Source organism: Pipistrellus kuhlii, unplaced genomic scaffold (genome assembly GCF_014108245.1).
Source record: "Pipistrellus kuhlii isolate mPipKuh1 unplaced genomic scaffold, mPipKuh1.p scaffold_m20_p_5, whole genome shotgun sequence".
Classification (NCBI taxonomy): Eukaryota; Metazoa; Chordata; class Mammalia; order Chiroptera; family Vespertilionidae; genus Pipistrellus; species Pipistrellus kuhlii.
Genome location: NW_023425551.1, coordinates 67,987,294 through 68,048,241, shown reverse-complemented (window position 1 = coordinate 68,048,241; position 60,948 = coordinate 67,987,294). Strand labels below are relative to the sequence as shown.

General features: G+C 44.3%; 1 protein-coding gene and 1 long non-coding RNA gene across 13 annotated transcripts; one reads left to right on the top strand and one right to left on the bottom strand.

Annotated features, from left to right (window-relative positions):
* Nucleotides 1–20,966: 20,966 nt before the first annotated feature.
* Nucleotides 20,967–50,298, top strand: TFAP2B (transcription factor AP-2 beta). Of its 12 annotated transcripts, none has more exons than XM_036414238.2 (10): nucleotides 20,967–21,276; nucleotides 24,336–24,362; nucleotides 25,682–26,140; nucleotides 30,891–30,951; nucleotides 38,394–38,613; nucleotides 40,390–40,508; nucleotides 42,823–42,964; nucleotides 45,902–46,161; nucleotides 47,242–47,304; nucleotides 48,443–50,298. In XM_036414238.2, the coding sequence occupies exons 1-9, from the start codon at nucleotides 21,196–21,198 to the stop codon at nucleotides 47,301–47,303; spliced, it is 1,431 nt and encodes a 476-aa protein (XP_036270131.1). In that variant the 5' UTR covers nucleotides 20,967–21,195; the 3' UTR covers nucleotide 47,304; nucleotides 48,443–50,298. The 12 variants fall into 12 exon arrangements, 11 of the variants coding, with proteins under 11 accessions (XP_036270131.1, XP_036270134.1, XP_036270137.1 ...); XM_036414245.2 differs by lacking the exon at nucleotides 20,967–21,276 and adding an exon at nucleotides 22,646–22,780; XM_036414246.2 differs by lacking the exon at nucleotides 20,967–21,276 and adding an exon at nucleotides 22,867–22,883.
* On the bottom strand, nucleotides 24,172–30,333 carry LOC118705464. The gene is made up of 2 exons (XR_004983689.2): nucleotides 29,838–30,333; nucleotides 24,172–24,581 (listed from the first exon to the last, which is right to left on the bottom strand). It is a non-coding gene; the product is annotated as an uncharacterized LOC118705464 (long non-coding RNA).
* Nucleotides 50,299–60,948: the final 10,650 nt, after the last annotated feature.

Here is a 60,948-nt window from a genome sequence, read left to right as displayed (position 1 = left end):
AGCAGACTATAAAGTCCACAAGAGAAGAGACCTCATCTATTTTATTCGTACAATGTCTGGAACAGCAGAAAAAGTTGTTGATAAAGATTGCTAAGCCCTAGCTGGTGTGGCTCAGTGGATAAAGCGTCGACCTGCAGACTGAAGGGTCGCAGGTTCCATCCTGGTCAAGGGCATATGCCTGGGTTTCAGGCGCAATCCCCAGTAGGGGGCATGCAGGAGGCAGCCAATAGATGCTCTGATCTCTCATTGATGTTACTCTCCCCCCCTTGCCCTTCTTAGCTCTCTTAAAAAAAACAATCTTAAAAACAATCTTTAAAACAAAAAAACAAAAAACCTTGTATGTGAATTTGCTCAGCAAACTCTTCCTATTGCTTCTATTGTGACCCATTTTTACTCCCCTACCTGTTATTTCCCCAAATTCCAGTTTCCACTTTATCATACCTACTAAGCAGCTGAGAATTTCCAACACCAGGACACCTGGAGGAGTTGTGATAAGGGGGAACATTCAGATTTTTGCACTCCCTTTACTTTCTATCTTCTTAATTGAAAATTGGCACAGACAGTGATAACCACAATGGAAGGAGGGACAGGGCAGTGTGGATGTTTGTGGCTAACAAAGATGAGTTCATGGGAGTGACAGGGAATGAAAAAAATGATCAAACAGCTAGTAAGATCAAAGGGTGAGGATTGGAAGAACTTTCTGCATATCCTAACATGTTGATGGATGTGCCAGGAACAAACAAGTTTTGGAAAACACACACACACACACACACACACACACACACACACACAAAACAAAAAAACAAAAAACAAAAAAAACTGTCTTTGGAGGTGGGGCTCTGGAAAAGGATCTCTGCCCTAAAAGTGTTTTAAAGTTACATTAAAATATTTCTTGAATGGCTAATAAATAAACTAATAGTTATAGAGCACAGATACCTTACTACTAAATATTTTTAGTAGCCATAGGCACAGACTTATCTTTCTAAATAAACAAGTAACCATAGGGGCAGATTTATTGGCCCTTTAAACAATTTCATGAGGAAATAGAATATGGATAGATTTAAAAAATAATTAAGAAAGATACTTAAAAAGTATAAGATTACATAGGGATGAATGCTTTTGAGTCACGCACCAATTGCCACTTTGCTGAAGAAGACAAAGTTACAATGAGAAATAATTTTTATTCTGATTCATAACAGGGATCAATATAACCCCTACTTTCCCCCCCCCCACCAAATACTCTCATATTAGGTTTTACTTCCTTTCAAAATATCAACAGTGACTCTGAAGGCCTTGGTAAACTAGAGAGTGTATTCTACTGCCCTCTGCTGGACGATGGAGAGAGTTATCACCCATCAACTATTGATAGATTGCTAGAGCAAGAGGAGGAAATGGCTGTTCTCTCCACAATTCATTCAAATAGTTACATATCACCTGACAATGTACCACCTATTATAAGTGATAGATGTGTGAAAAATGTTATGACAATGGTTGATATATATAAATGATATATAGAAATAGATGGTAGATAATAGAATATTATTCAGTGACAAGACTGCAATTTATATTAGATTATTCAGAGAACTAAGTTAAACTTCAACAAAAGTGAAAAATAAAACTAGTATACTCCTTTAAAATTCTTAAGCATTTGACAAATAGGGAATGTGGAAGGAGTTGATTTTAACCAATATGCAGATAATTGACAAACTGAAGCTGCTCAGTAGAGGGAAAAGATCTGAAATTGATGTCAAGTAAAGAATAAATGAATGGGTAAAGAAGACTTTATCACAACAGTATAAGTCTTTTTTAAAATATATTTTTATTTATTTAAAAGAAGGCGAGAGAGATAGAAATATCAATGATAGAGACTCATTGATCATCTGCCACACACCTCACACTGAGGATTCAGCCTGAAATCCGGGAATCGGGAAATAAACCATGACCTCCTGGTTCACAGGTCGAAGCTCAACCACTGAGGCACACTGGCGGGGCAGCAGTATATAATTCTTTATTATGTTTCTGTACTCACTATCAGCTCTATTGCAATATGAAGTTCATAAGAGCATTAAATAACAACATTCAGTAACTAATTACATAGCTTTGTACCTTAGTTCATCCACTTTTAAAGTAAAAGTTCATTCCAACATTACAAGCTTATTGAAGGTGACAAACAGGTGTCTGTGTGTGTGTGTGTGTGTGTGTGTGTGAATTTTCTTAAAATACATGCTATATTTAATTTCATAATTTTATTTGAACCTTAGGTTTAATTCAAAGTTTGCAGACAATGTATGTGAAATATAATGGCTTAGAATTTAATGGCTTCTAGTTTGAGAACATGTTGTAACCTCCCTTTCCAGGTTCTGTTGACATTCTCTTTCATGTCTGAATGAGGCATCTTGACTCACTGGGGTTGTGTTTGGGCTTGAACACTGGCTCAGCAATGTTATACCAATTGTTGAGCAAGGAACTAGCATGGGTTTCAGATTCAAACAAACTTGGGTTTGAATTTCTGTTCTAAAAAAAAAACACCAAAAACAAACAAGTAATGACTGTTGAAGCAAACACTTGCATAAAATATACCATGTAGAAGAGCCCACGAGGGAGGTATCACACATAATCCTCACTTTACCAATAAGGAAACTAAGGCACAAGGAGTGTTCAGTAACTTTCACACATGGAACTCAAGGGGCTAGAAAGTGGTGCAGTCAGGATTCAAGCCCGTGGCTCAAGGGTCTGGAATCCTTGCTCTTAAGCCCTAATATTATGCCACCTCTTTTCTCTGAATCTTATTTTCTTCATTTGTAAAATGATAGTAAAGAAGCCCAGCTTGTTTGATTTGGGGAAAGGCTGAGAAAAATACATATAAAGTATGTAGCACCAATCCTGGTTTCCAGGAGGAACTGAATAATATTGTTGCTAGTATTTTGTCCCTTGACCACTTGGTGCTTATAGACTACCTGACATTTATCCAGTTTTTAATGGCAATGATTCCCTCAATAAGGCTATTACCAGGTCTTCCTGCAGAATGCAGCACTGGAAAAAAACAGCAGACCATCTTTCCTGGAGCCTTCATTTTAAAGGAAAGAATAAGGAAGCCTAGAGAATAAAAAAGGTTTGTCCCAAGAAGCATAGAAACTGGACCCTCAAACTCCTCAATGTCAAGTTGGTATGTCATTTCTGTCACGCTGTGTTTTCTCCCAATATAGACTGCTGTCTGAATAGCCCCACCTCTGAAAGTTTTGTGAGGATGTCTAGACCGCCTTTTTTGGGTCAGGTCTTAAAGCTAATCAAATCACATGTGTCAGTTGAAAAAGCACAACAGAATAATGATGACAGTATATCTCCCCTATTAGGTTTTATACCTCATGAATCTCATAGATAAATGTTTCCTCTTTCCTTCCTTGATTCAAAAATTCTTTCTTTCTCCTTTATCAAAATAACTCAACCCTGAATTTCTAGAATGATCACATTTATTCAAAGGAAGTTTCATTTCACATACACATTCTCTCTCTCTCTCTCTCTCTCTCTCTCTCTCTCTCTCTCTCTCTCTCTCAAAAGTTTTTAAAAAATATATTTTATTGATTTTTTTACAGAGAAGAAGGAAAAGGGATAGAGAGTTACTGGTAGAAATATCAATGAGAGAGAAACATTGATCAGCTGCCACCTGCACACCCCCTACTGGGGATATGCCCACAACCAATGTACATGCCCTTGGCCAGAATCAAACCTAAGACCTTTCAGTCCCTAGGCGGACGCTCTATCCACTGAGCCAAACCAGTTAGGGCTCTCTAAGAAGTTTTATATGACCACCTGAACCTAAATTTTCTGAAGCCTTTTTTAAAGGAAAATTCTTAGGCCTTACTCCTAATTTGCTGAGTCAACATTTTAAGAGTGGAACCTGAGAATATGTGCTAACTGTGCACTCCCCTCTAAAGTACCTAAAATAAAAGTCTGATAATTACCACCTTAGAGCCAATAACTAAAGTCAAACATAGGGGGCAGTACAGTACACCTCTGAAGCATGCATTCCCAGGACTGAGAAATCTGGCTTCCCTGACTTTTTTCTCTGTTCCTACCTTTTCTCCACCTCTTCCCACCATAGTATCTCTCTCTCTCCTATTTGCCTTTCCCCTTCTTGGTAAAAATAGTATCTATGTAGGTTATATGTCTATGAATTTCAGAGCAGCATTTATGGATGTGTATAAGTGTGTGCTAGAATTGTTGCTTTTAATCACATTTCTTAATTTATGGCAACACATTTAGATTCAAAATCATAATTTCTTTCTAAAACTGGCCAAATCTCCATGGAAATCACTAGGCAGTTCCAGGTGAATTAAACACCTAGAATAAGGTCATCTCAGGACTTTGTAGAGTCAGTGAGCTTCAAGGACTCCTCTCTGGCCAGTGGATTGAGAAAATGAATCAGAGGAGAAGAAGCACAGAAAAGCACAGATGTCTTCCTCAAGCAGCTCAGGGCTGCCAGAGAGTCCACACTAAAAGAACAATGGGTGCCGGGACCTGGAAATGCTAACTGAGAAGGTGGTGGAGACCCATGAGGTGTGGCCAGCTGGGAAAAAAAGCAGCGCACATGGAACACTGGGAAGGGAAAGGAAAACACCCTTCTTTGACAATCACTATGGCTTCCCCCACTTTCCTTTCTCCTTACTATCCATGACCAGGTTGCTTAGACTTCCCCCACCTACCTGACATGTGTATACAATCAGGGTGGCTATAAAGGTGACATTCTTCTACCTCCAGTGCTCACAGCTTAAACATGATTTACTTAAATGATGGATACAATCCCATAATTTACCGAGATCTGGACCAGCCCATTCTATTGGAACTAATTAGTTACCATAAGCACCTACAAGTCCAAGATGCACAGAATAGATGAAAATCAATTTATTCTCATGAGTCATTATTTAGAAGTAATGTACAACCCAGAGACCACAGGAGAGATACTGTAGAGTTGCTGTTTCTGACTCCTGGAGCATCGTTAGGCAATACAGCTGTCCTCCAGGTTTCAGGAGATGTCTTGTTTTCTTGCCGCATGTCTTCAGCCCCGATTACTCCATTAACCGTTCCATAATGTCTCCTCTTGTATAGAGTGTTTACACTCCCTGGTTTGCCTGGACCATTGATGTGGTTTCTCCAAAAGATTGCAATGTTATTCTTCAGATCTTTCCTCATGTGCCTGCTGCTCTAACCTGTACAAGTAAATAACAAATGAAAAGGTGTCATTACTACACCTTACTTGCGAGCCGCAAAATTATATGGTTTGCTCATAAAAACCCTCTGGTAAAAGAGGCTTTTATGATTTTAAGTTGAAAATTTTGAGGGGATTTCCATGTAAAGTCAGGTAAGATTCCATGGTACTAATTAGAACATTTCAGTTGCATGTGATATCTTTATTTTTAAAAACACATACATTTTTACTCCTGTGAACATTTCCACCTAGCAATCCCACCATCTGTCAGTGATGAGGAATGATTAGTGCAGGTGTAATATTTGTAGAAGGTTGATAGGTAAAAAAAAAAAAATAAAAAAAAATCTGGTCCTCACTCTCCCATTATCAGTTTGCCATACTTCAAGCAAATCTGTCATGTGTATACACAAATTTATATAGTAATAAAGTCCCAATCTATAGAGAATTCTTCACTTCTCAAAATACATTATCAATTTTCTTTTTTATAAATGATCTCTTTAAGTATTTTTAAAATATTGGCTTTATTTCACAAACACAAAAAATAGCAATTTTAATAACCTATTTATTGAAGGCTCATTTTATTAGCTAAATAAGAACATGAAAGAAATAGGTGCCTTGCATTATCTATTTTATGCATATTTTTATTTGTCATAAATATGCCTTATATTTTTTTTTCTTCCTACAGTCAAATAGACTTAACTTCTCAGTTATATTTCTATGCTCCTTATTGAAAAAGAACCAAATTATTGTCTCGTTTCAAAATTCCCCATTCAGTTAATCAATAAATGTTCATTGAAGATTTACTATGTTCCAAACATTCTTCTAGACACTGGGGATATACCAGCAAAAAAAATTTTAAAGCCTGATGATTCTATCCTCATGGCTTACATTCTAACTTGTGTTATGCAGTGGAAGAAAAAGATCTAGGAAATAAAAGATTTGGGTTCTAATCCTTATTTTCCAATTTAAACATTTCACTTTTCCTAGCTTTACAGCTGTTCTTCCTATTATATTATTGTTTATAAGATATCTTTTTAAAGGTATGTTTTTTTATTGATTTCAGAAAGAGGAAGGGAGAGAGAGAAAAAAGAGAGAGAGAGAGAGAGAAAGAGAGAGAGAGAGAGAGAAAGAGAGAGAGAGAGAGAATGCATCATCAATGATGAAAGAGAATGAAAGCGAATCATCAATCAGCTGCTACTCTCTTATATCGATATAAAAGAAATCCAGAGGGAGGCAGCCTGGCATTGCTGTAGTGATTCCAGTTGTCAATGGCTCAGGCTCTTTCCATTCTTTAGCTGCTCTTTCCATTCTCTAGCTCCACCATCAAAACCCTGGCTTCCCTCTTTAAGATTCAAATCGTGGTTCATGGTGACTGCCATGATACCCACAATGCAGGCAAGAGGAAGAGGGAAGAGACTTGGAAAGTCTAAAGGTGCCTTTCCCAGTTGCATATGCTCTCTTTGAGCACCCTTCCTGAAGTCTCCCACTACACTGCCCTGAGGGCTCCCTGGCCATATGACTCTTCGACCATCAGAGGCTGGGAAAGACAGCCTTTTAGCAAGGCCTATAAAACTGAGCCCACTAAGGCTACAAAGTAACTGAGTTTCAAAGTCTGAATATAAAGTCTTTACAGCCAAAACTGGTTTGGCTCAGTGGATAGAGCGTTGGCCTGCAGACTGAAAGGTCCCGGGTTCAATTCCGGTCAAGGGTATGTACCTTGATTGCGGGCACATCCTCAGTAGGGGGTGTGCAAGAGGCAGCTGGTCGATGATTCTCTCTCATCAATGTTTCTAACTCTCTATCCCTCTCTCTTCAACTCTGTAAAAAAAATCAATAAAAGATATTTAAAAAATAAAATAAAGTCTTTACAAATGAAAACAGAACAAAGTGAAAAATATTGAGTGATAGTTGAGGTAGGTAAAGACCAAGATTGTCTAAGTATGTTGCTCAGGATTTGACAGGAAATCAAACGAAGGACCAGCTGCCAAAACTGAGCCTAGTATTCTGCCTTAGAGATTGCTGAAATGTGTTAATTCACACTCACTCAGATTCTCCAAATATTAACATTCTACCTCTTGCCTCATATACATCTGAAATGCTTGAATGTGTGTTTCCCAAATGCCAAGACATTCTTTTATATAGCCACACATGATTTTCAAAATCAAGAACTTAGTATTGAGAGAATACTACTTATAATCCATCATTTTATAAAGGTTTTGGAAATCATACCAATGACATCTTTTATAGCAAAAGAAAATACCAGGTCATGCATTGCATTCAGTTGGCATATCTCTTTAATCTCCTTTAACACAGAACAGTTTCTCAGTCTTTCTTTTATGATACGAGCAAATATTTTGCATCTATTACCCAAATTGCATTTCTCCAGTGTTTCACCTTGTGATAGGAAAAGAGTGGCTTTAGAGAGGAGATACCTGGCAGACATTATTTGAGCCAAGCCATTGATCAGTATCACCAACCATGACACCGATTGCCATCATTTGCCTTCCGACATGGTACAATGAGAACATATCATTTCTATACTATTTCTGCCAAGTCTAATTTAATTATTTTACTTCTTGTAATATGAAAAAACATTCAAAATCAGACTTACATCTATTTGTTTTAATTACATGATAAACCATGTGTGTTTATAATCACAAGTACTGAGGTCAACCACCTTATTTGTTCAAGATCTAAATATCTAGTTTGCAAAAGATGATGTGTGCTCTAGAATACCAAGTCCATTTTTTTTTTTACTCATGATTACATCTGGATTTCCATAACTTCTTTCATCCTTTGTATCAAACCACTTATGTTAGATACATAATATTTCATTATTCCTTTATATATAAATATGTAGACTTAGAATCTGGAAAGTTAAAAGGAAAATTTAGTTCCCATTCTATGTTGTAGAATGTGAAAGAGAAGAATATTGCTCACTGTATTATTTTTTGAGCCAATTCCTAAATTTGGTTTAGGTTTCTTCACTAAGATCAAAATATCATTAAAAATATTTTAAAGTACTTGTTAAGATAAATTTTCTGTCTCTTGTCCCATGAATGTCCAAAATATAATATTGCAATTATTTGCATGGAAAATGAAAGTTATATTTTTCCCCATTGTCTAATAGCAACCAATGCCAACATTAAACATTTCAGAGCCAGAAGATGATTCATTCCTTATGAAACCCAAGCTGCATGGTAATGAAAAAAAAAACCACATGTTTTCTTTATCAGCATTTGTTATTTATCTTCCATTACATATCTCATTCATTTTATTTGTTTCATTTTGTATCAGGGATTAATTCAGAATGTTTGATTTTAATTACAGATCCCCTTTATGCAAAACTTTTAAAATATGATTTTTTAATGTAATTTATTCCTAATGTCAACTCCTGTGGACAAGGAGTATCAACAGTTTCTAATAACCTCCTTTTATAGATTACATGAGTAATGATCCAAGGAACAGGGCAAACAAAAACCACTGGGGGGGAAAATCAAAGAGGTAAAAGCAAACAAATAATCAGTGAAAATAGAGTAGGACTTGCTTTCAAAACAGGATAATCTACTCCCTAATGACTCAAGAGATGTCTCTCACTCACTGCACAGACTCAGGATGGCCTCTTAACCTTATCTTTTGACCCTATTTCCCTATATACCAGGGTAATAACCAGGCCTCTCTGTATTGTTCAACTAGGGGTAGCCCCCACCAAAATTATTATGGTGAATTAGCATATGTTCTTAACATATTTTTAATGTACCCCATAATGAAATTTTGTACCTAGGCTTTAGTATTTTGTTACAATTTCTGTAAAATATTGTTTTATAGTAATCAAGTACTGTTAGTAAAACAAAGGTGGTGTTATTGCTGCTGTTTTTAGTTAATCCACTCTGTATGATATTTAAATGAATTACACATCTAAACAAAAATATTTGACTACATCAGTGAACGAATTTATCCACCATCCTTTGCACATCTCTGTTACCAGGAAATTGATCTTCTTTTCTTTTTTCCTCCCCTGAGTGAGATTGTTGGCTGAATGAAGAAACAAACTACTAGATGCATTTGGAGATGTGGACTGACTCCTTAGCACCAAGGAAAATTTCATTCATTCCCAGGAGAGATCCTCTGCTCAGAGCCCCACCTAGCTCTGGCTGGCTTCTCTCTGGCTTGCACACAAAATCTTCATGTACCAAGTTCAGGAGGGTCAAGTTGCATCCAATTCCTCTTGAGTCATTTCATTGGCTTTAGAACTCCACCTTCAAATATAACCATGAGCAACTATCTATTATCAGTCAAATGCACCTTCCAATATCATTAACATGATTTTCCAGTTGCAGTTGGGAGGAGGTTTCTTTATATTTTCACAATGCCTGGCACCCATTTCTCCTGCATGTCTCTCTTTCGCTCTCTCTCTCTCTCTCTCTCTCTCTCTCTCTCTCTCTCTCTCTCTCTCTCTCTCTCTCTCTCTCTCTCTCTCTCTCTCTGTTTTTCCTTCTCTGTTTTCCTTAAGTTTTAGCTGTACACTCACCTTCTCCTATTAGAAACCCTCTCTGATTCAATTCATGTTCCAACTAGTATTGCCTTTCCCTTCTATTTATTTCCCTGATAGACTGGGTCAGGATCCTATCCTATTTAATAAAAGGCAAATATGCAAATCGACCAAACTGCAGAACTACCAATTGCTATGATATGCATTGACCACCAGGGGGCAGACGCTCAATGCAGGAGCTGCCCCCTGGTGGTCAGTGCGCTCCCATAGGGGGAACGCCACTCAGCCAGAAGCCCTGAGCTGGCAAGCACAGTGGCGGTGGTGGGAGCTTCTCCTGCCTCCACAGCAGCGGTAGGGCTATCCAACTGCTGGACATCCTCAACGATTCCCAGACGCTGAGGGACCTCCCCTGAGTGCACAAATTTCATGCAACAGGCCTCTAGTTTCCATATATAAGTGGGTTTTAGCCTTATATACAATACATTGCTTCCCTGATTAAATACTTAGCCAAAGGAATCTTATTTCAATTTCTTCTCATCTCCAGATGGTACAGTGGGCTAGTACATGAGATAACACACATAACAAATACACTTAGAACTTTTCCTGACACCTGTTAAGTGTTAGCATCACTATCATCACCTAAGGTGCTAAAGACAAGAAACAGGCATCTAACAAATGTTTTTATATTAGTGCATGGTTTATTTATGTACTTGGTTTTCATGGTTGTGCTCCATTCTTCCATGGTTAAGTTATGCTGATAAGAAACTTAGATACATTTGAAAATTGCATTAAAGGAAGAGAAATGATGAATTAGTAGTGTTTTCCTTAGTAATTGTATGTTATAAAAGTTTACTAACTATCATCATAGCAAAAACTATAATCTGGATCTATCAAATGCAGTGCTTCATTATTCTTTCATTTCTATTCTCAGAAGAAAGAGCAAATATTTTATCGCCCATCACAAAACTTTTAAGAGGGTATAAATGTGTGTGTTAGGGTACGTGCTTATAACCAATAGACCTGAGGAATTAAAGAGAAACATGCTTGAGTTGTTTCCACAGTGAGAGGTAGCAGTGAATTGCAGGAGCAAACTTTGTGGAGGGGGGAAAAAAAACAACCTGAAAATTAGAAGATAGAAGAGCTGAGGTTTTGTACTGACCCATGTATGACCTTAGGCAAATCATTTCACCTTCCTGAGCCTTACCTTCCTCCTCTGTGAAAGAATGGGCCTGGCATAATAGCTCCCAGTTCTAACACTGGTCTTCTAAAGTCCTCACGCAGAACAAGTAGAACTGACTGTTCAACCCAGTTCTGTTTTAATAGAGTTGTCTGAATTTATTGAATTGAACTATGTATTGAATAATGAACTTTTCTATTTATATTAAAAATACAAAATGTATCATTCTAAAACATTATACAGTCTTTTTCTCTCAAATCTTGCAGGGGGGAAAGAGATGCATTTGGAGGCAGCTGATCAATGATTCTCTCTCATCACTGATGTTTCTATCTCCCTCTCCCTTCCTCTTTGACACCAATAAAATATTTTTTAAAATTTAAGTGAGCTAATATATTTAATATGCTTAGCATAGGGCATGGAACATGGTAAGTTTCAACAGGTAAGTCTTCTCTGTTTTGTGTATCATAGACTTGTTTGAGGATTGTGACTTAAATTCCCTTAGACAATTACAAAGTTATTCCAAATGTCCCATACCAGAAAACCCTAGTCCCATACCAGAAAACCCCACTCCAGACAGAGGCCTCCCAGGCTCTGCCAGCATCCTGCAAGACCTCAATCAAAGCTGCCCTGTCGTCCTTCACATTTTTAGAAAATCATTTTCTCATACTGAGTTAAATCAGCCTCCTAATCACTTCTCTCTGACGATCTTTATCCTCTATCTTTAAAGCAGGGGCGGGGGACCTTTTTCTGCCAAGCACCATTTGGATATTTACATATAACATCATTTGTGGGTTGTACAAAATTATCAACTTAAACATGAGCCTGCTATATTTGGTCAAACATTGAATTAACTCAACCCTAATGCCTTGGCAGGACTAGACCAAATAATTTCTTGGGCTTTACATGGCCCTTTGGCCAGAAGTCCTCACCCCTGTTTTCGAGGGAAAGAGAATGTTTTTAGCTAAAATGATTTGATTGAATTTGGGCTCGCCGCTTGGTTCTATGCACGCAATATAGCAGTGAATAAGATGTATGCTAATTTTTCCCCTCCAGTCTGTTTTCCCCAAGATTAACCCCAGATAGTAGAAGACAGAGTTCACATCCCCAACTTTTCTCTGTTCTAGGATAACTATCCCAGTTTTCTCAACCCTTTCTCCCTTGACGTGGCTTCTAGGACTTGCTTTAATCCTGTCACTGTCTTTTAGAGACCTTTTGGGTTATCAGGGACAGTTTAAGTAGACCACCCAATTGAACACAATGCCAGAAATCCAGTCTGACTGTGGGATTGCAACTTATCTGGACCTGAACATACAATCCTTACTAATGCAATCTAGGATTTCAGTCACAATCTGTATTTATCAATCTCAACAAGTTGCTGTGTATGATGCTGATGTGACTATTGTGTTCCAGAAACAATAAGAACCCTGAGCAGTGGAAAACTGTACGTATTTTCATGTCTTTCTCTGCCAGTCTGGAATCTTCCCTTCTACAGTTATGTTTTTGTTGCTTTTATCTTTGTTAAATTAGATTTGGGGATTTATTCCAGAGTATTAGCCTGTCAAAATATTTTTGAATCTTCATTCTGTAATCCACTGTAGTGACTATTCCCCACCAATGTTTAGCACCTGAAAAATAATGAACACATTTTTTAATTCTTCTTTGGAGTCACCATTTTTTTTTAATATTAGAAAGAAAAATAAGACTAAGAACAAGGTTCCACGGTAAACTATGAAAGCAATTGACTCAAATTTGTTTTTATTAACAATCAACTTATTGGGGGGAAGGGGGAATTATTCAAATAGCTGCAAATCTGTGGTGGTAACAGTAGATTCAATATACTGAGTATTTCCTTATGCTGGAGGCAATGGGTTATTATCATATGTATTGCCTCCTCATTATGACCACCCCCATGTAATGACTATTGCTGTGTACATATTTCATATAATAAATATGTCTCATATATGGAAATATGTTTCAAACTAGAGGCCTGGTGCATAAAATTTGTGCTCTGGGAGGGGTGTGTTCCTCAGCACTGCCTACACCCTCTCCAATCTGGGACCCCTTGGGGGATGTCCAACTGCCGGTTTAGGCCCAATCCCACAGGCCTAAACCGGCAGTTGGACATCCCTCTCATAATCCAGGACTGCTGCCTTTCAATGCTCACGTGCCTGCCTGCCTGATTGCCCCTAACTGCTTCTGCCTGCCAGTCTGGTCACCCCTAACTGCCTTCACCTGCAGGCCTGGTCACCCCTAACTGCCCTCTCTTGCAGGCCTGATGCCTCCCAATTGCCCTCACCCCCTAACTACTCCCATGCCAGCCTGATTGATGCATAACTGTTCCCCTGCCAGCCATCTTGTGGTTGCCATAGTGACCACATGGGGGTGGCCATCTTGTGCAAGAGCATGATGGTCAATTTGCATATTACCTTTTTATTATATAGGATGCTTCATATAAGGAAATTGAGGTTCAGGGAGGTTCAGTAATTTTCTGAATGTCCAAGAAAGTAAGTGGCAGATCTGGAATTCACACCTACCTGTCTACTCCAAAGCTCTTGTCCTTAGTCAAAAGGCAGACTGCCCCCAAATGTTATCACTCAACAAGGAGCCGGAGAGACATTTTTGAAGTGTCTTCATGATCTGCGGGACTTTGTGTCCCTTTGTGTTTACTGCCTAGTAAATCCATGACAAAAAGAAAGGAGAACACGGGTGGTCTGTTCTTCCTGAGTCCAGACTGGTGTCCAGGCATCTCCTCCTTCCCTCCAAGAATGCAGGACTAAGTCCTTTGACAACCTACACAATCATTTGATGGGTGGGGGTGGGGGGGGGCGGGAAGGAGAGAGAGAACAACAGCATGATTCCTCATCTGTTGTTTCCAGTTCCCATCGTTTCCCCTCTTTCTGAAAATGAAGTGTTTTCCAGCTTCTGCTAGTAGACATGTCTTCCTTTCACATACTTTATCAAAAGTTACTGGCCATAATGTCAAGATCAAAACTGCAAACCCTTTTACTGCAATAAGATGTCATTCTTCTAGACTTAGATGCTTGACTTCTTTAAAGTGCCTATGAGGTACTAACTGTTAAAATGATATCCTCTTCCCTCAAGTTGTCTTCTTTTCTTTTCTTTGTTTGCTTTCTTCTAAGATGATATTCCTAAAAACGTTTTGTGTGTGATTAGCATTTACCAAAAGATCAGAGTCAATTCTCTTAAACTGCCCCCCCCCCCCACACACACACACCCTGAGGGTCCCAGAGAGCTGAGATTTTGTGAGAACATGTTCAGAAAGAAAAGAAACACTTTGCCCTGGCCTGTGTGGCTCAGTTGGTGGGACCCTCATCCCTTATACCGAAAGGTAGCAGGTTCATTTCCTGGTCAGGGCACACACCCAGACTGCTGGTTTATGGGGAAGAGGCAGCTGATGCAGCTGATCGATGATGTCTCTCTTTCTCTCTCTCTCCCTTTCTCTCTCTCTCTCTCTCCCTCCCTCTTTCATTAATCAAAAACAAATTAATTAAAAAAGCAACACCTCAGTTTTAAACTTTTCATTATTTTTTATTTGATGCTTTCATAAATCTCATCAAGTCCATTTCTAAGGAAAAGTCTTGGATATCAGCTAATAAATCAACCTCATTTTATAGATGAAAAAGTGAGTCCTGGAGGGGCAAAAGGACTTGCCCAACATGACATAGCTGGTGAGAGAAATAAAAAGGGTCATAAAGTGAGTATCATTCTCTATTTTTATCAAAATTCATAGATGTGAGTTTTAGGAAGTAGGTCCCATGTAATGCTAATTTCTCCTGAATGCCCCTTGTACGTAAGAGATGCTTCAGCTCTGGTGCTGTGCCTTGTATGTGTTTATTCATGCTTTAAAGGTTACATTTCTGCTCTACATCTTTCCATGTCTTTATTTGCAAATTTTTCCTCACAGATGTGCATTGGTCTATTGGTTGCATTTTGAGACCAGATTGTTTAGTGTTCTCACCCTTTGAGATTGCTTCTTCTTAAAGCAATAACGTGGAAATGTCCACAAGGACGGAAACACCTGTCCTTCTGCATTAGTCACGCCAGGAGAGAAGCGTGCCTCTCACGTTTTATATGCCGAATAGCCACTGGTATTGGAAACAACTGTGCTGTGGCTGTTTGCATCACTTAACCAACACCCCCCATGGCCACTCCCCTCCAATCTTGCATTCCTTAACCTCTTCATCTCCAGGAAACAGATTTGAAAAATGTTCACTTGGCAATTGTATATCCCACAATGAAACAGAAAAACCTAAGGACATCAGAACACCCCAAATATGTGATAAAATTACTCCTGCTCCCCCACAAAATCCAAGAGAAAGTAGGAGTATCCATAGTCGCAATGATCTTCATTCTCACGGGTGATTTCAGCTTTTATAATTTCATTGATTGAATCCTATGGCTAAAGAAAGAAATGTGATTTCCTTTTGCAGTGGTGGCCTCCATCTGTATGATCACGAAGAATCAATCTAGAGGTGCCCACCCTGGTTTAATTTTGTAAACACTGATAAGGCAAACAGTTGCTCAGTTTCACACATTCAACAGTAACGTTTCCAAATGGATGATAAAAATACATAATCAAGATTTCCCCAAAATATGATGGAAAAAACCTTGACCTTAGAAAGATGGGAGAAAAATAGAGTCAGGTCATCACCATAAAAAGTGCAGCTGTCATGTCTTATTAATCAACTCAGGGGACAATCATGTTTCTGGTGGGTAAGAGGTGGGGGTAGTGTCTGGGTATGTTGAAGAAGTCAGTGCTCCCTTTTCTCTCTTCCTTTACCTGTTTATAAATCCAGGGAGGTGGAAGAGGGGGGAATAACTTTGGAAAAACTTAGTAGTCCCTAAATTATGCCTATATATATATATATATATTATACTTTTATTGATATAGAAATATCTGGCCTACCTCCTGCATACCTCCTACTGGATGGAGCCCAAAACCCAGGCATGTGCCTTAATCAGGAATCGAACTGGTGATCTCAGTGCATGAGACAACCCTCAACCAAATGAGCCACACCAGCAGGGTCAAGGATTGTCCTCTTAATTTCAGAGTGAAGGAAGGCAGACAGCATCCTGATGCTGTACGGGAATTGCTGAGTGCACAGTGGGAAGACCTCAAATAGGATTCCCACCTCCACTTTCTAACCAGGATAATTTAGCACTGACTGATGGAAGTCTTCACTTTGCTGACACCCAGCTCCAGTGTCTTGTGTCAAGGCTGAGAAATTAAATGGTTGTGCAAAGTGACAGTATCAAATAGTCCTTCACAAGCATTGTTTTATTGAATTCTCACAATCATGCCCAGCTCATAGCTCAGTACACTGAAGTTCATGCTATTAAGTGGCTTGCCCCATCCCTCCTGAGAATGAGAAGGACCAGGGTCCTAACTTGACACAATAACTCTATTTCTAAGTCTTGTTGATTTTTTTATTTTGGGTTTTTTTGTTGTTGTTGTTGTTGGTTTTTATTTATTTATTTATTTTTTTGGCCATTCTATTATTTTTATATTTTGGGAAAATAAAAAAGGGAAATCCTGGTGAAGCATGTGATGTGTAAAAGAAGTGGTAGTCCGTCAGGCAGTCTCAAAGGGAGACAGTTCATGAAGCCTTACCTCATAGGAATGGGGGAAGGGAGTCTGAAAAATTTAGATAATTCATAATTATATTTTTATGTTTTATATTTTTAAAATTTTTATTTATTGTTTGAATCTTTTAAAATATATATATATATATATATATATATATATATATATATATATATATATATAGCCGAAACCGGTTTGGCTGAGTGGATAGAGCATCGGCCTGCAGACTGAAAGGTCCCAGGTTCGATTCTGATCAAGGGCATGTACCTTGGTTGCGGGCAGGCACATCCCCAGTGGGGGGTGTGCAGGAAGCGGCTGATCAATGATTCTCTCTCATTGATGTTTCTAACTCTCTATCACTCTCTCTTCCTCTCTGTAAAAAATCAAGTTAGAAACATCAATGAGAGAGAATCATTGATCAGCCGCCTCTTGCACACTGGCGATGTGCCTGCAACCAAGGTACATGCCCTTGACAGGAATCGAACGTGGGACCTTTCAGTCCGCAGGTTGATGCTCTATCCACTGAGTCAAACCAGTTTCAGCCAATAAAATATATTTTAATATATGTTTTCATTGATTTTAGAGAGAGAAGAAGTAAAGAGGGATAGAGAGATAGAAACATTGATGAAAGAGTAACATCAGTATCCTACCTCCTGCATGCCCCCTGCTGGGGATTGAGCCTGCAACCCAGCCTGGGCATGAGTCTGGATCAGGAATCGAACCCATGGCCTCTTGTAGTTCATAGGTGGAATGCTCAACCACTGAGGCACACTGGCTGTGCAACTTAGGTCCTGACCTGGAATCAAACTGGCAACCATTGGTGAATGGGATGACATTCCAACCAACTGACCTACACTGGCCAGGGATTTTCCAAATCTTCTATATATATAATTATTGATATTTTACAGAGAGGAAGGGAGAGGGACAGAGAGTTAGAAACATCGACCAGCTGCCTCCTGCACACCCCCACTGAGGATGTGCCCTCAACCAATGTACATGCCCTTGATCGGAATCGAACCTGAGACCCTTGAGTCAGCAGGCCAACGCTTTTTCCACTGAGCCAAACCGGCCAGGGCCTTCGAAATCTCTTTGCATTGACAGTTTCTTCTCAATCTCAATAGTCAGGTATCAGCGTCAATGTGGCTTCCTCAACGAACTCCATCTAAATTGACCCTTCCCTTCCAGTTATTCTTTTTCCAGAATTATATTTTTTTAGAAGAAATAAGAAATAAGACATGGCAGCGCTAATAGTTGACCTTGATTGAATGTAAGGTACTTTTCAGTAACTTTTTGTTGTTATTTAAAACCTAGAACCAGGAACCGCCAGCAGAGGGCTCTATGCTAGTGCATTCGCTTTCGGTCGGTGTCTCTGACATTCATCGTAAAATATTCCCTCTATCGGAGGCTGAGAAAATGACGGTATTATTAACTTTTCCGCCTGCTGTTATAAACGGACATAAATATAAGTGAAATTGAAAATACGAATATAACTGTCTAGGATTCTCCAGCACGCTTGGACCTAGGCGAGCCTGTGCGTGCCCTAAAAAAATAAAAATAAAAATAAAAATAAAATACGGGAACAAAACAAGAAGACAAGAAAAAAACGAAATGATGAAAATGCATATTAGCCTCTTAATTTCACTTCGAACTCAGAGTTTGTTTTGCCTATGCGTTTGCATTAATTGAGTTCTTGCGGGAATCTTTTCTTACATTACGTGGTTGGAGGTTAAAGCGAAATATAACAGAAATACAACAGAAAGTTAAGATCAAGAAAAGTTGGCTCAAATGGGGAAATTTTTCTCGGTAAAGATGGTGCTTCTATTTGTATACTTTTAAAGGCGTTTAAGCTTTTTAGATGCTGAAGCAATCGTTTCTAAAAGTAGTAGATATAATAAGAATTCAATTTAAACGCTCTTAGCAATAACAGGTTTTCAAGAACCGAAATTGCTGTAGAAGAAAATCTAGCAATCTGGCGTGGCGTGCTTGTACAAAATCCCGACAGAGGGCGCTGTTGCCCGCTCAATGACAGAGGCAGCTCCCTATGAAAGATTTCCATTGCAATTTCTAAGATTTTTTGAATAATGTCCACGTTGAAAAATTGACTCTGTTATAATTATTGTTCTGTATTTCTTTGGCTATCTCTTTATATGCGTGTATATATTTTTTAATTTATGCTTCATTCTTAATAAAACTAGTTTGGTTATTTTTTCGTTTTCTTAAAGAATTTATATGCATTTTAACGAAATATTTCAAGACATTTCTAATTTTAAAAACACCCATTATTGGCATGTGCAAAATTTGAAATGATACACAAATAAGGCTATAAAGCAGTTATGCCAATGTATTTTAAAAAGAGTTTTATATATGAAGTATCTCTCTCAGGTTTTGTTTTTTTTGTTTTTGCTTTTTTGGTTTAACCCTTAGAGCCTATTTATTTTAGGCTAATCAATGATATACCAAAAAAGAAATGGAGAGTCTATTTAAAGCATTTGAAAAAAAAATAAGATCTTCCCAAATGCTTTTCATTTTGGATAAGAATGAACTTTAGATTTAAAAAAAGATAATGGAGGTATTGATTTGAAAGTGAGAAGACAATTATTCCCATTAATAAAACTGTGTCTAGAGAATCTGAATTTTCAAATCTATAATCTTTATCTTGCAAAATATTGATCTGGGACTGGTTGTAGGACTGGAAAGGGTGGAAAGGGAGGGTGAAACGTGTCTCCAGTCTCATTGCACATTAGGAAGAATGTCCAAACCAGCCCTGGGGGCCAAGAAAATAAATATTTGCTTATGTTTCTAGTGGACAATCTGAATAGATTTTGTATAACTTAAGGTGTTAGAATTAAAGCAGAAGAAGGAAGAATAGAAGGAAGGAAGGAAGGAAGGAAGGAAGGAAGGAAGGAAGGAAGGAAGGAAGGAAGGAAGGAAGGAAGGAAGGAAGGAAGGAAGGAAGGAAGGAAGGAAAAGCATAAAAATGAAAACTGGAAATTAAGATAGGGTTTCTTTCTAAAGTTCCTTTTGAAGCACCTTCTTTGTGTCCCTTTCATTTCACCTAGCATTTTAACAATTTCAGTTTAAAATCTGCCCAATTGTTCATTCTGCACTCTCTGAAGCATTCCCTTGGCTTTTACGGAGCCCGTGTCCGGAACCCTCTCCTCCGTGACAGTCCCCGCTCCAGCGCGAGGCGGGCGGCAGTCTCGAGATTTACAGACAATCGCCCTTTGCAGATTCATTCTTATCAGGTTTAATAACTTCCACCCCAAATTGCCCTGGTCCCTCCTCATTCCCTCCTGCCATTTATTTTCTGCCTCGGGGGCGGAGATCCTCCGCTGGACTTCCCTCCTGGCTGTGGGGATCCTCCTGCACCCTGAAAGGGAAAAGGGGGAAAATAGAGGGGGTGGGAAAGAGGGGGATGCGATGAATAGTCACCTTGGGATGAAACCCAGAAACCCTGTGCCTTAAAAGGCTCCTGAGCTCCAGGGTTGGGGGAACTTCGTTGTTATCGTTGTTGTTTACTTTGTCCTTATTAAGAAAAAAATAAACACTACCAAATCACCTTACTGGAAAAAAAATACATCAAAACAAACAAAAACCCACAAACCCCAAAGTGTTTTTCAGATTGCCTTTAAAAAGAACACTCTCCTCAATCCTTCCAAAGGCTTAGGTGACTATATTTTGATCCTCCGTGAGGAAAACCACTTAAAAGTTAGTTATAGACAAACCGCCATGAATCTAAAACGTTACTATGTCTCCTTTCGGCAAAGGAGGCTCCAGATCCACTCATGGGGTGTAAATGGGTGCATGTGCCTGTGTTGCTTCCCACATCTGAAAAAAATAATAATAATAAACTTCATAAAATGGAGACTGCGGCCAAGAAAAAGATGGCACACAGGATCTGTTGAAAATACATACAAACAAGCGGTAAAATAGCAAACAGTGCAGGCTCAGGTGCTCAGATAGTATCTAAGTTATCCACTGTGTCCATCAAAATGACCAAAAAACGTTAGCCATGGTCACTCTGGTGAGCTGGCTTTTTGTTCTATGGTGACAGAGGCACAGTTTTTATTTAAAAAAAAAAAAGTTATATAGCCATTCACACAGAGAGATCACCCTTAAAATCCCAAAATCCAGCCTTAAATATACCCTCCTGCGGAACACATCCGAATGGGAGCTTTTGTGTTTAAAAATCTCACTCCCTTTTAAAATCTAGATAGAAAAATGGGGTGGAGGAAGGCTGTTGGCCCCCTGGTTTCTCATTAGAAATTTTAAAGTCTTTTCATTCGTGGCCACCATGATTCATCATTTTCCACAGAGAGAGGCTTTTTAAAATGTGTATATTTCTATTAATCACACACATCAACGCTCTTTTCCTCCTTTCCATGCATGGGGCAGCGTCTGTAGACCTAGGCGTGACCCAAGGGGTGCTTACATAACGAAATGTGGGGTATCTGGGTGTCAATCCGTGTTTGTGATCTTTTTTTATAATATATATATGTCTGCGGGTTGCATCTAACTCCTGAGTGTGTGTGTGTGTAATCATGTTTTCTCCCTCTGCTGAGGCTGGCTCCGTCCAGCCTATTGTCTGAGACAACAGATATAAGTTGCGATGGGAGAGGAGCGTCGGGTTTGGTGTGTATCCCCCATTTCCAATTATAGATGGATCATTACAGACAGCGGAGCCCTGAGAAGCCAGACATCTGCTCCTCACATGAATGCACTCACCTCCTAGAGACCAGGCTGCCATCATGCTCTGGAAGCTCGTGGAGAATGTCAAGTACGAAGATATCTATGAGGTGAGCGGGCACCCTGGATGCATCTGAGGGTTTTGCAGATAGAGAATGTGAGCTTCTGGACACCCCAACTCATATATTTGTGTGGTTTGTTGTGTTTGCTTTTTTTTTTTTTAAGCTGTTTTTCCTAGCAGATTTCCGGTCGGTTTTCTGAGCTTTCTCTAACTTTTAGAAAGGCTGGCTTGGGGAAGAGACTTCACTAATTCTGAGAAAGAAGTGGAAATCTGACTAGACTAGAAGATTTCTCTTTTTTTTTTTTTTTCTTTTCTTTTGCTTTCTCTCTTCCTTGCCTCCCGATCACCCCCCTTAGCCTGGGATGGGGAAGGTGGGCAGAGAAGACAGGCTGCTGGTTGGGAGTGAGGGCGAGGGTTAGGTTTTCGAGTCTCCTTGGACTCAGGCTTTAATTTTTTTTTTAATTTTTCAATAAATTTTCTCTAATCGACCACAAACGGGTCCAAATAGAGGATGGGAAATAGAAAGAGGGAGATAGATAGATGGGTGCCGGTGGAGCACAAGCCAAGGAGTCATCGGTTATTTTTTTCCCCCTCTTTTCTTGGGTTTTGTTTTTCCGGGGATCAGAGCGCCCCATGGTTGGGCATTTTTAGGGAATTTGCTGCCGCTGCCCGGTGCGCGGTCCTCTGGGCACCGAAGGACCGGAGGGGCCGCGCCCGCGACGCGCTCTCGGTCTCGGAGCCGAGAACGCGGGGCGGCTCCAGGGCCGGGCGGGCGGGGCGCGGGCCCGCGGCCGGAGGGGAAGGGAAGGCCGGCGGCAGCCCGCTGAGCCGGGTTCCCGAACGGGGTGGCCTCGGAGACCCCAAATGAGGTGCTAGAGGAAGGGCGTTGGGGGGGACGAAGACTTCTCCCGCAGACGTCGGGGAGGAGGGAGAGAAAAGCCCGGGGAGAGGCGCCGGGCACAGCGGGCTGGGAACGGAGGTCGGCGCGGCGGGCCGCGGCGGGAGAGCGGAGGGGAGGAGGAGGGGACCGGCCGGGCGGCGAGCGCGGGGCCGGGAGTAGCAGTCGTGGTAGGACACCAGCCCCCGCCCCCTCCGCACCGCCACCGCCACCACCGCCACCACCACGGCCACCACCACCACCTCCTGTTGGGGGGAGCTCAATCCGGTAGCTCCGGGGAACGCCGGCCCCAGCCGCCTGCGGTGCCGGCCACCGGCGCTCCGAGCGGCCGAGCTCCGACGGCCGCCGCCGGCCCCGCGGGCCAGATGGGCTCGCCCGCCCGCCCGCAGGCAGAGCTCCCCATTGCCCCCAGCTCTGCCCAGCCCCGAATCCTAATTTTTTTTGGGGGGGGGGGGGAGAGAGAGAGAGAGAGAGACCTCTTCCTGCAAACGATGCAGGATGCTTGAGGCTTCCCTCTCCTCGTTGTGGTTCGGTGCGGACTGTAACGGGGAGCCCGGCCTCCGCTTCGGGGCGCTTGTTTCGGTTCGGCCTCCTGTTCTTTAGCGCGGGATGGGGGCAAAGTGGAAGGCGGTAGAACCCGCGTCCAAAAGAACCGGTGAACGGCCCCAGTGGGCATGGGCTTGGCACGGGCGGCCGTGGGGCCCTGTGGACGGAGCCCTCGGATGGGTATCTAGGCGGGCTTCAGGGGGCACGAAAACGTAAGCAGGGCATTTGATTGGGAAAAGTAAACTGGCTGAATGATAAAGGAGGGGGGGAGAGAAGAAAGAAAGAGGAAAAGGAAGGGTGGCGTGGAAGAGGGGATGAGAATAAAGGGGGAGGGGAAGAGAGGGGGAGAGAGAGAGAGAGAGAGAGAGAGAGAGAGAGAGAGAGAGAGAGAGAGAGAGAGAGAGAGAGAGAGAGAGAGAGAGAGAGAGAGAGAGAGAGAGAGAGGGAGAGAATATGTTGCAGGTATTCCCAGCTGCTAAATTCTGTGCTGAAAACACATACAGGAGAACCCACAGCCCGGTGCAAGGAGCCCGCTTAAGTCGGGAGGAAGGTTGAACTTTAACAGAAATGGCAGTCAAGCCAGTCGAACGGGTTCCTGAAATATCCGAAAAGGTTTTCTGTTGCCCCTGGCTTTGCCTGGAAAGGAGAGGTTTAGTGCACCCGAAGATTGATGGTGTGTGTTCTAAATGGAGGTAAAAATCACAGGCTTCACGTGTGAGCCTTAAAGAGGGGGACGGCTGCCCCAGCCCCCCTGTCGCCTCTGTCCTCCAAATACACATAAGCATCATCGCCCATGCTCGGCGGATGTCCGCACACATCCCTGCAAACAGCGGGGCCCGAGGCTGGCTTCCTCTTCTCTCCCCCTCCAAACGCTAGCCAACGCCTTCTTATTATTAACATTATTATATTTTTTTTGTAATACGCACACAAAGCACCTTGGGCGATCCGTTCTCAAGTCCCTCTCCAGGAACAAGGACGCCTCCATGCCACACAAGCCCCCTGCGATGCCCTCCCCCGCCGCCCCATCCGGGGATGCAGAGGCTGCTGAGCGGGCGGCTGTCCCCAGCCCCTCTCACTGAAGTTCTGCCTCTTTCCTGCTAAACTTTTCCCCCCTCCGACCGGCCGCCTCTGCCAGCCCCCTCGTCTGATTACATCTAGTAATTCTCCACTGAATGAACGTCATTTACAATAGTAGGGGAGCTCTGCGCTGGCTGCTGCTTCACGCTCCATTTGTCCTCCATTCTCCCTTTAAAGTACTCGTGTAATATTAATAGTCATGAATATCAATTATTATGAGGCGGTGTAGGCAAGCGGAGGGAGGAAGGGGCGCCGGAGCAGTCTGAGCCCAGCTGCGGGTGGAAGAGGACTGCTTCTGGAGCCCGGAAAAAAAAAAAGAAAAAAAAAAAAAAAAAAAGGCAGAAGGAAAGAAAAAAAAAAAGGCCCCAAAGACAGCAAGAGACCCATGCACAGCTCTGTGGGTGACAGGCAGCGCCAATCTTGTTTGGGGGTGGGGGGGGTGATTTTTTTTTTTTTTTTTGGATGGCTTGCCCTGGAAACACTTCAAGCTCAGCTTCTGTGTCCAGCTCGTTTCTTCGCTGGACTCCTTGATTATTTTTTTTTAATCATTGTTTGATTTTGAGCAGTAACCAGGCTTTTTTTTCCAGATGTTAGTCCACACCTATTCATCCATGGTGAGTTTGGATTCACGTTGTACCAGAACTGCCTGCATGCTCCCTCTCGCTGTCTCTCTCTCCCCATCTCTCTCTCGGTCTCTGTGTGCGTGTCTCACTCTCTCTGTCTCTGTCTTCCTCGGAGCGCCTTTGGCTTGGTAATTTAGCACCATAATTGGACGAGGCTGCAGCTGCTTCTCTCTGCATTGTGTGTTTCTCCGTCTGAGCTCTTGGAGTCAGCTGGGGAGGGAGGGGGGGAGACCAAAGAGAAAACTTTTCACTTGCCATTTGCAGTTTGGAAATTTAGGTGACCGTTTCTCCAAAAAGAAACACGGGGACTTTCCCATGGCATTTCCACAGAGGAGAGGGAGAAACTTAAACCCCCTTCTCTCACACACAGACCTCCTCTTTTTCTTTCTTTCTTTCTTTCTTTTTTTCTTACTTAGTGAACCACTCCAGATAGGACCAACAGGGAGTTGTCTGGGCTTTTTTTTATTTCCCCTCCTTCCAACCTCAAGTCCTTCATTTTCACACCCTGGAGTCTATCACAGCATTAGATAGAGAAAAGCAACCTTTGAAATAACTCCTTCAAACCACAGCTCCACTTCACAGGGGCTTAGGGTAGGTTTCCTAATGAGATCCATTTCAATCAGACACTATTTAAATTCATTCCTCTTGCGGGGGGGGGGGGGGTTGTTGGGGGGTGTGGTGGTAGGGGGACTGGGAACCCAAATCACACAGATCCCTGCAGCTCCTGGAATTGCCAGGCCGGGCGGGGAGCTCCCGGGCAGCCCCCTGGGTTGGCGGGGAAGGCAGAAGTTGGTTTTGAACTGGAGGGGCAGCGCAGCTGACAGTCTCATCTGCTATGCTCTGGAGCCCTGGCAGAGTTAGAAACCACTGCCCCCAACACCCAGCAGAGCACAGGCCGTGTGTAAGCAGGGTGTTTTTAAGGAAGGCATGTAGAAACTCCCTCCTCCATGCACAGCGATTTCCCCCTCGCCCTTTTTTGCTGGCTTTGCACTCCCCACCGAGGGCTCCGATGTCGGGTCGGTTGTGTGGGTGATTCTTCCCATTTCTTCCCCCCCCCCAAAAAAAATAAAGCCTTGCATTTGGGATTGCTGAAAAATCACTTGCCCTCTGAGCCCACTTGGCAGTGTCAGTTTCAGACTCCTGCTTCCCCTGGTCCCGGGGAGAACGCACCGAAGCCGGTTCTCCATGTGTCGCTTGTATTTTTTTTCTTCTTCTTCTCCTTCTTCCCCTTGTCTTTCCTCTCTCTCTCTCTCTCTCTCTCTCTCTCTCTCTCTCTCTCTCTCTCTCTCTCTCTCTCTCTCGGCTCCCAGGACCGGCACGATGGCGTCCCGAGCCACAGCTCCCGGCTCTCCCAGCTGGGCTCGGTGTCCCAAGGACCGTACTCGAGCGCCCCGCCGCTGTCCCACACTCCGTCGTCCGACTTCCAGCCGCCCTACTTCCCGCCCCCCTACCAGCCGCTCCCCTACCACCAGAGCCAGGACCCCTACTCCCACGTCAACGACCCCTACTCCCTGAACCCCCTGCACCAGCCCCAGCAGCACCCCTGGGGCCAGCGGCAGCGCCAGGACGTGGGCTCGGAAGCCGGCTCCCTCCTGCCCCAGCCCCGGGCCGCCCTGCCCCAGCTCTCGGGCCTCGACCCCCGGAGGGACTACCACTCGGTCCGCCGGCCCGACGTGCTGCTGCACTCGGCGCACCACGGCCTGGACGCGGGCATGGGCGACAGCCTCTCGCTGCATGGCCTCGGCCACCCTGGGATGGAAGACGTCCAGGTAAACCACCCACCGAGCGAACAAGAGGGACTGGAAATAAATCGCGAAGGCCCCTCCGGGAGAGGGGAGCGGCGGGGGTGGGGCGGCTGTCTCCTGGGGGGAGGGGTGGTAGTTTGCATCTTTAGGACAGGGGACCGCTGGACACAGCGTATGGGATTTGTTTGTGTCTGTAGGGACGTCTGTGGTTCTCTAGTGGAGGTCTGAGTATGCGAGTGGAACCGCTAGGAATGAAATCGTGAAGGAGGGAAGGAGGTGTGTGTAGCTGGATGGTTGAGCATCCTCAGCACCAAGGCTTAGATGTTCTTGTCTTGCCCCTTCCTGTTCTCTTGGATGTTGAGGGAACAACCTGGGGACCCTCCCCACCGCACGCCCTGTAGTGGGCCTGGCCTCATGGCTTGGTAGGTGAAGACCCAGCTGCCGAGGGGCTGGGGCTCCTGCGTGGGGACACAGGTCCTCTGTAAGCTCAGAGGTTCTGCTGGATTTGCAAAGACTATTAAGCGGTACAGTGCACGTTGGAAGAAAAACATGGGCTGCATTGATCCAAGCCAGGTATTCCTTCCAATGTCCCATACATAACCTGCAGGTCCCTTTTGCCAAGATGTTTGAATTCCAGAATCATCACCCAAGAAATGGGGTCTTTGTGGGGAGAGACCCAGAAAGCCACATTTCTGTCTGAGAGTCCGTGAGGACGGCTACAATGTGAGAGATTCTGCTCACCTTTCTGTTCATTAAATAACTGAGGAGCAATATTCTCCGCTCCCTCTTCAAACCTCCCCCTCCGTGAATACTTTTTCCTCTTAAATGTTACCATCTCAATGGAAAGGCATCACGTGTTTATTTCTTAAAACAAAAGGCTCAAAACACTCCCCCTACCCTCACACTATCCCATCTGCGACCTACACAATGGAGCCTGATTTGATTGAGAATACTTGATTAAACTAAACAAAGAAAGCATCAAAGAAATGCTTTTTTAAAAAACCTGTCTGGGTGATTCTAAGCAGGTCTCCTTTGGCTCTTGAGTTTAAATAGTCTCCAGAAAAGATAAATTTGGTTGAGAGGTATTTCATTGACACTCTGGTCTCATTGGCATAGTTGTGTACTTTCTGCGTTATAGTAGGCATACCTCTGAGGCAGTGAAAAACGAAATGGGGAAGGGACAAGGGTGCACAAGTCTTTCCTCTATTTTGATGAAGAAAAAAATGTGTGCTGGACAGTTAAAATGCGGTGGCAGCATCCGATGCGGTCTGTGGGTAGTCTGTGATGGTTTACTGTTTTAAAGGAAATCCAGTTATGTATTGTTTTCCAAAAAAGGACGGTCTCACCTGATTTGTGGCTGAGTTTTCCTACCGTAATAAGAATGATCGTTTTGATGATTTAATAGAGCTTGACTGTCCCTGTCTGGAGATCATGCTCATTTCAGAATATCATATGAGATGAGAAATATTTAATAGTTGTGGGGTGTTTTTTTTTAATGCACTGGGGTGATATGTGTCTGGGAGGGAGTTTTTAAATTAACCTTTCGGAGTACGGTTCAGAGTGCTAGATAATGAAAGTGGATCAGCTCATCACCATTGCTGTTGGCAGTGCTGACACTGGTTGTCACCTCCTACCGCCCCCCAACCCTGCTGGCCCAGTGACTCAGGTTACCCAACAGAGGAATTCCCCCCAAAGAGGGACCGGATTTATTTGGTTTCAGATTTTAAAGGAGTTTTGAGTGTCTGGCCAAATGCGAAGGACGAGAGAAAAAACGGGGCCCTGTCTGTGCATTTGGGGGGACACCCCTGTCCCAGCGTGGCTGGTGGGCCCAGCTGCTGTGGATGGGAACACAGACCACAGAGGGGAGGTAGCTCAGAGGGGAGAAGGTGCCAGCCCAGCCTTACAGGTTCCCCCCCACCCCACCTCTGCCCAGCTCCTTCCCCAGAAGCATCCCAGCTAGGAGTCTGGGGAAGTGGGCAGGCTCTTGGGACTCTGTGTGGATGACCCCGGTGCTAAGGGTGGCGAAGGATACACTGGCACTTTTCCCAGATGGCCCATCTCGTCGTGAGGTGTGCTTGTCTTGACTCGGGGTAGATGACAAAGATGGGGGAGAGGAGATGTGCAGGACCAGACCCCCAAATTCAGAGCTTCCATTTCTAGCTTCAGGATCTGGAGCTTGGGGGATCCAAAGTTACAGGAAGGAACCTGTCCGGGTTTCAAAGTTCCCTGCAGCCAGAATAGGCTTGCTGCACAGGGTTCTTCAGGCCTGGGCTGTAATCATTGGTTCAGTCTCAAGGGCCTAGTGGGTGTTCTGGATCCCCTACACCCCACCCCACCCGCCCACCAGACAGTCCCCGAGAGGACTGCCTGCCAGTGGACTTCACAACCACGGCTCCTCATCTGGCCAAGGGCGTAGGGGCTGTTATGTCTCACACACACACACACACACACACACACACACACACAGACATGCACACACACACACACTCACACTCACACTCATGGCCACCGCCCCAGCCATGAGAGGAGAGCTAATTAACCAAATGCTTCTAATATTTTTTTAAATGAAACTATAAAACCCTGTCAATTTCTATTTCAATTTACTCACAGGGGCTATTAAACTAGCAAATCGCTGCTTGGGTTCTGGGTATGCTACATTTCACCCACTGTGTGTGTGTGTGTGTGTGTGTGTGTGTGTGTTGGTGGTGGTAGGGGCAGTGTTTTAAAAAAAAAAAACTTAGAACCAAGAGCATCAGAAAGAAAGAGGGGCTGAGATGACACCTCGTTTGGAGTTTGTTTAGTTCCCAGGAAAACCTTTTTTCTCCTTCCAATCAGTTGCTCTCTCACCTCTCATCACCTCTGCCACCCATGAGTGTAAACATAGGAGGATGTGCAGGCAAACCTCCCAACGCGCGGGCACGCGCAGCCCCCACACACAGGCGCACACACACACACACACACACACATACTCCAACACACACCCCCGTGTCTTAAAGCAACCCCTGGTATCACTTTTAACTAAAGAAGTCTAGTAATTACGAGTCTGAGTTGTTTTTCTGCGCTTCCGCATGCAGTCCTAATTAAATCTTTACGATCCTCCCCGTGACGATTAAGCGCCAGCATGCTGCGTGAATATCCTGTACAAAAACCCAGCAGGCGGCCGTAATTAGATAGAAAATCAGACAAGAGCCTTCTCATTAACTACCACAACTACCCCGCGTCGCTGATGAGGCGTATATACATATTGACGCACCGACGGGAGTGAGGTGTGGGGGCGCGGGAGATCGCGCCCACGGACAGAGGAACGCTCGTGTCCCTCGTGGACGCGTCTCCGTTGTAGACACGTGGGCACAGGGAGCCGTGGATCCTGTGTGTATGCATGCGTGCGTGTGCGTGGTGGGGTCTCCTGAGGAGTCTCCAACAAGTTCCATGAAGTCGTTGTTTTTTTAAGAAGGATTTTTGCTATTTCTTCAGATGTGCATGTTGCAACTTGGAAAAAAAACGGTTCTTAACTGAGAATAACAATTTCCCCCCACCTTTCTGAGAGCGGAGGAGTGGCGGACTATTAAACACCCAAAGAAACAAAGTATAATCTGCCCCTTCCGTGCTTAGATCTTCTCATCTCTGGCCTCTGACACGCCCCTGGTTTGGGGGAGGCAGTCTCTCACACACACACACACACACACACACACACACACACACACCCGTGAGGAACATACACCTTGTCTGGGGATGCAGCACGAGGGGGGGTGGGAGGTGCAGTCAAAACACCACCTCGCTTCCCGGGTCCCTTTGCTTTGGGTGATTGACGAATGGGTCCAAACGTGGGTTTCTGTGGATCAGAGGAAAGCAGGTGTCCATCTCAGAGGGACCTAGCATTTATTTTAATTGTGTGGGCAGGCAAGGGAACCCACTGCTTTTGGAGGCCCAGGGATGCACAGCCAGACAGCAAGAAACCCATTCCAACAGCTCTTTCCCTTCAGAAGTGCTGCCAACACCCAGGGTGGAAACTTGCCTTCAGAGGGATGAAACCATGGCACGGAAGATGAAGGCTCTTGCCAATCCCCAGGTGCTGACTGGGAGCATCCGGGCCCTTGTGTGTGTCTGTGTATCTGTGGTGGCTGCCTTCCTAACAGGTGTGCCTCTTGCTGGGAAGCGGGGTTACGAGGGGAGCAAACGGTGCAGGTTCCTCCTGGGGACTGTTGTACGGCAGGAAGTTCACAGCGGCTGTGAATGGACCGCAGTGGGTGTGCGGTCCTGGTGGCTCGCAAACATGTTCCTATGTGTTGCTGTTTGCATTCCATTCCAAATGGCTCAGACTTTAATTAAAATCCCATAATGTAAACTGTTATGTATTTGTGAGATGATTCTGGAGTTAAGATGCGCAGGGATAGAACAGAAAACCGAAATTGCTCTTACTAATATGGGTGGAAATCTTTCAGCTGTTGCCAAATCCTCACAATTCATAAGAGCAAATAATATAAAAGTTTATATGTCTGTGTAATATCTATGTTGTATATAATCACTGAACCAATACCACATCCCAGGTGACGCTCACAGTTTCCTTTTTCCTCTTCTTTCATTGGGAGAATGTATAATTTGGGTGAATTTCATCTCTATGCCGATTCAGAGATAATAATGATAATAATAAAACCTCCCTTTGTGAATTAATATAAATGGAAATAACAGACACTCCAGTTTGGAATGACATGATTTATGTGTGCGATTCTTTAATATCCAGTCAATTTGAATAGTGATGTTTTTATATCCACAGTCAGTTGAAGATGCCAATAACAGCGGCATGAATCTATTGGACCAGTCTGTCATAAAAAAAGGTATGGATTATTTCCCCCCAAAAGTAAACAAACTTCTCCTGTGCATTGATGTCTTCGTGATGAGTTTTCACTTTGGGGCAATTCATTATTTTATAAGACACAAATGTTTGTTCACAGTTATGGAACAGAGACTGTCTGGGTTGAAAGGGCATGTAGGGAAGAAGGAAATGGGGAGGAAGGAGGGAAAAACAAAACTGCAGGCAGAAACCTGGATGAGAGAGAGAGAGAGGGACAGAGACTATGGCCATTTTTTCTCCTGGTACATTTGATAGCAAGTCTAGATACTATCTCCAATAATTGAGCTACCATCATGTATGGAACTAGGTGGGAAACACTGCTTTAAAAAATGCACCAGAATTTTTTCATTGATAACTAGAATTTGCTGGACTCAACCCTCGGTCATTGAGACAGTTCCCTTCCTCCGTGTTTTTGTGTTTGATTTTTCGGTGGCATTTTTGTTCCCAGTACTCTGTGTTTTACGAGTTGTTCCTTATTTTGTTTAATTGTGCCAAATGTGTCGCTAAACATGCGCATCCTGAGAAGCTGAGCCAGCCTATGCACATTCTAAGTCTTCCTACATATGCGTTCTTGATTTAGTGTAACTGTGGAATCACCCCATACTGTTAAAGGGCATGCGATATTAACAAATGTTTGCAGTCTCTTGTACAGCTGTAAGCAAAATAATTAACTAATTAAACTAATTAAATGTAATTACAATAACTCATTTCGGGCATATTGCAGCTGCTTAATTCTCCCCCCTTCTCTGTCACTGAGAGAATGCGTGGCGATTAGTGTGGCTGTCCCAGGGCCCGAGTGTCACTCACATGCCACACAATTAGGAGCTTGAATGTGTAAACAGAACGATCTTTAATGATCACAAGAACCAGTGTTTGGAGATACAATTTTTTAACTATAGTAACCCTTTCTTATCGATGCTGGAGAAGGCCTGTCCTTGTTTGGTGTCAACAAGCCCCAGCCTCGGTCATGTATGATTCATGGGAGCCATATGACCTGCACAAAAACAATGGAAGATGTTTTGGAAAATAATCCAGAGTCAAGTTGATATAGTAGGAGGGTTGTGAAGTGAGGATTCTGAGGAGGGTGAGGCATTCTACATTTTCTTCTTTTACAAAAGGCAGAGAAAGTAGCTCTGAGAGGTGGGAGCTGGGAGGTGGAAGCTGTACTTAAAGTGATGCCATTTGGCTTTGGAATGACCGGTGAATAATAAGATTTGGGGCAAAAGTACTTAAGTGTTGCTTTAAATATCTCTCCCTTTCTTCTTTAGATAGTATCATTTCTTCAGTTTTTAATGTCAGCTTTTGGGTGTGCTCTAGTGTCTGGTTGCTTAGATTTGCAACTGTGCTGACAGCTCACTTTCACCATTTCCTCTTGGGTCTTCTCTTTTGGTTAATTGCTGGTTAATGGGGGAATAAGGGGAGGGAGGCTAATTCTTCATTGGCTGCTTTTGTTTCCTTTTTGTTTTAGTTCCCGTTTATTTTCATGGAAAGCCAGAACTCCTTAGCTCAGAGCTCCAGCTCCTAGAAGCAGCATTTGGGCTGGCAGTGGGGCATGCCAACCGATGACCAATCAGAAATGTTATTAATAGCCAGGCCAATAAACATAATTGGAATAGAGCTTGCCTAACCAAAGGGAGGTGAACTTATTCTCAGATGTGTGAGGCTTTCCTTTCAGGGCTTGTATGTGTTTGCCATCAGAATGTGAATATTTATGTGTGAAGGTATATCTTCAGGAATAAGAAAAGGAGGATATTGACTAAAGTTACTGGTTTTGTTTTAGAAACATACAGTACTTGTTATGGCCCTAAAAGGTTTTTTTTTTTTAATGTTTTGTTTTGTTTTGTTTTTTAAATAATGTGCAGCTTAAAACATCTAAGTGGCACCCTTGTCACTTTATTGATTTAGGGGGTGTGGAATGAATATGAAGTGTTAGGTTAACTCCATTATTTAATATTTTATGTATTTGCTTTATTATTACATGAAGAAAAGATCCCAAGATCATAATTTTGGTTTTAGAGAGTTATGGGTGGAATAGGAGTAAGTGTTTGAGTGGCTTTTGTAAATTACTGTGTACCACTAAAATAAGGTGATGAGTTCATTAGCTCCTTCTGCTCTTGGTCTCCATCTTTGTCCCTCCCCCCACCTTTTGAGGGATGTCTCCAAAAGAGGAGGTAAGAAAGTTTCATGAACAAAATAGTCTAAATTTCAACAACTGGCAGGGGACTCCGTTGCTTAATTTATTTTCTAATGGGCTTTTAAAGAGATTTTTAAAAATTCTACCTTGTTAATAAAATTGCCTTAACCGGCCCAGGTTTGGGGTTTCTGCCTGTGTTTATGAAGCCAGGAAATTTAGGTATAAAAAATTTCTCTCTCCCTTCCTTTCCTCCTTCCCCCTCTCATCTCTCTCTCTCTCTCTCTCTCTCTCTCTCTCTCTCTCTCTCTCTCTCTCTCTCTCTCTCATTATGGGATGACACCCCACTTCTAAAATTTGACCACTCCAATTTTTCAGCCCTGTTGATATCACCCCATAGATTACAGGCTAGCTCTCTCGTTATGTTTGCTATCTGGGCTTAGCTGACATTTCTGAAGTAATTTAGTTAAGAGGAAATGAGTTGTTCCCAGTAGAGAGAGCAAACGAGTGGAGTGAAGGTAGCCAGCGTGATAAATGGCTCTTTCATTTGAGGCTCTCCAGAGCTCGTTTACGGCTAATTTTCTGTATTGGCCCCCTTTGAGCTATTAATGCAATCGGCAGGGACCGTGGCCCCTCTCCTCTTAGCTGCCCCATTAGAGCTCCCATTAAGCAGCCAAGTCTGAGTCTCAACTCCATGGCAGGCGTGGGGGGTGGGAGGTGGGAATAATGAAAGGTGCTTTCTAAACTCTCCTAATCTAAACCGGCAGAGGGTGGTTAATACGATTTGAAGGGGGCTGGTCAATGAGCAATCAATAAAGTAATAATGAGAAGGATTCGGTACATTAACAGTCTAAAAATCCAACGAGACATTAAAAAATCATTCTTAACTCTCAGTTCCATTAGGATTGGGAATATGGGCTGGTTGGGAGTGGGGGTGCCCCAGTTTATACCATGATCACTGCCAACATCCTACAGACTAATTTTTTTTTTAAAGTCTCACCTAGATTAAAAAAAAAAAGTTTGTGGTGCAATCAGAGGCCAATATGCAATTGGTTTCACACCTTAAGCATCAGGGGGGAAAATGCTGGGATTTCTTGGAAAGGCTAGTGTGGCTGGAGTCCAAGGTCCAAATGTGACTGTAGGGCATTTTCATCGGTCTTAGGGATATCCTGTTTGGTTAGTTCCAGTGTAACCTCCATTCTCTCCCTTTCCCCGTTAGTTCTGGCCCCTTCCCCACACAAACACTTCGATTGGTGTGGGTTTTCTTTCGGGTGGGGGAGAATAAAGAATTTGCCAATTTCAATTACAGTAGGTTCTGCTGGGATTCTTCCTTCTGACTTAAAAGGTAAAAGTACTGAGAGTCTGAGGAGGTATGAGTTTCCTCTCCAACGAAGAGGTATGCCTTCCCAGAGCTGAGGTGGGGCCCTACTGGTTCAAGTAGGAACTCTGAGATGCACTCCAGCCACCCAGGGAGTAATCAGAGTGCATAGAATTTCAAAGCTGGGAAGGTTAGACACCCTCCTTCCACACCAGTGTGGGAACTCAGAGAGTGGGTAAATTACTTTCTCAAGTTCCCATGTGTTAAGTAAGCGATGGAACCCAACTTAGTTTCCAGCCTCTTTAGGCTTTGTCCCTAAAGGATGCCAGCACTGAATGTCTGTCGCTTTTCTTATGTTCCATCTCTCTTGGTGGGAATCCTTTTATTTTTCTTTCCAGGATTTCAGTACTCATTTTGTACAGTTGTTACATATGCATTTGGAATAAAATTTAGCCGTCTGGTGGATGAGAAACAATGCAAGTGTAAGGAAAGGGATGCTCTGCTGGTGAGAAGTAATTATTTCAAACAATGCTCAACCTCTTGGAGGCTTCCTGGTATAGTTTGCATATTTAAATCTATGTATCCTTCAGAAGGATTTAGCCCTTGAGTCTATTTTTCCCCTCCTCCCCCACCAGCAGGTAAGATTAAGGGGGTCTGTTTCCAGTCAAACTCAAAGATCTCAAAGCTACAATTTCACACTTAAGTTTAAAGAATAAAGATTAAGAGCTAGCCTATTAACACTTTGGCTCTATATATTCCACTAATAAATAATATTCCCTCTAATCATTTTTCTTCCTCTTTCTTAAATAAAACTCCAGTCACAGTAATGAGATATTATTCTGTTTTTAAACCTTTTCCTTCCCCCCAAAATAATGCAAGGGAAAAGGGAGGAGGTGAGCAAATTTTGAGGGTGTTGCATCCAGAAGTTGGCCATGCTATCCAACTGAGAACTGAAGAGAGAAAACACACACACCACAAAAAACAGTTTTAATGTATGCACAGAAAACTGTAAACATGTAAAGAACTGAGAGCTTCGTGCTGAGTTTTGCTATGCTCCATTTCCTTACCATTTCCTGCTGTCGCTTGAAACCTATCTTAGTCATCTCTGGGTTCCGTGCGCAGGAACAGTGTACTCATAATTACTAACAAATCAACCGGGCCCTGTTGCTCTCTGAGTTTATTGATAAACTGGAGAAAAGCAGAAGGAAAAAAGACCAAGAGTAAAATATGGGGGTAATCAGCTGAGCTAAGCAGGTGTACGGTGGAGGTGAAGGTAGAGATAATACTGCTATGGATTTAAAGGAAAGTTGGACTAGAAATGTGTAGGCTCTAGTCTAGGTCACCAATGCTAAGGTCCGGGTGAAAAAGAACTTTATAACCTGAGGTTGAGAAAATACAGGATAGGCATATGATAGACAATTACACTTAAAAACGGAAATATTTGATGCATGTCTGTTTAATAGCTGTTTATGGATAAAAACAAACAAAAAACTCCTTTCCCTTCTCCCCAGACAGTAGTGTGTTGACAGAAGCTGACCAGATTGGTGATATTTAGGTGATAATGTATATGTGGAAAGGAAGGTACAGGGGAGGGAGCAATACACATTCCCCAAAGGAAATAGCTCTTGTCAGGTAAATCAGGCAATTAGCAATAGTGAAATTAGAGGGCAAGTTATAAAGTGTCTCTAAAGGCCTGGCTCTTTAAGAGATCTGACATCTGGGACTGTGAGAAGCAGGTACAATTCCAATCCTCAGGAGACATTCAGTTATCCAGGAACTAGGAACTGAACTTACTATTTTTAGATTAGTGGGTTTTCTTCTGTTAAAATGTTCTAAGTAGTATTTAAATATGAAAATGTTGCTGAGTATCAAGTGTGAGATTTTTCTACAGTTTATGTCTACAGTTCATGCCATGTCAAAATACAAAGGGCAATCTACATTTTGGGGGAAAGTTTCCCAAGGTTATCTAATGTCAGTTTTCATGATCATACATTATTTGTTTATAATGCTTGAATATGAATCTGACATATGGAAATCAGAACTGCTGTGAGGAATAAGATTGATTGAAACAGATGTGGATGCTGTATAAGAGAATCAAATGATAGGTGTTTCCATCCCAATCACTGTCTATTAAATGAATTTAACTCAAACTTAATTAATATTCACACTTCAACTTTTTACTGGTTCACTCTTAAGTGGGAAGCAACATCACTGATGAGACTATGATGAGGGGAATGAGAAAGAAGCAAGCCCCTCTGTAAGTCACCACCTCCACCAGGTCAGTGCACAAGATCCACTCTGCTAGCTGACATCATTGATCTGCCCTGGGAGAAGATCCTGGACTCTGTTCACAGAGCCAGAGATCCCAAAATACATGCTAAGCAGTCGCAGAAGGGAAATGCTTCAGTCCCTACACCCACTGCCCTAGGAAAGCCCCTTCCACAAAGTCTTTATAAAGGGCTGAACACAATGCATAGTAAAGAACAGATTTGGGACCTCACTGGCTTTTAGGAGGCTCTAAAACCATCATGAAGGCCTGAATGCTGGAATCTGTGGCACAGAGACCAAGCTGTTACAACAATCTTGTATTGGTGAGTCTGTTCTGTACAAGGGAAATGATACAGCTTGTTTGACATACAGAGTTCTAGGCTCCAGATGGCAGAAAGAGCATATCTTTCTACGACTAGGATTATAGGGAGAGACAGGGTCTTTATTAAAGAGGCGGAATGGAAGCCTCCCTTTTCAAGAAATTCCCTGGACTGATGATCAACAAATACTGCTTGAGTATTTGGAGCCTCCTTCCCCAATGGAAGAAACTAAGGTGTAGGGCAAGTCTGGAGAAATAGTCGCCTGCACGGTGGCTTCTAGAGTTCGCAGAAAGCAAATGGGTTTTGGCAGTGCAGAAGTCCGAGGGAGCAAGAGTGCCAGGGAACTAGGTGGCTGACCGTTCACTGTGCCTCATTCCCAGCCTTCTGGTTCTGAGCCCCGCCTCTGCCCCAGGTGCAGATGACACTGAGACAATTAAACAGAAATACAGGCTGGAGACACCGAGTGCGCCTGGGTGGCAGTGGCAACCAGCTGTCAGCTCTTATTAACTTCTGCATAAAACATACCTTGAGTGCGGTTTGTTATCAATTACTTGCCGAAATGAAACAACTGGGGCAAGGCAAGACCTCAGCTCACATGAATTAGAGTGATTGGTTGATTGATCAGGGCACCTGTTGTAAATCATAACTGCTCCAAACAATCACAGCCAGTGCTTTGTGTTAATTTGTAAACAAAATCCATGTCACTGCGGGATTGCGTTTGGGTTCATTTCTAAATGAGTCTGCTGGTACGATGTGGGAAAGAATGGGATTCCTTTTGGAGAAACGAGCAATGCTTGGGGGCCCAGCTCCCCAGCTTAATGTGGCGGGTATGGACTACAGCACCTGATATGGGCCCACCCTCCTGATCCTCTCCAGGGATGGCCAGGGTTTGGGTCCAGCGGGAGAGGAGGGGGGAGGGGCTCCCATGAAGACCATGGGCATTACTATTTTATGCCATGCATGGTGACAGTCACCTTCCGGAGACAGATGAAGAAACCAGGCAAGAGTCAGAGAGGTTCAGTGATATGTCTTATGGTCACAAGGCCAGCATGTGATGGAATAGGATTTGCCCGGTCCCCTAGCACCATCCAAAGGCTGGGTTGCGTCTTTATTTAGGTATGCAACGCAGGGGGCCCTGGCCAGAGACACGCCTATGTCTCCCCACACGGGGTAAATTTCCAGAGCGTTGACGGCCTTTCCATTTGCCGGGACACAGTGCTCTGCACGCACCGCAGTGCAGCCAACACTTCCTCCTCCAGCTTTTCCACCGAGCGCGCGGCCTGTGGCCGGCCCCGCGCGCACGCACGGACACATTCTACCAGCCGGTCAGCAGGATCGAAACCCGGTCACCTTTATGGCATATATTTTTTTCCCCCCTCTCTCTCTAGTTCCGGTTCCTCCCAAATCTGTGACTTCTCTGATGATGAATAAAGATGGCTTCCTGGGAGGCATGTCCGTCAACACGGGCGAGGTGTTTTGCTCGGTCCCCGGCCGCTTGTCTCTGCTCAGTTCCACTTCCAAGTACAAAGTCACCGTGGGGGAGGTCCAGAGACGGCTCTCGCCCCCGGAATGCCTCAACGCGTCTCTCCTCGGCGGCGTCCTCAGAAGGTAAAACGCGCCCCCACCCCCACCCCCAAGCTGGTTTTTATGGGGCGAGGGGAAGCGGGCTCCGCCAGAACCGCTGTGAAGCGGACGCGGTTGCCTAGCAACCGGGCGTCCCGCTTGGGGAGCGAGCGAGCGGGGAGCTGCAGCCGCACGTGCTGGGCCCGGGGCGCAGTGGCCTCCTTCGGACCCAGACCCTCACACTGCAGGTCCGCGTTCTGCAGGTCCGCTCTGCAGGCCTCGCCCCGGGGGGAACCTTCCACTTTCCCAGCCCTGGCCCGAGTCCCGCTCACACATATTTATCTAACACAGACATTTCACAGAGAGCAAGGTACTCTGATCAATCTCTCTATTTTGATTAAAATGCAGTTGGCATTCTAAGTTGGTCACAGCCCGATAATGCACTGTGCTCCACAGTGTGGAGAAAAACTTTGTTCTAGACCCATGACCTTCTTTCCTCAGTAATATTACCACCAATAATAGCCATGATCCCGTGTTAGAAGAAACAATAGTTATTCCTTGGGGCCATTAAGATAATCCCTAGGATTGGAGGAAGAAAATCCATAGGCTTCTAGTGGGAAATGGAGGTGGTTTTTAACTTAAGATCCAAAGCCTCCCCCGAAGTCCCTGCCAATGCCCAAACCACTTGGTAATGGCGCTGGCATGAAGGTGACATCCTATGAGGTGAACTGTCCCGGTTAGCCCATTTCAGGGGTTGGTGGTCCCTTTCTTTCCTAAAAGTGGCTGTGTGGATAGCAAGAGAGGTCAGAGTAACTGGTTCTCTTCTTGTATTTCTGCGCATACTTTAGCTCGCAGAGGGAGAGCCCTGGGAGGAAGGAAGGGGGTGACCTGCAGGCTTTTCTCACTCTGAGTCCTCTAGCTGTGCTCTACGGTTCAGTTTTCAAGTGAGTCCTTTGAGCCCCAGAGTGTGGAAGTTTCTTTCAATCACCCCCAGGCCTTAAGTGTGTGTATAAAACTTTCTATGAGATTAAGTGAGATAATATAAAGTGTTTGTTACATAACGAAACTCCCTACAGTGTTAGTTTTACTGTTGTTATGATTAGCATCACCATTAGTTTCATGTTTCAATCTTCCTTCCCCTTTTAACCCAACTCCATTTTATAGCAACTCTTTTTAATATTTGTGTGTGTGTGATTGATTGATTGATTTCAGAGACGAAGGGAGAGGGAGAGATAGAAACATCACTGATGAGAGAGAATCATTGATTGGCTGCCTCCAGCATGCCCCACACTGGGAATGGAGCCCTGACTGGGAATCGAACCCTTGTCCTCTTGGTTCCTGGGTTGATGCTCAACCACTGAGCCACACCTGGATGGGCTTAGAGCAACTCTGGACCCTTCCTTGCAAAGCCCACCTCAGCTAGTGCCTTCTCGCTGAACCACCCATTCTTTCCTCTTTTCTGCATGGTTGTGCTCTCCCAGTTTCTGCTCACCTAACTGGTTCAGTGACAAGGAAAGAGCTTGTGTGTGTGCAACATCTACCTTCTCTAGATCCACAACCTACACCCTAATTATTCCCATCTGCTATCATTTTTTAACTCATGAGATAAAAAAAGAAAATGCTCAATTTTTTTATGCCCTGTATTGCAGAAATCAAGCAAACCTCAGCAAACTATCAGCAAATAACCAAAAGGAAAGGGGGAAATGTGCTAACCTCAAGTTAAAACCTCTTCAAGCTCCACTGGGCTTTAGATTGCTAAGTCTAAACTTTGTTTCAGGAACACTCCGAGGTTAATCAGAATGTTAATTCTTGCAATTTCAGAGCCAAATCGAAAAATGGGGGGAGATCTTTGCGGGAAAGGCTAGAAAAAATCGGTTTGAATTTACCCGCGGGCAGGCGCAAAGCAGCAAATGTCACGTTACTCACCTCCCTGGTGGAAGGTAAGCAAGACGTGTAGCCATTTCACGAAGTGGCTGAGCTTAACTGTCGGCTGAAGGCTGACATTTTACACATTTCATGATTAACTGGAAATCGTTGCAATTGTTGTGCCCTTATGAGTGGATGTCAAGCGACTGGTGGAGAGAGAAGTTCAAAGGTCTTTTTACTTAGAGGGAGCCAGCAATGGTAGAGAGGCCACTGGAGGTGTGTAAGGGTCCCTGTGCTGTAAAGAGTACTCAAGTTCAGTCTCCAAGCCAGTGCAGGGGTCACCTCTGCTGCCAGATGCAGGACAGAGCATCTGAAATACCCTCTGAACTCTGGCAAGAGTCACTGTAAATAGCAACCCATTCTATACCCCTTCTCTTTCCCAGATTTTTCATCTGAATCAGTAAGCAGTAGCAAATACATTGTCTAGTTATGAAACTGTTATTGCATTCATAATTCTTAATGGTTATTTTAAACTCATGTCACTCCCAGGGCCCTATACTCCTGCTGATTGATTACTTGGGACTTATTGTGATTGAAATACAGCTTAGTAAGGCCTAGGAGAAAATTGGGTGGGGGCATGGGGAAACATGGAAGAGAATCATATGTGATCTTCAATATAGATTCCTTAGTTATGAATGAAAGGAATGTAATTATAATGAACACATTATAATTTGCTCATCATTTTGGGGTTGGGGATGATATTTATGGTATATAATAAAAAGGATTTTCTGAAGTCTAGAACAAGAGGATCTGCTGTTGAATTTGTGGGATGATGAGGAAAGGACAGGAAATACATCCAGATGGTCCTAATGGGGGAAGTTGTAGAATTTGTCTAGGGGCTGACATGTCTGTTTTTTTCTTCTGTTTTCATGGGCGTTATATTATGACATTCATGTGGGGAACTGGTTTTTGGAGGACAGGATTTTAGACTATTTAAGCAGGAACCATAAAGTCATCACATTTATAGGCACTGCACTTTGCCAGCTTTAGGTCAAAATTGCCTGGCCCAAACTTACCCTCACCAAGTAGCCAGACCACATTTATTAGTGGTTGACTCCCAGCCTGGGGGGTTTACTTTTTGCCCTTCAGGGAATTGGTAATATCAAAACCCTCATTTTGAAAAACAGCCATGGTAATCTCGGCACAAGACAGGGATTTGGATGGAAGAGGGGAGGAACTGAAATTCCAATATTTGGTTGGCAGTTTTCAGTTTTATGAGTTGTGGCAAGGACCATTTCTGGTCTTTTGTTATTACTGTCATAATGATGATTAAAGTAAGACATGGCCCTTAACAATAATGTGGCTATGGGATAATTCAACCTATTTCTTTTTCATGTTGGGGATCTTCCCTCGAACCCCTAAGGCTGTGCTTTAAAGAGTGATAATGCCTTGTTTGAGAGGGGCTTCCACAGACGCTGGAAAGTCTCAGGCATCCAAGTTTTCTATAGCTGCTCTGCCTCCCTTGTGCAGTAGAAAGCCCTTAAATAGGAGGATGATAACAGGGACCTCTAAAGAGGAGAAACCTGAAACCTAACTAGCTGGAAACAGACACAGACACGGAGAATAAATATTTCATTGCTGGATAGAAATACTCATGTATAAAATGTTTATGGAATATATCGTTAATGTCCCATATGGGACATCTTTAATATAGGTGGATATCTGCACACATGATTTGTGTTTGTATATATTGGTTATTATTAAGAAACTTTTTTCTAATACAAGTATAGGGAGATACAAAAGATAACACCAAAGAGAGGAAGACTTTTATATTTATCTAGAGTGGTATCATCCTACTAAGAAGAGTGCTGTCTATCTTGAATATCCAACCTAGTGTCTGTGGGCAATTGTAAAGTGGCTTCTGAATCTACCTGCCCTGTTTTTTCTTAAGACAGAGCATGAGGTGTGGGAGGCCTGAAGCTATTCAGGGAATATCTACCCTGTTTCCCCGAAAATAAGACAGTGTCTTATATTAATTTTTTCTCCCAAAGTTGCGCTAGGTCTTATTTTCAAGGGGATGTCTTATCTTTCCATGTGCTAGGTCTTATTTTCGGAGGATGTCTTATTTTCGGGGAAACACGGTAGCTAGGATTTGGCTGGAAGGATAATCAGGAAGAGACTGGAAAAAGAGGCAGGAGCAAAGTTTGTTCCATCAAGACAATTAACAGCCTGAGACTCATTTTTACTTCAGGCATCTGGCACACCTTTGCTTTTGCCTCTCAGCAGCTGGCCTCTTCCGTACATAGTCAGAATTGGCCAGGGAGCCCTCCTGCTCTGGCAGGATGAGAGGACGGGTGCTGATGATTACCTCTGCTGCTGCTTTTCCAGGGGAAGCTGTCCATTTAGCTCGGGACTTTGGCTACATCTGCGAAACAGAGTTTCCCGCCAAAGCTGTTTCTGAGTATTTGAACCGGCAGCACACGGACCCCAGCGACCTGCACTCTCGAAAGAATATGCTGCTGGCCACCAAGTGAGTGTTGCAAACCCCTGGCTTCACCTGGCTTGGGAGGAGGGAAGGGGCGGGCAGTGCAGACCTCCATTTTTGGGGGGGCCGAGAAAGTGCTCAGCCATGGAAGTGGGATTGGTTGGCAGCCTGTGTATTGCAGGCTTGGAAGCCCTCCCCGCTCTGCCCGCACTCTCCCTTCCCTCCTCCCCTCCTCCCTCCCCTGTTGATTATGGGCTGTGGGTTTGGGGTAGTCGCTGTCTGGTCTATTTCCAAGTTTCAGGGGACTGTGGCTTTAGGCTTCTGAATCCAGGCTTTTCAGAGTTCTCCAACTCTGCCTGGGTTTCACCTCTCTCTCCCTGTCATACCCACACAGCCACGTGTGCCCACTCCTGGTGTCTGCATGTCCCCCGCGTGTGCCCATCTCTACCCGCAGCTCTAATCACGCTCTTTCCAACGTTGCTGTTTGGCATCATCCGCAGACGTTCAATTTACTACAACTCCAGAGGGGAAAATAGTAAATCTCGGGCTAAATTTAGGTCTAGAGCTCATTTGAACTTTTACAGTGGGTTTTCTATTTATTTGATTTACTCCCGTCTTTGGCTTCCGTGTCATATTGTTGGTGTTTTATGGCCGGCTCCGGCCCGCGGTGGGCGGCGCTGCGTCCCCCTCGCAGGGCAGGCGCGGCCCGGCAGCGGCGCTCATTTATTTAGCGCTGGAGGACGCGGCTCGCTCCGTTGACAGCGTAATTTAAAGAAATATATGGAAGGCTGAAAAATCATTTGCTCAAATTTGTCCAGATGTTTTCGAGACGTGATTGGAATTTGATTGCCCCTTTCCGCAGGGTCAAAAAATATTAATGTCCCAGAACTTTAATTGCTTACAGACCTTGGTTAGGGCTTTGAAGATTTCAAATGTTTGCCTTTTAAGCATTTGTTCTCCCCAGTTCAGAATTTCCTTATTGGCACTTTGGTAATGAGTGCAAACTGAAGGAAAGGCTTTAGCCACCTCTTCCAATGATCCGAACCCGGCACCCACCCTGTTTTTAGAAGCGTTTCCTCTGATAGAACAGCAGCAATATAATAGATCTTTGTGGGTAAATTGCCCTCCTACCCCTTGCCTAATGTCTGGTGGCGGGGGAAGGGGACCAGTGGTGCTTTATAAAGGAGTAAAGATACTTTGGGGGGGGGGAGGGGGGTAATAAAACCAAATGTATAATTCGATGACAGGATTCCACAAACCACTCTGTTCCCTAAGGAATGCTTGTAACTCCCCCCCTTGTGGCTTCTCTTAGGTCAGCACTTCTTAACCTGGGTGAGTCTCAGAGCCATCTGGGAGCTTTATCAAGATATTTTCTTCTTCTTTTTTCCCTTTATTGTATCAAGATATTTTTGTGTGTGAACCTAGCCCAAAAGCTAGGTCCAATTCCCTGAATTGGAATCAATGGGTGCTCATTTGAACCCCATGATGCTTCTGGGGTACCTCTGGTTTAAGTACTGCCCTTTTTAGGTCAGAACTGTTCCATGCTCCTTCTTTGGTGTGAGGATGTATGTGTGCATTTTGAATGGAGAAACCAGAAAAAAGGGGGCGAGAGAGGATGTCTGTCAGTGTTTTCTGGCCACCAGCCTTGAAACAAACAAACAAACAAAAATACCTTTCCTATGGGGCAGAGAAGGAGGAATTCCCATCCAGGTGAGCCATCACTCCTCCTGGGGCACTCTGGGAAAGGATGCCCCCGGGGTCACTCCCACTAGCCTCCAGGTACCTGCCTGCATTACCTGTTGGCCAGGCCAGGTGTCACCAGGTGTCAGGTAAACCCAAGGGGGCCTGGGGCTGGAATTCTGTCCTTTTTCATTTCTCACTACCCTTCACCTTACCCCCACCCCTTCTGCCTCCCCAGATATGGTGGAGGCAGGCTGATGGAATGAGCCTGCTAGTGGGTAAAAGGCTGTGGCCTTTGGGTGCCATGCCTCTGACTGCCAGCAGAGCCAAGCCAAAATCCTCCTGCCCACCTCCTATATGAAAATCTTTTCAAATAAGCTTAATCTAAGAGTTAGGCCCACAGGGTTTTGAAGGCTGGGAAATAACTCTAAATTGTAGGTGCCTTGAGGAAATAATAATTTTAAAAAATCTTCAACAAACAAAAATTTTCCCCTCCCCATGTCTTAACCATCTACCTTTAGGTTTTATTTAAACAATGTCGGAATCCTTTTATATCAACGACAATTGTGTTGTACAGAGGTTTTCAGTCACCCACACTTGAAAGAAAAAAGTGTGTGTGTAGGGGGGAGAGCTGGAAAAATACCTCCCTTCCCAAACACTGCAGGTAAACAGATTTTTGCTTTGAACGGAATCAGCATTCTCTCCTGCCATAAACAGTTGCTTGCCCCGGGCCATGCAAGGCTCCAGCAATCTGCTTCGGTGCCAGGGACAGGCTTGTGGCCCAGGGGCTTAAATCTTTCAGGGCTTTTTGAGCCTGATAACCAAGAGGTTGGAGAGGCAGGGGAAAGGAGGAGGGGAGGGAGGGTTTTTATAAAAGAACAGCCAGGTGAGAGCTAAACATTCCTGAATATTCAAAACCGATCGCTAAACCTAGCAGATTTCTCAAAACAGCTATGCAGTCCTGGAACTAAGGGGGGGAGGGAGGATAGGGAGTGGGGTGGGGGGGAGGGAGGATAGGCTGTGGGATGCAAGGGGTGTATAATCTCTTCCCCCCCCCCCCCCTCCTTTTTCCTTCCCAGTCCCAGCTGCTCTGCAAGGGCGGGCGCTGGGAAAGGAAACAGAGCGGAATCGCTCACATTAGCCTCGCTCCCCGGCTGGCTCTGCGGTGACCGACGCCTCTGGGCTTGTGTGAGCATCTCCTTCCTAATGTCAATGACAACGGCGCTAAGGGTGCTTTTTTCTTCTTCTTCTTTTTTTTTTTTTTTTCCTTTTCCCCCTGCTCCTCTCCCACCCCTTTCGCAGGCAACTTTGTAAAGAATTTACAGATCTGCTGGCGCAGGACCGGACGCCGATTGGGAACAGCCGGCCCAGCCCCATCCTGGAGCCGGGCATCCAGAGCTGCCTCACGCACTTCAGCCTCATCACGCACGGCTTCGGCGCCCCGGCCATTTGCGCGGCGCTCACGGCCCTGCAGAACTATCTCACCGAGGCGCTCAAAGGCATGGACAAGATGTTCTTGAACAACACCGCCACTAACAGGCACACGTCTGGGGAAGGCCCAGGTAGTAAAACTGGCGACAAGGAGGAGAAACACAGGAAATGAAACGTTTAAAAAAAAAAAAAAAGAAAGAAAGAAAGGAAAAAAAATGTTTTAAATACGAAAGGAAAACGGGAGGAAAAAAAAATAATGTTAGCTTTAAAATACTGGATTGGCTTTGGAAGAAGTATATTAGGTAGAGTACATATGCAATCAAAATTAAGCCAGAAAAGCTAAGTAAACTTAAAAAGCCAAGGCGTCCCACGGAGCAACAGGATCGGTTCTCGATGTCTATTTCAAGATAACACTTGGGAGACAACCATCCGGATTTTCCACTTCGGTTTTTTCGAGCTTAGTCATACTGATAATAAAAGAAAAACCATGTTTTCCCCCCCACATCCCCTTTGGAAAAAATAAACGTAAGACTAAACACGAGAACATGCTAACTTATTGGAAGAAAGTCGGAGAAACTGTTGGTGTTAGTGCTTTTGACAGCTGGTTGACTGAATCGCACGAACTTTCTCATTTTTAATATTTTTTTAGGAAAAATGGTCTCGAAGTCCCCTCCCTTCCCCCCTAACCTCACCTCGTCCCTCTCCCAACTACCCTTTTCTACTCTGCCCTCCCTCCCTCCCTTCCTCCAGCTGGCACAGGAATCTTCCTGGATGAACAAGAGTGTGGTTAGGCCTTTTTGCATTGTGTTTCAGGCCCCTCTGGCCCCTGTTCCTCCCCCCCCACCCCAATTTCAAACTCACCGGTGCGGTGCGGTGCGGTGCGGGCTCCTGGGCCAGCCGCTTGCCTGCTTAGGGAGGGAGAGGAAGGGCGGGTGGGAGGCCAGCGGAGATGCAGGCGGCGGTGGCTGCAGCTTTTGGTACCCGCCCTGAGCAAAAAGCCAAACCAATAGGTTGATTCAGACTCATCATCAGTTCTTTTCAGAAATGTTACTAGTTCCCAGCCTTGCTGGCATCGGTATACAGAGAACCTTGCATTTGTTAATGGTAAAAACAAACAAACAAAAAGCCCACACCACAATATGAATACGTTGATTAGTATGTCATTCCTTCGGAGGGGTATGTACCATTTCATTCTCTTCTGTTTTCCAAAGCTTTGCCCGCATGGTTTATGAGCTTCTTCAAAGAGGACTGGGGCTTCCTACACAACCTATAAGGTACAGAGAAAAAAAAAAATCCGATCCCTCTTTAATCAAAGCCTGTGTGTCAGAATTCTGCAGGTGCACTTCTTTAAAGAAGCTCAAAGGGAATAATTTAGAAAGTGGCCAATAAGAGACTGAAGCAGCTCTGAGTCTAGTTGCTAGCAGATACCTCATCGTGGAATTCTGTGAAACGGCTGAACTGCAAAAAACGAATGTTAGGGGAGAGGAGTTAAGGGTTCTCGGAGCCCAATAGTTTAACCAGATTGCCCTGCCTTTCCTTGGGCTCTTTGGCGATTGCTATGTTAGCGGGCAGAGAAACAGCTTTGGCAATGTCCTGGGGACGAGCCTGGGGCAAGCTTCCATGTTTTAGCGACAATTGCTCTCTTACAAGTTGCTTTATGAATGAGGCACGCTCACCCTCCCAGACGTGCACTTGTTTTTGGTGTATGATGGTAACAATGCAAAGTGAAAGGAGATGTATTTCAGCGTTGAATTTCGACGTCTGGATATACTGGGGCTCTTCCCAGTGGATAAAGTTTCGTATTTAAGATCTCTCAGTCCTGGCAGCCCCTCTCCTTTCTTGAGTTTTGTCTGTGCATTATCTTGAAATAAGATCTGGAACCCATGGTCCCCCACCCTCCCAAAGCGGTGGGAAATCCCCTGGGGAGGGGTGGGTGAGGCAGGTCTCCAAATTGAGTATCCATACAGGCACCTCTTTATACAAAGTAGACTTTAGGACCTTGGCAACATTCATTGGAGATAAAGGGCTTCCCAGTTAGGACCCTCTGGGATGCTCAGTTCTGCTGCCAGGTCGGTCTTGGCTTTGGAAGGTTGAAGGGCTGGGTGTAGGAAGCTGCTGAGAGCTTTGCGCAGATGTTTTTATGGGGGAGGTGACGAGTTAGGGAGCTGGTTTCAGGTCACCAGGAGGGCCCAAGCAAGGGTTAATGTGACACTGCCAGCTCCTTTGGGGGGCCTCAGCCTTAGGAGAGTGGAAGGCATTACCAAAGCCAAGGCCGAACTGTAGGCACCCCATCTCTCCCCAGCTCAGAGGCCTGGGCCTTGGTCCGAGGCCTGGCCGCTAGGAGTAGGTGTGTTCTGATTGCCGGAGGCTGGGAGAAAGCACACTGAACACCATCGTCTCCTTTCCTTGCAGGGCAACGCGCCCCACGCGTGTGACGTGCGAGAGACGCGATGGACGCGCCTTGCTCTTACTGTGCAGGTCCCAGTCGTGTTGAGGACATAGAATCAGCCGTTGGAGGGGCCGCGGGTCGCCTGGGCCCTTCCCGCTCTCGGTCCCATCTTAAGGGCTAAGGCGACCGAGATAGCCCCCTGCTCCAGTAGGTAACGGGGAGGCGCCCCTGGGGGCTGCAGGCGGGGAGGGGGTCTCAGCACCACCTAAGCGCTTTGCTCCCAGCAGCCACCCTGGGCGCCTGCTCCTGGAGGGCAAAGGGCCTAGACTTGTCCAAGGAACCGGAAATCCTCCCCCCACCTTTGCTAGGATGAAAACTCTCTCCATCCTCAGGCTCCAGAAGCCGGTGATGGGATAGGAATGGTCTTACTTGGCTCTCATTCCCAAGTCCCTCCCACGCCCCATCAAGTAGGGTTTCCTACAGCCCTGGTCCCCTCACCCTTTTTCACTTCTTTCCTGTAGGACCCCGCCCCCTTGCTGCCCTTAGCCAGGCCCACTATGTTTATCTGATAATTGAGTTATTAAAAGATTGGGTTTCCTTGGGCCCATCAATCAATAAACAGGATTAACGCAAGAGTTTGCCTTTTTTAAAGCGAGCTTTTTTTTTTTTTTTTTTTTGAGTTTTGTTTTCAAACCAAACAGGTGAGTTGCAGCTCTCTCCCCCCACCCTCCTCTCTCTGGACAATTTTATCAGGCCCCGGGCCCCCTCCCTAAGGTTCAGTCCCAAACCAAAAGCATTGAAGACGGAAAGGAAAGAACCAGTCAGGATGCAGGCGCGCTCAGTCCCTCACACCTTCCACTTTGCAAGTTCCTTTGGAAGTTCTAAAGAGGTCCCGACCCTTTTCTGTCCACCTGCCTCTTCCTATAGGAATTGTGAGTCTCAGGGGAGCTTCCCAAATATTGGTTCTGGTTCTGGGTGAGCATCCAATTTCAAAGTGATCTTGAACTTCTCCCCCAAATTCGGAAGGTGCCCCACCCCTGCCCTGCCCCAAGTATCTTGAACCTTCCCCCTCTCTGGCTCCACACCCAGAAGGCTTTTCAAAGACTGGGGGGCTGTTTTATTTTCTTTGGCCACGGAAACTACTTTCTCTGAAGCAATTATTTCATATCCTAAGAAAACGGTCGAATGGAAAACCTGAAACCCCAAACTTATCCACACACTGTCTCTCCGGTACAAAGCCTTACTTAATATGGCAACGTGTTCCTATTTGGAGTGTTTTTAGAGAATTTGTCATCACGTCTGATATCCTGGAAGGGTAATACATTACATGGAAAGGAAATAACCTTATACCATCTGAAGTTGCCTCAAGAGCCCACACAGTGTTTTCCCTCCTGTGCTGAAGTATGTTAAATTATCGAGGGGGAGAGAAGGGGAGAAGGAAGAAAAAAAAAATACCAAAATTAGTTTTGTTTTCTTTCTAAAAGCGGAACAAGAACTATTCTTTAAAGGCCAAAATTGACTCCTCTGCTGAGTTGGTCTCTAATTCACTAACATAGTTTTTGCCACATAACTTCCATCTGTTGACTCTTCAGGAGAAGTGCGCTGGAGGGTATCCATGTTAAGTTTGTATATATTTATTTATGCTTAATTTAATGGGAATGTGTAAATATGGCGAGCAAGTAGTTTGGGATTATTTATCTGTGAATCTATACCTCTGTGAATGGGTGGTTAAAAAAAAACAAAAACCGCTTGACCCTAGATAGAATCCTATCTGAATTTTTCTGTTCTTTATAGACAAGCTGTTATGGTAATGGGTAGAAATTGGTTTATTGTCCAGTGTTGATCTGATTTACATAAATAAAAAGATCGTTGTGTTTTTTGTTGTGTTTTCATCCTCAGTTTCTTGAATATGGAAATTGTTTAATCCAGAAATTAACAGACAGAAAACTCCAACCATAGCCAAGAGGTTTTTTGTCCCCCACCCCCTCACCAAAACACAGGCAATGTCTTTGTTACATCATAAATACAATAAATTTTGCTTCTCAGAAAAAAAATGGACACTTTTGTTTTCAGTAGAGGTGTTTTAAAATTCCAGACTGATACTCTTCTATTTCCAACCAGGTTGCAATAAAAGCTCATGTGAATGGTATCTCTTGCCTTATTTTGCCCTTTTAAAGAATGAGGCGTCAAACTCACTCCCCAAAATGTAAATTTAGTCACGTGTCAGCAACTACAGGGGCTCCGATGCAAATCAAAGATGATGCTCCTGTCCTCGCTGCTGGTTGTACAGCGTTCTGGCCCAGTGTTCCTTGAAGGAAAGGCCTCTTGAGAGATGCCCATAAGGCCAAGTTTGGGCTGTTGCACCCCAAACCTTGGGATCTGGGATCTGGAGGAGCCAACTGGCTCATTTCAGGATTGAACACAACCCTGACCTCATAAGCAGTGCAAGGCCCTCCATAAACAAACGAGGAAAAAGACCCTTGACCCAGGGGAGGAAAGGCGGAGCTGTCTTGGGAGGCTGGTGCCTACCTTAGGCTCAGAGGCTCAGAGGAGCCAGAGCTTTTTTCATTTGGGTTAATGGACTGCAGCCCAGTCCTAATGGGCTGCAGTGACCAAACCTCTCAATCTGTACTTCATCCCAAGGCTTGGGCGTCTTCCCCGAGGCTAGGAAAATAAAGTCGTCCAAGATGTTACACAGTTTGGACGAGTCACTGTTTCTTTTTGTAACTCAAGGTCTTTATCTATAAAACGTGGGCCTCCGAAGGTCCTTTCCAACATCAACATTGCCTAATCATTAAAAGCAGAAAAAGCAATATGTACATACATTTGAGGAAAATAGACAAAGCTGAATCTTGATAAACTCGGGTTATGAGAGTACTTAACATATAGCTGGTGCTCAGTTATTTACTAAAATGCCTCCTATATCAATTTTGTGTTTTTCAGGTAATCATTCCCAGTTGGACTTCCTTATAAGGAAAGACAGAAGGGACAATGTAATCTGGTTTATGAGCGATTTCCCACTCCCATGTCTTTTTTATTCATTAAAAGGGGGTGCATCATGGCTAAAACTATAAATGATTAAATCAAAGAAAAGACCCCCCCCAAGGGAAGGGAAATAGAAGGAAGGAAAGAAAAACCAAGGGAAGTGTGATTAAGAAGGCACGCAATCCATTCATCTAGAAAGAATACAGGCATAAATCTATGTCTCTGGCTCAACTCTATCATACTGAGCTTCCTTTTCATTTGCTTTTTGAAGAGTGAGTGTTTGGTTAGGACTGGGATTATACAAAGAGGGTGCGGAGTAATTTCCATACCCTATGGCAAATTTTTCTACTTGAAGTTTAGCTCTAGCCCTGGAGAAACATATACCTGCCATCTATTATCCCTCCCTCACCTTTACCCATCACTATCGGAGGAGAGGATCTGAGACAATCACCTTTACTGGGTAAAACCCAAGATCCTGAGGGCCCTGAATATGAGGGGGGAAAACAAGCAACAACAACAACAACAACAACAACAACAAATCTAGAGGAAAGAGCTGGAAGGAAAAATTGGGAAGGGAAGAAAAGGTAGGAAAGCCGGAGACAGCATTGGCCTTGGCTCACAGGATGGCCCTGGGCAGCCTGTTTGAGCTCCTCTGCCCCTTGGTTACTGTCTTACCCGGCAGGCAGCGGAGGGGGTGCGGAAAGAGCTGCAGCAGTGGACCCTGACCACAGGCCCAGAGCGGGGACCCTAGGTGACCTTCGAGAAGTGTCGCTGCTGCCCCTGTCTGCCTGGAGGGCAGTAGCTGTTTACAGTTCTCCCAAAGCCTGCCTGCCTGCCGGTATTAGCGGTTTAACCCCTCCGCCCGCCCCCGTTAAAAATAATGCTAAGAGGAAGCTCCCATTATTATTATTATTATTATTATTATTATTATTATTATTAATGAGGCTACATTCTTTTTCTTCATGTGCAAATAACAGCCCCATGGGATCTCTTCCTAGGGACCCCGGGCAGCCTGAGCTGAGAGCCCCGGAGAAATGCTGGCCCAATGGGATCTGCCCCTCCTTGGGGGCGCTCCAGACTCAACACAAGCTGCCTCGCGTGCCCGGTCTGCGAGGGCGCTTGTCTGTCACGTCGAAGCCTCAGAAATTAAACCGCGCAGCTCCCAAGTCCATTAATTTTAGCTTCCCATTAATCTATTTATAAGTGAGCCCGCGCTTGGCTCTATAAATACAGTCCTATAAAACGGAACTCCTTCCCATAAATCTTCCAAGTTGTTTATTTACATGTATTTCCCTCTAAGGAGCCTCCTGTAACTTAGGGAAGAAGACCCTGGTGGGGACGGGTGCGCTCACCCTTCGCCCGCCTCCCCGCTGGCATCGCGGGCGCCCAGGGAAGGGGGAAGTGGGGGGGGGGGAGTTGCGGGAGTGGACAGGGCAGAGGAGGAGGAGAACTCATTTTTCCTTCTTGACTCTGTTTCCTGGTTTCCACCCCAAACGCACTCTCTCCATAGTTCCCATCACAAGCTAGCTCCACGTTGATTTATATCGCCATAAACAGCGTTCTCTGCAACCTTACTTCCCTCCTCGCTCGGGGTGAGCTCCTTTTTCACTGCGCTGGCAGCCGCTATTTTTAAACCAGACCTCATAAATAACCCGCAGGCTGCCCGGGGAGGAGGTCAGCGCCGCGTCTCAGCTCCCATCCCCCGCTGCCCCTTCCCCAGATCCCAGCCGGGCGCGCTCCCTCCGTTTCCAAAAGGGCGGCGACGCGGAGACCCAGCCGGAACGCCTGGCCCCGCGCACCCCGCCGGGGTATGCGAGCGGAGCGCACGTCCCACGCGTTCGCCGCCCGCGCCCGCGCCCAGCGCGCGCACACAGCGCCGCTGCCCGCGCGTACGCACGTTCTCCGGTTGCAGGCAGGGTTCGAGCAGCGCGCAGGCGCGGACACTCACACGCACGCAGGCGCCGCGCGCACGCCCCCGGGCTCCCCATCATTCCAGCCCCCGCGTGGCCCTAGGGCCCTGCCCTCAGGGCTCCTTTTGTGCGCTTTGCGGGGTCCAGGCGCTCCTTGCAAAGGACGGCTGCGTGGGCGCGCTGTTTATACTCAGCATGCGGGAGCGGGTTTGCCGCCCAAGTTCAGCACGTTCCACGCTGGCCAGGGGCGAGCGAGGTCAGGCCGCAACTTTTTTTTTAAGTTAAATTATTTCTGTGTACATATCTTACCATTGCCCCCCACCCCCTCTTCCATACATACCCTCCCTCCCCAGAGTTTTGTGTCCCTTGGTTGTACTTATATGCATGCATACAAGTCCTTCGGTTGATTTCTTATCTCCCCCAGAATTTTTTGCCTACTTGTTCGAAACCCAGTGGTCCCTGCCCACTCGGCTTTGTCCCTTCTCTTCCGAGGGCTGCAGCCTTCTGGAGCTGTAGCTCAGCTGAGAGGCGACCAAACCCAAATAGGGGCACACCTGCTGCCAGGAGAGGCCTCTGCATAAAAATGTTCTTAAAAACAATTTAGCTTAAGCAATGGAATAGCCAGTGGACTTAGCCAAGCGTGACTTGCCCAGGCGCAGGGAGGGCAGCTCTGGCAGTCATCTGTGACTCGACCACCAGGTAACAGTCCTGGACGTGCCTGCTCACGGGGATATGAACACACATTTCAAGGGGGTGGCTGCCAGATGTCATTAGCCGACGCACTTAACGGGGAGGAGGGCATGGTCAGGGCATATGGGCGTAGGGTATTTGGGGGAGGTCAGAGTCTGCCCTGTGTTACAGCCAAAGGTTCTGAGTTGCATATTTATCATGTGGCTGGAGTAAAAGATGAGGTTAGGGCAATGTCTCTGCACATGAGCAGTGGGATACAGAGATGTGGGAAGGGGAGCTTGACAGGCACTGGGCACGCAAGTCTTTCCGGGTGGAAAATAGGACCCACATCAAGACTGGGTATACTTCGTAGACTGAGGTGGAGGACCAGGTCACCCCAATGAGCTCTAGCGCTCATCGTGTAAGCCACGGAGTCCTAAGCTCGAGAACTCTTGAGTCCAGATGTGCAATTAGAGGTGGGCAGCTGGGAAACACCCTATTACAGGAAGGCCTGAACTGTTCAAGTGGGCAAAATGCGTGCCAGTGCAATCATTTTTCAAGGAAATAGGATTTTAGATAGTTTATACACAGCGGTGGGTTTTACTGCTAAACTGTTCTAGGTTTGGAAAGGGGCAGAGCGGGGTTGTACCACATGGTTGGGAAAATCCCAGTCAGTACAAAGAAAACAGCCATAAAACCAAACCAAACCTCAGTGCTCCGTTAATTAGCCTCTCCATCCCTACCCCTCCTTCCAGCAACCCTCTTCCCCCCAAAAGTGCCAGCACTAACCTGGAGATCAAGGTATCAATCTTGGACCAGGATGAATTTTGTGATATTAATATGTTATCCTCCCAGACAAATGATTTTACCAGCAAACTAGGTGAGACTTTTTTTGGCTGGGGTTGTTTACACACACCACCACCACCACCACAACAACAACCATACAATATCACAATACGGGAACTCCCCAATATCTGCACTAATACAACAACCACATCAAAAACACTTACATGAGAATTTACTTTGTTATGAGAGTTCCATGTGTTAAGGGACCAAGAAAAGATTATTTTTCCGCCCCATTTCTTAGGGATTAGGGCTTTTGTTTTCAAGATAGAATTATTTTGGCCAGAGATTCCTGAAGACAGGCAATGTTCACGATTTGAGGCAGAAGCACAGTTGGCTCTTTTTATGTGTGGTTTTGCACACTTCCCTTTTTGCTATTTTTAGGAGGGGGTGGTGGTGTAGGAGTCAGGAGCCTTACCAACCAAATGGGCCCCCTGAGTGATTCATTCACTTTTATGTTCAATCTAAATATTCTCCTCTTCTACAAAGATAAGGGCCATTCAAGACAATGGGGCCAAATAATCCAAAGAAGGATCAAGCTGATCTGGGTCCCTGTGACCTTTCCCCCTTCCTCTAATTCTCAATAGTGAACATCTGTGTTCCGTGGCCAGCGTCTGAAAGTAATAAAGACAATTAGAGCTTTTTATTTTTTCTTGGGCTAGAGGGGTCTGGGTGCCAGTGTGGAGAGGTGGAAACTTTGTCTATGGTACTGTTTTTGCACCATGAAACGGAGGAAACAGCCACTAGACCTTGGTACTTTGCAGGCTCTGGGGAATCTAGGGTGGCAGTTATGGGCACTGAGGCTACAGGTAAGCCATACTGCTCCTTTCCTTATTCGATGGTGGCCATTTCCCCTCAATCCTGTCATTTGCCACCTTTGTACCAGGAAAAGAAGATAATGTCTATTTCACTCCAGGCTTTGCATTTACTTCCAGCTGTGAGGCCTTTTCAATGAGGTGTCTGAAGAATACATTCTCCCTCTTTTTAAAGGCTTTTCTCTCTCCCACCTAAGAACAAACTAAAATCAAACTAAACCTAAACAATTTGCCAAACCATAAACACCCACTGCGTGTTAATCAATTGAAGCATTCCACTTTCCAGTGTGTAACATTGCAAAACCCTCTACTTTTGATGCCATTTTGAAAGGGTTAACCTTATGAAAGAAGGTATTACAGATACAGCCAATTAGAGACATGTATCTCCAAAACAAATGTTGAGTTGCAATAACACGTTTCTCAGTACAAGTCACCCTTATGGCACTCTGCTGTGGATAATTTATGATCCAAGGCTTGTTTCTTGTAGAAGACATACATCTGATTGTATATGAGCCACATATGGGCGCATGAAACTGCATAACAATGTAGAACGCCTGGGTGCCGTTAACGTTGAAAAAATGAAACAATGTCTATGTCTATAACTGTATATGTATCTCTTGGAATCTCAGTTGCAATGATGATTTGGAAAACCCATCCTGTCTAGTGTTCTCAAGTTTGTAGAAGGGGTATGTCTAAGAGCCAGAGAATGAAACTTTAAAGTGAGGGTAGAGTTTTTCCTGTCAACTGGACACTGGATGTCCTTCCTGCATGTCATCATTTTAAGGTCTATACAGACACATAAGTTTGCAGTTGAATTTTTCTACATCTAATCCCATCTGTGTACAGGCCCAGACAGAAGACTGTTTTCATTCATCGTTTCTCCTTGACGCTAAACATGTGTTAGGAATTTTGGAATTCTGACTGCACTAGATCATATTTGTGACTTTGTTCTTACATATGCAGTTTAGAAACCTACAAGGTGATAACTAGGTTATTCTTTCTCTCCTTTCCCCTCCTGTTAATAACCCTGTCCTTCTTCTTTGCCTCTCCCCCACTGATTCCCCCCCACCCCAGCATTCTGTCAAGCAATAGGCTGTAAAATAGTTATCCAGACCAGCAGCCAGGCAAGTGCCGTTTGAGAGTAATTTCTGCCCCAAGCGTTTAGCCCAGGGCAAAGCAAGCGTGCTCTCTAACTGATCAACCTGGATATTTCATTATTCATTAATTTACTGTTTAACCAAATCCCACTCATTATCAGAGGCAACGCTTGGCAGAGCCCAGCGAACAGTAGCAGTTGGTGTCAGGCGTGGAGAATTGGCCCATTTGATCCTGGGCTGTTTTATTATTCAACACCACTGACTGAGAAAAAGGTCCATGAATAATAAAGAGCCAAAGCGTGTTTGAACTGAGAAGCATGACACAGCCTTACAAAACAGCAGTTAGAAAATTAAAGGCAAGGTGGCCCAGACTTTGCATTTTTTATCTTGGCTATGGGCACAGACATTTATATCTTATATTGTTTTCAGTGATTTTTTTTTTTTAAGTCCTAAGACAGAGGCATGTGTTTCAGTCAGCCTCACCCTTTCAAAAAGGACCATTGAAGAACTGAGGAGCAAACTTACACAGCAAGAAACAAACATGCCTCCAGATGGGAACTTGAAAATGTAATTTCTAACCTTAAAACCAGGTCCTTTGTGGCCCTTCTCAGCTAGGAGGGTGATTTCGGTGATTTTAATTCTCCTATGGGTCTGCCATCATTTAGACCCTGGGTTGGTTTAATGATATAATTCATGATGCTGATCAAATATATGTTAATTTTCTTTTCTGTGCAACTGGTTCTTGGACAAGTTTTGGGTCCCTAAGCACATGTCCACAAAGGGCAGATAGTAAAGGGGTCCTGTAGGTAATATACACAATCTTGTTAATATGAGAAAAGGGCCTGTGAAAATCATAGGGATAGAGAGAGGAGTGTATGCGCCCTCAGAAGCACCTTTTCTGAGTTTACACAGGCAATGGTGGTCCTGAATTCTTTTAGGCTCTGTTGGGTCTGTAAGTGCACAGATGAATTAGACACACTTGTTGGATCCATTGGCGGTTGGCCTGAAGGTAAAACTGTCTTTAGGACAAACCTGTCCTGTCATTCTGTTCACATGTACTTTTTATTCATTGATGTACAGTCCTTGAATAAGTATGATGAGACCTGTAACAGTAATAATAACCACCTTTTGTATGTTGCCTTCTACCTAGCAGCCCTTTTGTTTTATCCACACATAGCCTTATTTACTCAGAGACCTAGAGCATAAGAGCTATGGCTCTTTCATTTAGATGGGTGATAGCTGTGTAGGAAAAGGTTTCTAGGAATCAATAAGGTCCACATGGGCTGCCCATCCCCATTATATACATTACATATGTAGGTATATATTACATATGTAAAAAGTCTTCCAGGATTCTTTAGAACTTAGGATAGAACTGCCTTGGTGTGAGGATACCAAGAGAGACACATTAAAGGCCCTATCCAAAGATGGTGGTGGTGAGATCAAACTTCAAATGGTTTTTAATGTTGAAATCTATAAACAAAGATTGAAAGCATTAGTGGGAGGCTTGGATTATCTTTACCTCAGGATATTATTCTCTTGCCTGCCTTGAATGCATTTGGAAATTGTCAATATGTTGAGTTTAAAATGGGACAGAATACTAGTAAGGAAAAAGCTCTTATCACATCATCAAACTGATTACTTCATTTTATAGACGCTTAGAGAATGGCTTGTCCTGCAATTAGAATGGCTAGACCTGCAATTAGAACTTTAGTTCTAGAGTGCTCTTTTCCTCTTATGAATTTGGTTATTTTAATACTAGTGTCTCGGTACACGGATTTGTGCACATTGAAAGGAAATTAATTAGAAGAAATATTTTAATAATGCTATTTATGTCTTGATAATGAAAAAAAAAAAAGGGATTCTATCAAGTATCCTATCTACCCACTCCAGGACTTCTCTGAGGATCAAATGAGATGAAGCACAGGAAAATGCTTCACAAACATTTGGTTAAACTGTAAAATGTTTGCGTCTGGCTATAAAGCAAGTCAGGTTCCTGGGCTGAAGGAACTCCAAGGAGGCTGGTTACTAGGGAGAGGAAGCCACCCAGCAACCACAGCGACTGTTTCCAGTCTGGGCTGTGGGCCACATTTTGCACCATGGGGTTTTTGCAGTGTTGGCTGTAATTTGGTGGGGTGTCGGTTCGGGGTTGTGGTGGGGCCTGTGTCCCTCTTGGGAGAAGCCGAGTGTGTTGGTTTGTCGGTGCTAGGCCTATGGTGACATTTCTTTTTAAATGGCCAGTGTGCATCATGGTAGCTCCTGCATCGAGTGTCTGTCCCTTGGTGGTCAGTGAGCGTCATAGCTACTGGTTGGATGGATGGACACTTAGCCTTTTATATATCAATATATACTAGAGGCCCGGGGGGTGGGGAGGGTCCCTCACCCTGGCTTGCACCCTCTCCAGTCTGGGACATACTTCTCACGATCCAGGACCACTGGCTCCTAACCTCTTACCTGCCTGCCTGCCTGCCTGTCTGATGCCCCTAACTGATCTCCTGCTGGCCTGATTGCCCCAAACTCCCCTCCTCTGCCAGCCTGATGGCCCTAAACCATCTCTCTCTCAGCCCTCGCCACCATGGCTGTGTCCAGAAGGACATCTGGAACATGTCTGGTCTAATTAGCATATTACCCTTTTATTAGTATAGACTAGAAGCCTGATGCATGAAAATTCATGCAAAAATAGGCCTTCCTTCCCCTGGCTGTTGGCACCAGCTTCCCTCTGACACTCAGGACCCAGGCTTCTAGCTGCCAGCAGGCACCTGGGACCCAGGCTGCTTCACTCGGGCTGCCTGCAGGCACTCAGGACCCTAACTGGCTTCCCTCCGGACCCAGCTTTGTCAGGAAGGATGTCTAGAGTGACATCCAGAAGACATCCAGTCTAATTAGCATATTACCCTTTTATTATTATAGATATGCTAGAGTTGAGTCTTTTTTCTACATGTCTTTCAGTAGTTTTAAGAAGAGGCCTTAAAAACCTCTAATCTCATAGGACAAAAGTATAGTATTTTAAAAATGAGATCCATTACAACAAATACTTTTTGGTATCACAGTTTTTTGGCATAAATTATAAGCATAGGGTGAAAATTGTTTCTCTAACTTAGTTGGATTGGAGGGTCAGGATAATAAGATAAAGAACTACATTGTTTTCTTTCCTAATATGATGCGCCAGGTTGTTTACTTATTATAAATAAGTGTATAAGTTAACATAACTGTGACCATGATTGAAATTTTACAATGTTTTCTCAGATCATGCCAGTCCTCATGCAATCATGAGTATGACTACGTATGAAAAACTCCAAAAGTGAAGAAAATTGGACAACATAAGGCTGTTCATCCACTTGAGAGTCAGTAGGTCCTAGTTCTTCCCTTTCTTTCAGCTTTGCTTCACATTGAGATATTTAATCTTATTCTCCAATGAAGTGTGATTTAGGACTCCTAAGATTCTTTGAGATCCCTTTAAATCCTTGGGACTTAGAACTTCAAAGGGCATGGAAGAACAGCATATGGGAGGAACTGGTCCTCATAGTCCTGAAAAAGGGACACACTATTGGGAATTGGGAAGGGGAAGAAATCTTAGCATTTTTCTGGGATCGATGGGTCATAGGCATAAACAAGCTTACTATAATTATCACCTCATCTGGGAAAAAATTTCTTTCCTAACTCTTTTTACCTCCTGTTATAATTACTCTTTTTAAATTATAAATTATAATTCTCAAATTAAAATCACCTAGAGGGAGTTTAAAAAATACTGGTGTCCAAGCCACTTCCTCTGATTTATTTAATCAGAGACACTGGTATTATTCTAGAAGATCCCCAGGCGATTCTAATATACAACTGGTATAACAGACCAATGCCTATGTTCTCAGAGCACTTTCTTCATAATATGTCACTTACCCTTCTATTATAAGTCTCTTTCTGGCCACTCAATTATAAATATTAAGTATAAAGACCATGTCTTCATCAGCTTATGTAAAATGTGGCTTGTAGTAGTTCATTCATTCAATAGATTCTTACTGAGCAGTTACTAAGTTGTAGAATCTGGGGCTACATCAGTAATAAGACAGACCTGTTTTTTGTTTGTTTGTTTGTTTTTTACCTTGTGAAATTTATAGTCTTTTATCCTTGAAGGCAGGTATGTTGATCCTGAATTTGTGAATCTATCTAGGGTTAGCTGATAGCTGGCCAACAAGCATTTAGTACAACGTAATTGTTT

What these genes read in the sequence shown, in the direction of transcription:
- TFAP2B (XM_036414236.2), top strand. Translation starts at nt 25,319, where the DNA reads ATGCACAGCGATTTCCCCCTCGCCCTTTTTTGCTGGCTTTGCACTCCC. An exon ending in ACTCACCTCCCTGGTGGAAG is followed by an intron (nt 40,509 to 42,822) that starts GTAAGCAAGACG and finishes CTGCTTTTCCAG; the next exon opens with GGGAAGCTGTCCATTTAGCT. An exon ending in AATATGCTGCTGGCCACCAA is followed by an intron (nt 42,965 to 45,901) that starts GTGAGTGTTGCA and finishes CCCCTTTCGCAG; the next exon opens with GCAACTTTGTAAAGAATTTA.